A 72,089-nucleotide genomic window follows, 5' to 3' on the forward strand; every position below is an offset into this window, starting at 1 on the left:
GTCAAATTTAGTGTTATTCACAAGATATGTTCAAACAAATTTGATCCAGAGTATAATTTTGAAGCAATTGGATTGATTAAATATATTTACTCCAAATAATTGTTATGCATTCTCCCATTTTTTTCTGGATTTCTTTCTTCAGAAATACTTCCTGTCGTATTTTTGATCTCTAAGCACAAGCTGTATTATCTGAAAAATGGATTAATCCATTCAATAAAATACAATACCTACTTTAAGGGAGTGCCAATTAAACTATTACCATGAGTTTGGGGTTTCTTGTGTTACCTTTGTTTCATGGATCTATGTTTTTTTGATCTTGAAAATTTAGTGTATATATATATATATTATAAAATAGAAACTGTAGTGTGCACTTATTAATAATGAAAACTAATCCAATTTATGTTAGTAAAATTCCACTCATGAAATTGCAGCTAAATATACCAAACCAAATACTTGGTTCTGACTAACTTCTTTCAAATCACATAGACTTAATAACATGGAACATTATCATGGGAATTAAAGTTAGTTGGAGCTCTGTCATAAAATACAAATTGAGAAGAAAAACACAAAAATGAAAATTCAGACTATCTAAAGTAAGTTTTAGATTTATTATTTAATATACTTTGATTCTATATTGTTTCTTAGAGTGCTGGAATTTTAGCTCTTGATTTATTCATTTCAAATACTGACGGGATATATTACAGTCCAAAATTTTGCTGATTGGACTAGATAATAAGCTAGCAGATTTATTAAAAATTTTCAAAGGAGAAGTTGTAACTTCTGGCAGTTTAGTTGGGTCTTTAGGTAGTGCATAAAAGCTTTGAGATAATATGAGTTTTTTTTTTTTTTTTTTAAGTACAATGATTATATCAAGAAAAAAATGGCTTATAAAATGTCAAGGGAAATTCAGCCAAATATAACTCGTAGGGATCACAAGTAATAGTGTGTGCCACTGATACCACGAAAATATGTTGAAATTACTTCTGTTGCCATGCTGTCACTTCCCATTAAGATTAGATGCGCTGAAAAATCATGGTAAATTTTCAAAAGCGGTGAAACTCCAACAGATAGCTTCTGTTTTGACCTTTTTAATAAGTTGTTTGAGGGCAGAAATGAAAATATTAGATTCATTTTTTCAATCTCTGCATTGGAAAAATATATACTCAAATTTTGACAAATTTTGGTTTAAAGTGTTGTCAACATCTGTTTATGAGAAAGCACATTTGTACTTTGAAAAATATTTTAAAATACATACTATTAAATACTCTATAAAATATTAGATATATTTTGAAATGTCATTAACAATATGCTATGAATACAAGCACTTCCTTTTTCATATTTAAACCAATATTTATGTAAAATACTTCGATGTATTTTTGTGAAATGTGACCTCATAGAGAATTAAAATCTGCTTACTTCTCAGAGGTGATACTATAGATTGTAGTGATTTGGTGCTTTCCCCATTTTCAGTAAAAATATCTTATTTTATTCAATAGCTAAATTATCAAGCATTTTGCTTCATTTAAAAAAATTATAAGGTGTTATTATAGCACTGACAAGCTGATTAATGCAACAGCAGTAGGAAATTGAGAAAGTGGAATTCACAATAATTAGGTCTGTCTTCATTGCTGCACCGTATTGCTTCTCAATCATTATTTTGGCTTTGAAATATGTATCATGCTAATTAGTGTATGTGAGACTGATATAGATATCCCAATACAATTGCCAAAATTTTAAAAGGAAGATATTCATTTTCACAACCTAAACAACTACTTTCATCTATTCGAGCACCATAGCCTTCAGAATTCTACAATAAAAAGAAATAGAAAATAGTTATTAAATATTATTGTTTATTCATGCCATAATATATATATCTATGTTTGTACATATAAATATATACATATAACATCCAGTATATTAAAATATATAAAACCATATTGGAAAGAAAGCCTAAATTATCCTTGCATTCCCATTCCAAACACTAATGACTTTTCAAATATTTGGTTTTTAGCTTTCAATTGTAGAACTCTTCTACATAGTGCCTGTTTCAGAGTACTACATGATCTATGGCTATCTGTAGATATGTAAAGATATAGATCATGTAGTGGTCTGAAATTGATACAGACGTAGATCATGTAGTAGTCTGAAATTGGCACTATGTAGAAGGGTGAAGTTCTGTAACCACCATAATCAATTACGGTAGATCATGTGGTAGTTCAGAAAGACAGCCTTTAACTTTTTTCTCTATCTCTATGTACATACCAGTTCTAAGAGGTGAATTTGTTTCCACTGCCTTTGAAAGTGGTTGTTGCTCTAATAAAGACCTAATACATGTGGCACTGGCTCTGGCATCAAGCAGTAAGAAAAGTCTAGGAAGACAGTGAGAAGATTGTTAGTGGAAACTGTAAATTCAATGAAGCTATTGCTATTGGAGACTGAAGAAAAGTAGGCACATTATATTCTGATGGAAAAACCAGTAGGACAGCTGACTGCATTACATGGATAATAGAAAATACACCTATTGAATTTGAGAACTACTAAATATATTTCAAGGCATAATGTTCAAAGTGCCAATTGGTTTATATATCACATTTATGATAAGATATTGCAAGAGAGATTAATAAAAGACAGAGCTGTTCAGCTTTAAGCAAAATTTGGAGGAAATATTTCATACCCAAGAATCAACAGCTTAGAATAAAAGCGAAAGAGTTAACTGAAAAACAAAGAGGAATCTGGGCCTTCTGTCTTTTAAGGGCAGAAACTAGCTGAGAAAGATAGTTGTAAACATAGACTGTGTTTCATTAAAACGTTAAGAGTGAACTCCAAGAGCAGAAACCAACTCCCAGAAAGTAGTGCTAATGGCTGTGGAAGTGCATTTCCAGAGAGAAAATGGGGCATTAATTGAAAACTGTTCCCTGCTCTGGATGTAGAAATTGCTAACGATATATGCATAATTGGATTTCAAAACAGGTGTGAACCATTGACTGCTATGTGCTTCCATTCACCTCTTTTTTGGAATTTCTGTGATTTTTTTTTCTCGTTTCTGCTTCATTATTATATGTTATGTGGTAGGGTAAGGGAGAAAAATAATTTCTTTTTTTACACAGATAGTTAGATTTACAGAAACTTCAAGTAATTTGTGTTTTTAGCTCTGGAACAAGAAGAGCTAAACTGAGAAGCTACAACTGAGTAATTTTCCCTAGGGAGGCGTTTCTGTACCTGGACTTAATTTGCATGATGTAATTCTTGGCTTTTTGCTAATACTGTTTTTGGATGGATTAGTGACATGAGGAATGTGTATGTTTTGCATATTTCTAGACTAGCTCATTTCAGTCACCAGTTGAATACCACTTGAATACAGTTGAATATAGAATAAGCTCTAACTGACGTCAGGTTGAACAGAACTGCCCAACCCACCACTGCTTAAATTTCTGACCTACAGAAACATGAAAAATAATAACTTGTTGTCCTAAACTACAAACTAGTATAACTTTTTCAAATGTAGGAATGAATAACTGAAACAGAGCAAGAATAACATTTATCATTTTTTTAGCATTTGTGATAACCATAAACAGCTCTATAATGATTAGGTATCATAGATATATACTAATCATTGTTACAAATTATGAATCAATTAAAAAATGACAGAATTATGTTTTAAAGATAAAATAATTGCATTGTAAATAAGGTGGTAAAATTTCCATTTAACCTCAGGTTTGGGAACAAATTAGAGCAATATATTGGGCCTAAAAAAGTTCTTTGCATGGCATAATTTTTATCCTTTTATTTACATAAAAATACATATATTTCTCAGTTTACCTAGTGTTCTTGGTACAAACAAGTGTTCTGGACATGAAACAACAATATGGAATGATGCATGAGGGAGACAAAAGGAAAAATCCCCTTGTAAATTTTAGAATTGCATTAATTTAGTCGTGTGCTTATTTAGTCTCATGATTAATTATTAGTAGGTATGATAAAGCTGTTCATATAGTTGCAGGCCTCTTTGATTTGTTGAAATATATATGGCATAGAAGAAATACTTGTCATATGAAGATGACTTTATAGTTGCTATGAGTCTATCATAAATATATTTAAAATTTTGATAATGTAATATGGCTTTGAAACTCAAAATTAATTAGAAGAACAAACAAAATGAGTTTAACCTGTTTCCTTTTATATTACGCTCTTTTTTATTTATTTAATATCAGAACATGCAAAATCATTTATTTTGTGAGACTTAGAAGAGAAATATAATTAGGCTCTAAATGAGTTGTAATTCTTGGGATCAATGATGACTTCAATTGTATGGGGTAATTGATGGGACCATAAAAGTATGTATATAGTAACTCTGGATTTTATTTTATAGCATTACTTATTGAAAATTATTATATTCATATTTGTAAATGAATATAAAGTATCTTAAGAAAGCAGTGATAAAATCAAGTACTTAAAATGTTCTTTATTTATATATTTGGCCTATTTGTTGAAAGCGACAGAAAATCCAACTTGAACTCATTTACATCAGGAAAGAATTGATTGTAAAGTAGCAGCAAAGTTTTCGTAGTAATGTTGAATTCAGACATGGATTCAAATCTCGTCGTCAAGACTCCATTTCCCTTTATGTCTTGGTTCTGTCTTTGTCTACATTGTTTTCACACTCAAGTTTTACATCATGGAAAGATGCTGTGAGTTAATCTACACCGTGAATCAGTGAGTGAGTGAAACTAGAATGCTTATTAGACTTACTGAAGTTGCTTTTAAAAATAACATACAGTTGAATATAGAATAAGCTCCTACCTAAACCTAGCTCCTTAGATTCTGTGTCTGGCATGGGGCCCATACATCCCTATTTTTAAAAGCTCCTTAAGTGTCAGTAACGAAAAGAACTCTTCTCTTCACTCAACAGAGGAATAACAGTCCTGGGTGCAGATCTCATAGGCCCCTAATAGATCAGTAGGCCACACTTGAACCAGTCTTTTTACGTCACTCTGCGTGATTTAGGCCAATCAGAGCTCACCAATTAGCTAGGAATTATGGCAACTACATCCAAACCGTGTATAGGGAGAGAGTTGTGTAGCATTGTACTTAAGCAAAGTTACTGTAATATTTTGCCAGAAAGATGAAAGATTTCCTGATAGCAAAAGCGGCAGTTATCCAGATAAAAAAATGGACACTTCTGAGAGTCATTTTTTAAATTCTTGCATACTCATAACAAGGAATTAGAATGCAAAAATACTGTAAACATTACATTTCACTTTAAATTATAAGAAGATATTTCTGTTGTGTTATGTAGATTCTAGAGATGTTAAAATATATAAACATAAATATGTATTTTCTATGTACTTTGAGCTATTATTAATATTGTTACAATATTTAAGAACTTCCCCCCATTGTGTAAAAGTTATTTTACAACTAAAAATTGTGTTTTACAGATTTTTTTTTCTGAATAAGATTAAAAATTGTGTCCAAATTATTTCCTCCTGAATTTAAGCGATAAGGGAAAGACTCATTGACATGCATATTAGAATGTTATCCATTATATATTCTTCATTTTCCTACATAGAGATTTATGGTATGGATTTTTTGTTTGTTTGTTTGTTTGTTTTGAGATGACGTCTTGCTCTGTCGCCCAGGCTGGAGTGCAGTGGCGTGATCTCGGCTCACTACAACCTCCGCTTCCCAGGTTCAAGCAATTCTCCTGTCTCAGTCTCCTGAATAGCTGGGGAAACAGGTGCCTACCACCATGCCTGGCTAACTTTTATGTTTTTAGTAGAGGAGAGGTTTCACCATGTTGGCCAGGCTGGCCTTGAACTCCTGACCTTAAGTGATCCGCCTGCCTCGGCCTCCCAAAGTGCTGTATGGATTTTTTATAATTACTACTGTACTTGATTATTTTTTATTTTTTTATTTTTTTATTTTTTTTAAATTTATTTATTATTATTATACTTTAAGTTGTAGGGTACATGTGCATAACGTGCAGGTTTGTTACATATGTATACTTGTGCCATGTTGGTGTGCTGCACCCATCAACTCATCATTTACATCAGGTATAACTCCCAGTGCAATCCCTCCCCCCGCCCCCCTCCCCATGATAGGCCCTGGTGTGTGATGTTCCCCTTTCTGAGTCCAAGTGATCTCATTGTTCAGTTCCCACCTATGAGTGAGAACATGCGGTGTTTGGTTTTCTGTTCTTGTGATAGTTTGCTAAGAATGATGGTTTCCAGCTGCATCCATGTCTCTACAAAGGACACAAACTCATCCTTTTTGATGGCTGCATAGTATTCCATGGTGTATATGTGCCACATTTTCTTAATCCAATCTGTCACTGATGGACATTTGGGTTGATTCCAAGTCTTTGCTATTGTGAATAGTGCTGCAATAAACATATGTGTGCATGTGTCTTTATAGCAACATAATTTATAATCCTTTGGGTATATACCCAGTAATGGGATGGCTGGGTCATATGGTACATCTAGTTCTAGATCCTTGAGGAATCGCCATACTGTTTTCCATAATGGTTGAACTAGTTTACAATCCCACCAACAGTGTAAAAGTGTTCCTATTTCTCCACATCCTCTCCAGCACCTGTTGTTTCCTGACTTTTTAATGATCGCCATTCTAACTGGTGTGAGATGGTATCTCATTGTGGTTTTGATTTGCATTTCTCTGATGGCCAGTGATGATGAGCATTTTTTCATGTGTCTGTTGGCTGTATGAATGTCTTCTTTTGAGAAATGTCTGTTCATATCCTTTGCCCACTTTTTGATGGGGTGGTTTGTTTTTTTCTTGTAAATTTGTTTGAGTTCTTTGTAGGTTCTGGATATTAGCCCTTTGTACTTGATTATTTGATACTCACTTAAGCCTCAAAAATCTCAGATACCATTGTGAGACATCATGTTGTAAATAGGACTACAAGTATTAGAGAAACTGAGGCTGGGTGCAACAAATCACGTAGGAAGGGAAATAAATTGGTTTACCTTAATTTAATGTACACTCAGAAATTACTGTTAACTGTCCACAACAGAACAAGTACTTTCAGGGGAAGCCAGAGTTGTAATTTCTTTCTTTTAAATAAAACTCATTCTGAATACCTATGACATAAATGAACACATACAGTGGCATTAGTATTCTTGGTTTTGACATTTTTTTGTTTTAATCACAATGAGTTGACTCTGGTTAACGTGAAGAAAAATGAATTTGGGTTTATATTTCACATTTTTTAAAACTAGTTTTTTAAATATATTTTTCTTTAGATATACTCTTTTTGTATTCCTAAAAAATAATTATAGGAGCCCATATAATTAAATGAATTACAAATGAATGAACTGTACCTTTAGGTAAAACTTAAGTATAGTAGAAAAAAAGATGAATTTATTGAAAAGATGGTGAGCTGTCTCGAGCAATTAGAAGAGAAAATAACCAAAGGAAGGGGAAAAACCTAGACACTTGAAGAGTATCAGCAAAGAATTTCATCAAATTTCTGGTTAACATATATCCTTGCTGTTAACAATGTGGTTCAGCTAAAAGCAGCCTCAGCACTGCTTAAGAGCTTACAACAAAGGCAGAACTGCTCTCTGTATCCTAGACCTGAATCTGCATTTTAGCAAGTCCTTTAGTTATCCATAGGCACATTAAAGTTTGAGGGCCACTTCAATTAATGTGACTCAAAGATAATAATTAATCTCTGTGTCTCTCTGTTGCACATTTCAAAGCTACAGGAGAGAAACTGATTAACTCAGCTGTGATTTGAGGACAAGTCAAAGAGAACAAACACTGGCTCTTGGAGTTCCTAAGTTGGTCTGTGTGGTCTGACCAAAGCAGGGCATTTCATAAACTCAGTATCACTCCCCTGCTTTTTATCAGGTGTGCATTTGGTATGGACATTAAACATATTTTTTTAAAGCAGAAAATCAGGAGACTTACCCCAAATAAAGATAAAAATAAGAGATGTGAAAGAAGTGTTAGACCCATGACATACGTGTTTGTGTGTGTGTGTGTGTGTGCGTGTGTGTATGTGTATTTAGAAAAAATAGAATATCTCCTTAACAAATCATCAATGAAAACATTTTTGAGTTATGCTCAAGGGTAAGAGAAAGTATTTAATTGTAGATATCTTGGGAATCTTGGGGATATGATCAGCAAATAGGTAAAAGTAAAGTTGGTTTTATGCATCACAATGAGTAAGAAAATATATTATTGAATATTGGTTGTATTTCATTAAAAAGACAAATTCTCTGATTTGTCAGACTTTAATAATTAATATAATTTTTGAATGCCATAGAAAATATATGAAGAACTTTACTGAAGAGGAAGGATTTTCAATATACATTGTTAAGAACACAAACTACGATACATTTTGAATTGGATAAAATGTGTATGCAGTTAAGTATAAACACTGTTAATGGACACACACGATGATATACACAAAACTATATTTTATGTATGTAAACACATATATTGACATGCCCCAAATGCATGATAAATCATCAGACAAACCCAAATTGAGGAAATGTCTTCAATATGACTGATAGGGATGAAGTGGGAAACAGATAAGCAGAATTTAAGGCAACATGGCAACAAATTTAATACAGAATACTTGAAGGAATCATGGACCAGAAAAGTGCACATGAATTGGGAATTTGAGTAAAGTTTATGGATTAGTTATTAGTACTACAGCAATGTTTCCTGGTTTGATTATAGTTTTTCCTTACATAAAATCTATTTATGCAAGATGTTTACATTTGTTTAAACAAGTTAAGGGCTCATTGGGAATCTGTATGCTACTGGTTTTTTGTTTTTGTTTTTGTTTTTTACCTTTTCTGTAAGTCTCAGTGTAATCCAAATAAAAAGGTGACAAATAAAAACTTATGTTCTTCTTCACTTATATTTCTTTTCTATATTTTCTTCAGCTAAAGAGTAATTTTCTAGTTATTTTAACAGAGACAATAAAAATCAAATTCAAGTAAAGAGTTAAGTGTAGATATGAATTATTAAGATGCCTTTAGAAATTGAATTAACTTAATAGCTCTTTTATATATGTTTGTATTTTTGGTTGTCCATCTCTTTAGAAATAATATTGAATAAATGATTTAAAAATGTCATCATTTTTGAAAGTGTTATCTAAGCAATAAATATCAATTTTGCTTATCTCATACAAAGAAAGCATTATTTATAATAAAGAAGGTAATTTTATTCCTGTCTTATACCTAGCACACAGTACTAAATACTATGACATTTAATATCCAAACACTGGTTTTAAATAAGCAGTACATTTTTCTTGTTGGATGCTAAATCATGTTATCAGACCATGTTCAACTTTAGCAATAAATTTCTTTTAGTAAAAGTCTCATTCTGTAGATTTTCCAAATTATATAAATATTTCTTAAGTCACATAGGATTCAGTGCATGAGATTAGGTTCTAAAGCATATCTAGTATATGTAAGCCATCGACCAACTTTTAAAATAGCTTACTTATTTTAAAAAGAGTTTATACTACAATCGGGCTATTGAAGAATGAAAAGACTGCATCACAGACAGCATACAATTGAATTAAATTTGTTTCCTAGGTTGTATGATACCCAGTGTAAACATTATAGTGATCAAGAACACCAGAAATCAATGTTGGATAGTATTATCTTTGGAAGTATACTAGAACCATGGAGACATTGGCCTAAAAGGTCAACATAATTCAGACACTATTTAAAAGATATTTAACAACATGTCTGTCCGGTATTAGTGGTGAGCAGGGACTTTGAGGACAGTAAATAGTCAAGTTTCTATACAATAATTTGTCTTTATTTACTTGTTCATCCTTGAGCAAGTCACCTAGCACTTTACATTCCACTTCCTCTCCTTTAAATGTGAGGAGTAACTTACAGATATTTTAAGTTCTAATATTTTCTGCTTTTTAAAATAGAATTTATTTTTATAGATACTTTAGGTTCACAGCAAGATTGAGTAGAAAGTATAAGGAGTTCTCATATACTCTCTGGCCACCTGCACCCCAGTATGCAGTCTCCCTCACTATAGACCTCCCCCACCAAAATGGTGTATTTCTTACAATTAATGAACCTGTATTGATATATCAGTATCACTAAAAGTCCATAGTTTACATTAGGTTCAGTCTTAGTGTTGTATATTATATGGGTTTCGGCAAAGGTGTAATACAGTTGTCTACCATTTTAGTATCATACAGAATACTTTCACTGCCCTAATATTCTTTTCATTTCTTCCTCCCAAACCCTAGCAACCACTGGTCTTTTTACTGCCTTTATAGTTTTGCCTTTTCCAGAATGTCATTTAGTTGAAATCATGCAAGGGGTAGCCTTTTCAGATTTAGTTAATTCGCTTAGTAATACATATTTACGGTTCCATCATGTCTTTTTATGAATTGATAGCTCATTTCTTTTTAGCTCTGAATAACATTCCTTTGTCTGGATGTAGCAAGGTTTAACTGTCTATTCATCTGCTAAAATATGTCTTGGTTTGCTTTCAAGTTTGGCAATCATGAAAAAGTCTGCTATAAACATCCTTGTCCAGGTTTTTATGTGGATACAAGAATTTTTTTCTTTTGGATAAATGTCAAGGAATGTAATTCTGCATATTAAAAATATATTTAGTTTTGTTAAAAAAAATCCAATTTGTCTTTCAGAGTGACTGTACTATTTTGCATTCTCACCTGGAACGAGAGTTTGTTTCTGTTGCTCCACATCTTTGCCAGAATGTGGTGTTGAGTATTTTTTGTTTTGGACATCCCTTTAGTTCAAATGGTACCTCGTTGTGTGTAGTGGTATCTTACTGTTTTATATTGCAATTCTTTAATAACAGGATATTGAGCATTTTTAATACACTTATTTGCCATCTGTATGTCTTCTTCAGTTAAATGTCTATACATCTTTTGCCCATTTTTAAATGAAGTTGTTTGCTTATTGTTGAGTTTCAAGTTTTCTTTTTGCATTTTGGATAGCAGTCCTTTATCAGATGTGTCTATTGCAAATAGTTTCTTCCAGTCTTTGGTTTGTCTTTGCATTTTCTAGATGGTGTTTTTCACAGAGCAGGTTTTTTTTTTTTTTTTTTTTTTTTTTTTTTTTTTTTTTTAATGTTGATGAAGTTCTAGTTATCAATTATTTATTTCATGGATCATGCCTTTGGTGTTGTATCTAAAAATTCATGGGCAAAACCAAGGTCAGGCCGGGTGTGGTGGCTCCCTCCTGCAATCCCAGCACTTGGAAGGCCTCAGGCAGAAGCATCACTTGAGTTCAGGAGCTCATCCTGGACAACATAAGGAGACCACCCATATCTACAAAAAAAGAAAAATGTTAGTCATGTGTGGTGGTGCATGCCAGTAGTCCCAGGTAATTGTGACGCTGAGGTGGGAGGATCACTTGAGCCCTGGAGGTCCAGGCTGCAGTGAGCTGGGATTGTGTTACTGTACAGAAGTGTGGGTGACAGAGTGAGATGCTTAAAAAAAAAAAAAAAAAACAACCTAAAAAAAGAAAAAAAAAAAACAAGGTTATGTAGATTTTCTTCTATTTAATAATTTTTTTTTTCTTAATCCTTCTGCCTTAACCTCCCATCTCCCATGATCCTTGAAGGGATCATGGACCAGAAAAATGTAGGATTACAGACATGAACCACAATGCTTGGCCTTCTAAGAGTTTTATACTGTACTTTTTGCATTCTACACTTAGGTCTATGATTTATCTTGAGTTAATTTTTGTGAAGGTTCTAAGGTCTGTGTCTAGATTGATTTTTTTTTTTTTTTAATTTGTGACTATCTTTTTTCCATTGCATGGCTTTGCTCCTTTGTCAAAGATCAGCTGAATTTAATTTTATAGGTTGCTTCTTACCTTTTAACTTGGTATCTGTGTATTCTTATGTAACTTTGACAATATCTGTAAAAATATAATGCTGATATTCAAACTCAAAAGTAATTTTCCTCTAGAAATTGGAGATAGGCAATTAATAAATGAAAAACTGTGTTTCTTGAAGCTGAATCAAATGCACATAAATTATCTAACAATTTTATTTTGGTATATCTGGATACCTTCCTGGATTAAGAATGGTTAAGAATATAGAGGAGTTCCAAAACTCATACTTTCCAAGAGAAGAGAAAGTAAACCCATCAGTTTATTTTCCATTTGTAAGATTATTTTAATGGTATCATTATCAATAATAGACAAGCTACTATGTCACCATACTATTAAAGAAGAAAAGCATTTAATCACCTCACTGAGATTCTTAAACTTGCCTAATCACTATACTATTTTATCCCATTGCAAGCATGTATTAGCATATATTAAGAGTAATACAGCAAAATCAAACATTCACAATATGTCAAACATTTGCAAAGAATGTGAAAAGCAAGATGCTCATTTACTTCTTTAGAAATGCTAATTAATCATGAACAGAGCTGTACCGGAGGAGTTATCTAAGAGCAGGCCTACTCACAGTAACAGCTTTGTGGGTTAGGAAAATGGCATTGTTCCAAAAAGAAAAAAAAAAAAAAAAAACCACAGCAAACTTCAATCTTAATTGGAAATATCAAAAATAAACTTTGAAACCCAGAAGAAGAAAACAAAACAAAAGGCTGGAAATGGTAAAAATGAAACACAGGCACTTCAAAAATAAATTCCCCTAGGAAAAAGGCTGAAATCATACTGTGACGTATAGAGAAACCTCAATGGATAGTTTCTAATTGACATCTGGAAGTGATATTTCTTGATCACAGACTTTTACAAATTTTAACAATAACTTTAAAGTTCAAAACCATGGCAATGAAAGCAAAAAGGCAGTGACTAGTGAACAATTATTGAGTGGTACTGATTTATTTTCAGATTTACAAGATAAAATGTGGCAAATAAACCTTTAATTATTTTTGCTTGAAAGAATCAAATGACTAAGTCAATTAAATTATTGAAGAATAAAGGAATGTTTATGTGTTATTTAAGATTAAACTCTCAAATTTGGAACTATTTAGAGTTCTATTGCTATTTATTTATTTTTGTTTTTAGTATTTAGGAGATATGTAACTTTTAAGCAACCATATCTGTATATTTTCAATTGTGACAACACCACACTTACATTAAAAAATATTATTTGCTGCCATTGAAGTACAGATGAACAAACTACTATTTATTGAAAAGTCACTAATTACTGATGTATGAAATCACTGGCATGGTTCATTTTAAATGTCTTACTCTATTTTGCATGCTGTAACAGAATATCTGAGACTAGGTAATTTATAAAGAACAGAAATATATTTTTTCAAAGTCTGGAGGCTGGAAAATTCAAGATCAAGTTGCCATCATCTGTCCAGGACCTTCTTGTTGCTTCTTCGCATAGAAGATAGAAGGGCCAAGAAAGGGACTCTGTGCCTGCACATGGCAGAGAAGCAGAAAAGACTCATTCCCAATATACCTTTTTATAATGTCATTAATCCATTCATGATGGTGAAGTCCTTATGACCTAAACACCTGTCACAGGCTCATTGCCCAAGCCTGTAGGTTAGTGACTAAATTTTTAACACATGAATTTTGGAGGCAAGAAAATATTTAAGATACAGCATCAAAGTGCTCTGTAATTCAACTTATTCCACTGTCTCAGTTTATCTAAGAAGAAATTGAAAATGAGAAAGATGAATTCACTTGCCTATGTTAGTCTTAGAAAGCTACTGAAGAAGTCACAGTTTTGTCTCAGATATATCCTAGGTAGTCCCAATTTATAATCTAATTTTTTTGTTCGAAATATTACTTTGTGAGATCCTTGATGAAAACACTAGCACATGGTTTCTCTTCCCTTCTGGCAGCAGTGTTGGATGTGACCATTTGGTGTGGAATCAGCATACTTAATCCTATTTGAAGTATGATATGGTTGTGCGAAGCTAGTTTCTTCCTCTTTACAGTAGAAGTCTATTCTATGCAGGAAAAAAAAGACTAGATTTTCATTTTTTTCTGTTCTTAGGTTGATGCTATATATTTTGAAGAACTCCTTTATCTAGTATGTATCCCCTTAAGCATAATTGTAGAGCAGTATGCCTTGCTTTCTCATCTTTCTGCCCCACTCCCTCTTATATTTGTAATTTCTTCTCTGTAGCTACCAGGGCTTTCATGCTTGTTCTTTAAGCCCTTGTTCATAATTATTTTTATTTCTCTTAATTATATTGAAAATGATATTTTAAAGAAAATTTACTAAGTTTTCAGAGAAATGAACTTAACTCTCTGCACTTCTGTTATTCCTATTACCTGTTACAGGATATGTAATGAGTTAAAATATGAGCGTAATTCCAATGCATTCCTTCAAAATATTACAATAACAATGTGTTATAAATAGAAAGATTTTGGCTTTTTACAATGCAGACTTGTTTTAAAAGTTCAGGTTTATCATAAATCACCAGTTATAAAATACTATTTCTTTTGTTCCATATTGTTTGGGCCTTAGCCATCCTAACCTGAGGTCCTGGTTAAGATGCACAGTACTCCAGTCAGAATTACAGATTCTTTAATTATGCTGTGGTGGTAGTTTCTTCACAGTGGAGTTGAACTGCCCCAGTAAGACTCTAAATGCAGTAAATGAACTGGTTTGTTTGCTTGCAGCTAAAAACTGTTTTCAGCTGATAAGTTTGATTGCTCTCTTTTAGTCAATGCAAAATCCCTGAAGGGAAATTGCTATAGTCTTCTTTTTAGACCCTAAACCTGCTTTGCAAAGCTTATAAAGTAAAAGACTTTGGAATAATTGTAAAGTGAAAAGAAAATGATTTAGGGTAATGTAAATAATACATTATGTGGCCAGAACAAAAAATGAAGGACTCAATTAAGCTCTATAAAAGAGAAAAGTCATCTCTCAGAAGCAACCAACTTTAGTTAAGTATGTGAAAAAATAGGTGACAGTTGTTATAGCACATTTAAATTATTTTATTACTCTGTAACTCTAAAATTTTGTAATGACATCTTTATTTTTTTATAACTAAAACTAAAAGGATCACACCTTTTTTTCTCAATCGAAACAAAACAGTCCTTTTAAACTTGTAATGCAGAATTTGATCATTCTTTACTAGAAATGATGTTACTGTAAAATGGTTCAAAACATCTGCGGTTATGTGGATTATCCCAAAAGCATTCAAGGTAGGAATAGCTAATTATAAGACTGATGAATAATAAGTAAATAGCTGTTTCCTCACTATTTTGTAAGTGTTTTCAATATTCAGAGCTGTGTTTATCAAAGAATAAAGGAGAAATAAAGGTTAAGCGAACATTTAAAACTCAACATATATATGTATATAGCATATATATATACACACACACACACAAACATTTGTAGTCTGTTCAGGTGAGTTTTAAATTTAAATAATTTTTTTTCAATTTTTTGGTTACCTCTAAGAATAGCTGTAAATACTACAAATTATACCCTCTCAAACACAGTATTTTAGTATGCTTTTGAGTTTTAGAAATCTGAAGCAAGGATAATAGTGATACTAGTCTATTTTCACCATATTATACAGAATGTTCTCAATTTGGAAATTCCTTTTCTTGTCTAGGACATTAGAGAATAAAAAAGAAATAGGTAAACCTCCAAAAAAGTAACTGAATGGTACATGGATACATTCTAGAAAAAGGTGGAATTTGAAGGACTGGGGAGAGCCATTTGAGGTTTCATTAGGAACAAATAAGGGAGATGGTAGGTGGAAGTATTGTTGACTTTTTGGAGTAATTAAAAGGAAAAGGAAACTGATACATTCAGTGAAAGAATAAAACCAGCTTTTCTTTATCTCTGAATGGAGAAGGTTTTGAATGGGAGCAGAGAACACAAAATATAACTGAAAATCGGCAGCCAAAAGCATTTTTGCACTTGGGTTGCAAAAAAAAAAACAACAAAAAACAAAAAGAAAAAAAAACGTGTAGTGAAAAACGTAGTTTATTTAAGTAATTGTTTCTAAAGGAAGCACTTCTTTCGGAAGAATATTGCAGCTTGAAGAAGGAGCTAGAGTATTTCTCAGGTTTCATGTATAATTTACATTGTTTTTTGTCAAACATTAATATAAATTTTTTATTGAGAACATTTTTAAAAATTACTAATATGCTTTTTCTTTTTGCATCTGTAAGCATAAAATGTATACACTAGTTCACTAAAGATATTTAGGTGATGGTAGAAATATTGATTTTTTTGTTATTCTGTTTTCACACTGCTAGTAAGATAATACCTGAGACTGGGTAATTTATAAACAAAAGAGGTTTAATTGACTCACAGTTCTGCATGACTAGGGAGACCTCAGGAAACTTCCAATCATGGCAGAAGGCAAAGGGGAAGCAAGCACCTTTCTCATAAGGCAGCAAGAGAGTGAGAGAGGGCACAGGGGAAACTGCCACTTTTAAGCCATCAAGATCTTGTGAGAACTCCCTCACTATCATGAGAACCGCATGGGGGAAATGGTCCCCATGATCTGATCACCTCCCACCAGGTTCCTCCCCCAATACGTGGAGATTACAATTCAAGTTCAGATTTGGGTGTGGAAACAGAGTCAAACCACATCAGTATTGATTATGGTAGAAACTACAAGGTAAGACTATGATAATAACGACTTAACAATAGGATTATAGATTTAGACAGTAGCATTTAAATTCAGGGATTTGGTAGAGAGATAATTTTTCCAGATTATCATTTCCTCCTTTTAAGCAAATCAAGGTTCAAGACAGAAAGGACCAACTCATAATGTTCTCCTGCAAAGTGCTGAATAAAACTTTTAACATCTGCGACAGTTCTGTGAAGGCTATAACAAAGATGTATACAAAATAAGATATATTTAAAAAAACGTACTTTTAGGCAGAGAGGATTATAAGAAGGAAAGCAAAGCAATGAGATCTGGATTTTTCTTATTCTAGGCTTTGACTCATTGATGAGGAAGTCTTTCAGTAAGTGAGGTTGACATTGCGGGTGGACTGAGGGTCGGACTCTTACGTTAGAGACAATAGGAAAAGTTTGCTTTGCAGGCCATTCCATACTAAATCGAGGTTGGGTCATATCAAAGTACATCTGTCAGGGCTAATGCTCAAGCAGAGGACAGTTTTTGAGGCTTTAATATTGCCTTTGCTTCTTGTGTACCAATGACATGATCCAGATATTGCTGACACTGTGCCTAAGGAGTTTGCCTTAGAAAGCTAGTTTCTATAATGTGCCTGCAGAGCAGACTTTCAGAGCTGTGCCAAAATGGTACCCAGACCCCAAAGGGAACATAGGATTGGCAGGAACAAGAGATGGACACTAAGTCAGGGAGCAAAGAGCACCATATGCTCATGTTTTAGACAAGAGGGATTTGGAGGACAAATAGCTTTCACATGGAAAAAAGATAGCATCCCAGAAGATGGAGGTCATTATGCCCAGAACTTTCCACATTCTTTCTTTCAAACATATAGGCACCTTCTTGAACAAAGAAGCAGGGATCATGCTTCTTCACGGAGAACTGAGAATTTTCTCTAGGACAAACAGAAATTAAAGTTTAAATTATTGCATCGGAATACGTTTTAAATTAGATTATGTGTGTATGTTGGAGTGCGTGCTGTCATTGAGAAAGCTCAACGTAGGTAAAAAGCAATTACAATTTTCTAGATATAGAAATTATTGTGTGGGTTAAAATTTGTGACTGTGCTATACACTTAGATGGTTTTTAAAATAAGAGTGAAGAGAGCATTAATTGGGTGTGAATAATATCACCAGAACTAAAACATAGGAAAGAAATAAGTTCTAGATCTTTAGGCCAGCACCAGAAAGACAGACTACAGTCCAGACCATCTACAAATGCTAAGTGATGTACATCATTTTTATATCATAAATTCTCTTTTGTTGCATTACACAATCTATATATATTTGCCGTTTATTCTGAATTTTTTTACAATATTTTCAAATATATTTTTCTTCTCTTATATTTGCTTTACATTTTTACCCCCATGATTTGATGCTGTGTTTCCTTCTTTTAAACTGTATTAATACCTGTATTGAAATATATGCTGTGAAGAGGCATTTTAAATGGCTTTTCAATTATTACTTATATTTCTCAAAATCTTATTAAAACTATTTCATAAAAAGATAGATTCTTTGGTGAGCCCCAGGTTTAATGAATTAGAATAAAGGAGAAGTTGTCAGATATGTGCTTTATTACTTTTATTAGTTATTTTTATTTTAAATTGGTGCCCCTTATGATTCTTATTATTAAGCTGACTTGGGAAATTCTTTACCAAAAAAAAAAATAAGAGAAATATATAGTTAATTTCTCCCTAAACATTCCTCACGTACTGATCACTGTAAGCACTTTTAAAATAAAAGTTTTAAAATAATTCTTAGTTTTTCTGGATGAAGAGAGCGCTATATTTTTTAAGCTCCTTCCATGGGATGCAATACTTTTCCTGGTTACAAGTTTTGGACAAATCTTGTCTTGGGAACCTAACAGTCATTGGTTTACAGGTGGCAAAGTGTTAGGCATCAAGTGGTAAGAAAAATTCCAAAGTGACTTATGAAGAGTCAGGATGTCCTCTTGGTAAACCAGTCCATGTTTATCTTCCTGTCTTTATCCTTTCGTGAGACATGAGGGCACAAGTCTGTAAGTGCTGATCCAACCTGCTTTATTTAAGCTCACGCCTTAATCTTATAAATGCCGTAAATAAGCACACAGAGCTGGAGGTTTATTTCAGAGAATTGCTATCTAATAAATACTACCCCAGAAATGGTTATGTAATGCTATTAGAAAACAGGCACTGAAACTTGAGGTTAGGTCATCTTACAAAAGGACCTCGTGGCATCTGTGATAAACTACTCTAAATAAGATCCAGTGATTTATATTTTATTCTGAAATTCACTTCAAGAAAAATTATTCTTACCAGGCTTCTAGTAAATCTCTCAACACTTTTTAAATTTACTAAACAGTTCTTTTTATTTTCAGTCAGTGTTCTAAGCATTTACTATGCCATTTATGTCAATAAGAGCTGAATGAAAAATTAACAATTTGACCTTAGTTTGTGGAGACTATATTTTCTTCTCTGACTATGCTCATTGCTGGAACGATGGAGAAGGAACAACAGTAGTTCAGGAGTGTGACGCTCCATGCAGTTTATAGGCTGATACTCTTATGGGAGACTATAAATTCCTTACTTATATGCAAACCTTTATAGAGATGTAGAAATATGTTCCTGCTACTTAAGAAATGTCAATTTGTGGAAAAAGTTTACAAGTCAGGATATCCTGTTATAAAGCTCCTATTTAAATTAGAAGTTTAGGGAGAGCTGTTGTAAATCACATTATAGTTTTATGATTATGTTGTTTACCATTTAGTTTATTAATAATATAAACAAAATACTATTCATTTATGAAATGATATAATATTTGACATAGTCCTTGTTATGTCCAAAAAACATTTTATCTTTATTCTTTAATATCATATTCTCACAGAAAGTTAAGTGTTATCATCATTGTTTCAAATCCTCTCTGATGTCTAGGCCATCACAAAAAACATTCAGAATAATAACTGGGATATTTATCTGATTGCCACTACCATTCTCACTCACTCACTCCACCATCTAAAGATGCCTTGAGTCCAACATCTAAAAAAACCTGACTGCTTTCTGAATTTGGAAACTGGATTTATAGCCTGTTTCAAACATTAATCTTTAAAAAACTTTTATTTATAGAGGAATTCCTCTCAATAATCCTGAATGCTTGTACCATTAGGCAAATATCCTCTGCTACTATGTTTCATGAGATGGTTGAACTAGATCTTTGACAACAGAAACCTGCTGGGAAAAAGCCTACGTAAATAAGCTTTCCTAAGTTGTTTAATGATCAACTTTTTTCTATTGAACAAAAGTTTAAAGTCTGAGGCGGATGATAACTGTACTTAACAGGTATAAAATTAAATTTAAAAGCCCTTCCTTTAAGGCTGAGTAACTCCACTGGTTCATTCATAAATCACACAGAGATCTTAATAATAGTAATGCTTTGAGGACAACATACATGCATTTATTCAGAAAACATGCATTTTACATATACTTAGTATTCATCAGTTTCAAGAGTATATAAAAATTAGAGTTAAATGTAATTTAATTGCTTTTTAAATGGTTTATAAAAATATAAATGTCTTTCCAATATTCATAGTAACTATCCTTATTAAGTTACAAAATAGTTTCTTCATTCATCCATCGATGAACATTTAGTTTGTTTCCACATCTTCACTATTTATGAATAATGCTGCAGTGAACATGGGAGTGTAAATATCTATTTGAGATCCTGGTTCCTATTCTTTTGGATAAATATTCAGAAGTGAGATGAGGGGATCATATTGTAGTACTATTTTTAATTTTTGGAGAAACATATACTGTTTTTCATAGTGGCTGCACCATTTTGCATTTCTCATAGTGTACAAGGGTTCTAATTGTTCTACCTCTTCATCAATACTTTTGTGTTTATGATAATCATACTAACAGGGATGACATGGTTTCTCATTGTAGAATATTATTAAGCCTTGAAAAGGAAAGAAATCCTGTCATATGATACAGCATGTATGAACCTTGAGGACATTAAGCTAAGTGAAATAAGAAAGTCACAAAAGGAAATATACTGCATCATTCCACTTATAAGAGGTATCTAAAATAGTCAAATTTATAGTAGCAGAGTAAAGTAGTGATTTTTCAGGGTGTGAGGGGAGGAGAACATAAGGAATAGCTAATGGGTATACAATTTTACTTACTAAAGATGAGTAAGTTCTACAGCTCTGCTGTGCAACATTGTGCTCATTGTTAACAATACTGTATTATACACTTGAAGCATTTGTTAAGAAGGTAGATCTCATGTGTTCTTACCACAATTGAAAAGAAATCAAAGTACATGTAGTGTTGTATCTAATATTTCTTAGGTAAATAAATTATTGGCCAAGGGCAGTGACTCATGCCTGTATTTTTAGTACTTTGGGAGGCCAAGGTGGGTGGATTGCTGGAGCCTAGGAGTTCGAGACCAGCCTTGGCAACACAGTGAAACCTTGTCTCTACCAAAAATGCAAAAGTGAGCCAGTCTCATAACTTGGTTTCCAAATAAATAAATAGACTAAAATTTAAAAAGAAATTATTTAACATTATTGTCTGATAATTATGTAATAAATAATTTGAACCTGGTATAAATCCAAATTTAGATTATTGTATAATTATGAAACAAATCAGATTTTAAAAGGAAAAACGGCCAAATTTTTTGATGTAAAATATTTCAAAAATTGATTTATCATACAAAAATCATTATTTTATGAGCATATTTGTGAAGAGTGGAGTATACACCTAAGTTTAACCTTTAAAACTGTTGTATATCTTCATATTGTTTACTCATATGTGAAACATAACCTGTTTAACTAATGATGTACCAAACCTGAGCCCCAAGTTGTCCTCTGAATTAATATGTACATACTCATAGCTTTCAGCTGCTATTCTTTTCCCCTAACTTTTTCTGCACATGACTATATTCATCCTGTTTCTTGATCTTCCTGGCAACTAAACCAAATCTTTCTTATTTTTCCCTAAACTGAATATTAGTCACTGCATGTTCTTTAAAAATTGTGTACCTGGAAAATCACATGGAAAAATTAGAATGTTTTTTGGTCTAGAGTAATACTTCCATTTATCCCAGAAGCATTTTCAGTTGACAAAGTAAACACCTATGTTCTATGAATGCAATGAACTCATGTAACAGGAGTGATTATGTCTGAGCACCTGAGTCCTATTTCAAGCTTTTTCCTCATCAAATTGCATAGCCTGTCTGTGCCTCTAATACTTTAGCTACACAGCAACCCTATATAAGACTAAATTTTCCAATCATAAGAAATAATTTTAGGTAATTTCAATCTAGTAACTTAAGGATATATGTGTTGATATTTAACAATCATTTCTATGGGGATAGTTAATAATTATTTAGATTCTGTGATAGTAAATCTTTCCATAAGAAAGTGACAAAGGATGAAGGTAGCAGGTGTGAGCCTCTTTCAATTAGGATTTGATTGCTGTTGAAGGTACTTTAGAATCAAGAAACTGAGTTTTATATCTGTGTACCTTCTGTATATAATGAAGCTAATTATTCTAAAAATAATTGAGCTGACATTTTCTGTGATAATACCATCAAACCTGAGTGTCATAATCTTTGAAAAGAGAAGGTTGAAGTTTAAACGATTATTTCTTATTTACAGTGCAATAATTTAGCAGAGCGTGGAAATTACTTTGTAGGATTAGAATAGATGTTAATCAAATACAAACAAGATTTGAGAGAAATAATTGGAGTTTAGGCTGCAGGTCTAATTAAAGAGTACTTAAGAACTTGCATAACCCATTTATTTGTGTAGAAAATAAGTTTTGATAGCAAATACATGCCATTCAGAAGGCCTTGTTGGGTATTCCAGGTACACTCAACAATTACCTAAGAAAAATACGTGTATTTTATTCATTTCTTTCCAAAGGTGGAGACTAATAGGGGATTGTGTATGCATGATGCCAATCATGCCAGTTAGACATATACAAAAATGTAGGCTAGAAAGTGTTTTTGTCTCAAAGTATGGTCAATAGACAACCCAGTTATAAATAATATTGGGTGCCTATTTAAAAAGAAGATTTATGAATCTTATCAGAATGTAAGTAGAATCTGGGATCGAAATTTTATTTCTCAAGGATTTCAGAGATTCCTAAGAATATTAAAATTTGAGAATTGCAGATTAAAGAGGTAGCAAACTTTTGAAGTTATCTGACTACAAAGATAAGTAATGCCTGTTATATACAAGTTATACAAACTTTGGTCATTTTTTTACTTGTAAATAAAATGAGGTACCTAACAATGTAGACTCATCTCTTTCATAGGGATTTTTGATGAACAAGGAGAAACTGCATTTTAAACCGTTAACTGATGTACAATGTTATTTGTTGTTTGAATTTGTTTTTAAGATTACCAATGGAATACAGCAAAAAAGTAACTTGTTTAACCAACAAAATGAAAATGTTTGTTGTAGTATGTATAGCTTCTTCCAGAATCCAGTGCATATCATTGCTACCATAATAGTGAAAGGTTTTGCTGATAAAATATTTTCTAATATTTCTACCGTATCTTTCATATATTATCATTCCAACAATATTGACTCATTAGTAAATGATGAGACTAGAAATTAGTAATAATTATCTCATATACATGCCCTTTAATAATAAATTATTTATTGATGATTTTATGTGCTTTTTCCTTGATATCTAACTATTAGGTCAGAAGACTTTAACTTAGAGTAAATAACTTATGCCTTCTCTAGAGCAGTGTTTTTCAGATTATATGCATATGATATCTAAAAGCAAATATAGATATTACAGTAACAATGCAAAGTAGCTTTATGCCTATGCTATAGCAATGACTCCTTTACTTTTAAGCCATTGGGTGTGATGGTAGTACATATGCATTTTTTTATTGATTGATTTGAAAAGCACATCTTTTCAGTCACTCTCAGATTGCTTTAAATACATTAACCCATCTAGTCCTCATTAAAGTACTTAAGGAGAATACCCCAACTTCTTTTCTGATCAGTGGTATAAACTATAATTTGTTATTTCAATTAAGGAAAATGCCCACTAGCTATAATCTTGTTTCTCTGATGTTTGTGATGTTACTTTCTTTTCTTTAGGAATAATGTTATCACTCTTGTTTTCCACCATCTTTACTAATGTGAGTGCACTGATTTCATCAAAGATGCAAGGTAATTTTGAATAATAACAATGACTAGTTTTAGAGTGGAAGGCTGATGAGTCTCCCATGTCAATATAATAATACTAGTAATTTAACTTTTGCTTTAACCTACAGTACACATACAAACATACACACATTTATATCTTCAATCAAACTGATCAATTTTGTATTATTTTATATTATAGGTAAGAAACTAAGGCTTAGAGATACATTTCAAAAGTCACACATGTTAATTGGCAAAACTGCATTTCGAAGTCAAGAATTACTGACTTTATATCCTATTTTATCCAATATATTTACAATTTTAATATCTTAAATTATGACAGAATTTTAATCATTAATATATAAAGCAGAATAAAATAACTGAGCTCAAGTATTTAAAAAGTAAGAAACACATCTCTAAATAATGCACGCATTAAAGAATGAAACTTTAAAATAATGTTTTAAAGGGACTTAAAAAATTCAAAATGAATGTTAACCAACATACAATTGTTGGGGAAATGCAATTAAAAATAAAATCTTCCAATCTAGAAAAATTATCCACAAAGGTAGAAAAGAAAAAAAAAAAGTTTATTGAATAAGTACTAATGACGTATATCACAGACAATCCACTAAAAAGATTGCAAAGTCATAAAGAAATTTCACCCTTTTATATAGCCAAGTAGATACAACCCATTACATATGTGTTCTCAAAATAAACAATATGCAGTCCTCAAGTAAGAGCGTGTGTAACATTATTTGTCACACGTATTTATCCTAAGTTTACTCAGTAATTAGAGTAGCCATCTGTTAATTGACTTAAAGAAAAAGTAAAATTAGATCTTTATAACAGAATATGGTTCTAAAACCTGGAACAAGGTGCCCATTGAAGTCATGTGCCTGTTCTCTCACAGAAACTTGAAAACTGTGCTGTCTTCTTTATTGATGGCATTTCAAGGAGATGGTTTGTAGGTACTTAACAAAGACATTTTTGGGTTGTAAAGCTAGCAAGAGGCTTATTTAATTCTTAGAAAATTTCACATACATTTCAAAGAGACAAAAGAAGAACTTCCTAAAGTTGGGGGTGGAGTATCTTCCCTTATTTTAACATTAGTAAATTATTATTTATCTTATGTGATTTTTTAATACAACAAATTATATTAGAAGTGCAAAAACAAGACTTAGAAAATTGTATAGGTTTTAATACTTTTGTATTAGGGAAGAAACAAAAATGTATAAAATAAGTGATCTAAAATCTGCTCTAATAGCTAAGGGAAAAAAACAAATTTAATAAACTGTAAGAGAGATAAAAAGGAAAGGCAGGAAGAGAAATCAATATAGAAAAGAGGCAAACCATTGTGACAACTAACAGAGCCAAATGTTAGGTCTTTGCACTGATCAACAAAGTTGAGAAGCCCTGAGCTGGGTGATTTAAAAAAAAAAAAAAAGGAAAAAACTATACTTACAAATTCTACATATGTTAAGGTAATTACCTATATAAACGTGTGTGTGTGTGTATATATATATAAAGTGTGTGTGTGTGTATATATATATAACTGTGTATATGTATAAACATTATGGCAATAAACTGAAAAACTTTTATTAAATAAACCAATCTCATGAAAAATACAACTTACCTGAACTAACCCAAGATGCAAAGTAAAAAATTAACTAGTCCTGTATCTATTAAAAGATTGAATTCATTTTCAAAAGCTTTACCTTAAACAGAATTCCAGAACACCAATTCTAAAAAATTTTCAAAACTAATGAGGAGGAACACTTTCCAACTCATTTTATAAAGATGAAAAATATATGGTCGTTTTAATAGATGCTGGAAAAGCACAGAAAAAGTCAATGACTAAAACACAAAGCAAAATAGGAATAGAGAGGAACTTTCTCAGGAAAGGGCCTTTACCAAAGTCTATGGGTAAAGTCTATCCCCCAACACTCCACCGTAGACCAGAGATAGACTCTCATTAAGCTCTTTCACAAAACTCCTTCATTGACTATTATTCTCTGTGCTCTGTGGATCCACCACCTTCTAGAAGGATCTTATCTGTTATTCCGTGTCTAAGTCTGAATTGAAGCTGCACAACTTTCACAGTCCACTTCCCAGAAGATTTGTTTTGATACCAAACGAATTTTGTAGTTTGCTCAGTATTTTCTGAGTAGTTATGCCTGAGTACCTTTAAATTTGGAAAATGCCACCAACATTAGCACTGGGCAGAGAGGGAACTGAAGGTGATTCCTGAAGGCTTATTAACAATACGTGTTATAAGCAATGAGAGAATACTGCAGTCTCACAGATGTTAATTTCTCTAGAAATCAAGTTTCTACTTAAAAATCTGCCAAGACTGTGTATCCACTGTCAAAAATGATTTCGTTGTATTTGAAACAAACGATACATATTTCTCCTTATATTTTAAGGACTTTAAAATGAATACAATTTTGTATGACATTTTCAACTATGTGTGGAAGTTCAACAGCTTTCTCTACATTAGTAAGTGTTATCTATATGTGGGGGATTAAATATCTCAAAAAGCGACACATATGTTTGTAGCATTAAAATATCTAATCGAAGAAAACTTGAGTTTTAGTATAGTTGCACTTGTCTCTTAGAGATTGAATGTGCAAATGGACAAGGAGAGTGGCCAGACCACATATAAAAATAAAACTCTGACCCATAGAATTTTGTCCTACAGTCTGCAGACCAGAAAGCCAAGCCTCACACTCTGTAGCACTGCAGCACTTGAAATGGTCAGGGCTAAATTAGACCTGCCAGCTTTGTTATTTTTTCTTCCCTTTTTACTCCCATTTCCAACTTTGGACCAAGCAGAGAAAGCCAAGTTTGTGCCACCAACCAGTCAGATAGGGTGCCCCACTTCTAGGAAGTCCATCTACTGCTTCCCCTTGCCAACAACCTCCTATCAGGTCATACTAAAACTTTTCTCTTTTTTCTCTATAAAGCTTTTACACCTACCTGCCTGCCTTTGAATTGCTGCCACATGCAAGTGATGGTGCTTGGCTCTTTGTCACCCATGGCAAGTTCTGCATAAATTGCCTTTGCTTGTTCTCATTTGAGTGGTCTTCACTTATTTCTACATCTTTCAACTGAAGAAAAATATGCCACCCTATTCTAACCTGGTAGATAGATGTTTCAATGAGCCATTTAATTTATTTTCTATTAAAATTAAACATTTTAGAAATGATGGGAGCATAAATGATAGCATTAAATTAGTCAATTGGACATGTTTATGAGATTAGTGCAAGATGACTGGAATTATTTATAATGACTTGTGGTTTTACTTAAATTGGCAGAAAACTCTTTTCAGTATTAATTCATTATTTATTCAATTACCTCAACATTAATTTGCTCAGATGGGCAGAAACTTCATTTCAGCATTTATTTCATTCATATTGATTAAAATGTATAAATATTCCAAAACTGGTTTTCCAGAAATGAGTTTCAATAGTGTAATGAGATTTGTATTTAAATACAAATGAAAAAACATTTTATTTATTTATATTTGCAAGGCACCCTATACTGGATTCTAAACTATTTTAAGTTCAGATACTTGTTTTCTTTTCTATCTTAATATTCACACCTGGCTTTTCTTTTCTAGCTTAATATTCATACCTGACTTTCTGCCTTTGGAGGAAGTCCTGAGACTTAGGAACTGACTAAAAACCTCTCTTGAGGTACGTGATGGACTAGAAATCAGAAATCCCATGATAGAGAAATTGTCATCTGTTTAAGGAGACTAAGAGAGTAGTAGATTGGGTTCAACAGCTGAGGAGAAGAAATTCAGATTCAGGACAAGAGTGGTTTTCCACTGGGAAGAGGTTATAAATCACAGAGTAAACCTAGGCTGAGTTATTTTCACATCAGTTTGGGCTTATGGAAAAATATAAAGTGGAAGCCAGAAATCATCCCTAAAACATTCTGTTACAGACTCAGATTTCGGGGCTTTCAGTCCTGTATAAAATTGGTCCCACTTTCAGTTTCTAAAATGATTTTGTTAAAATCCTGCAAATACATGATTTTTTAGTGTGAATTTTTGATGATCCCTTTCCAATTGTATGAGTTGATTTAGAATGTCTGATTTTAGAATCATATCATCTCCCAGTTTTCCGAAGTATCTTTTTCAACTCTTAACCATTCTTGTCCTTTGAATTTTAAAAATATTCCTCCTCATGAAATCATATACTTGAAATGGTATTGTTTAGGTTCATTACAGACTAAGGTCGCATATTTAAATTGACGTGAGATAAACTTATCCTAGAAAATAATTCTTGCTTCATTTATAAGAAAGAAAAAAAAAGAAAGAAAAAGCTTTTCCTAAAAGGTTTACAGTGTTAATTTATTTGGTTTTAAATAAACAGCTGCTTTTCCAAAATTAATTAACTAGCTTTTCTGAAGGAAAGTCCAAATAAGGTGATTAAGAAACTGTGGGTGATTCAGTCTTCATGACTTAGTTCATTAAACAACCAAAGGCCTTTGCAGAAAAGCGTCATAGTAAGCAAGAAATATGTCTCATATTGTGAGTCTGGTTTATCCTGAGGGGTGCGGATTTTCCCAAGGGCTCCTTTCAAATTAGAGTCAGCTGGCTAAATGAAAGCAAAGCTTAGGAGCAAAGAAATAGTAAGAATTTTCATAATGAATTAGAACTCATGAATTTTCTCAGAATTATAGTCAATATGACTTGATTGATATCTATTTGCATGTAAAAATATTTTGCTACCATTCCAGTGTGATCATAAAAGAGGGTCACTATAGCAGTCTTATAGGATAGTCACAGGTCGCATCCATGGTGCCACCTCCTCCACCTCTTTGGAAAATTGTGTTCCAATAAAAGTCCTGCCTTGTTGGGCTTGGAGTGTTCTGGACCTTCTCTGGATCGTTCCCAAGTCTACTATAATTCTCTTGTTGCTCCATAAAAAAGTTTTTTTTTCTTTTTTCAATTACTCAAAAAAGAGTAATTGGATAATAACTCTTTTGCTTGGATAAATAACTGTGTTATGTCAATGAAAACTTTAGAACTTTTGCAGACAAATCCCATGACAAGAACATATTTTTCTGCTGATTCCTTCCCTGAGGATAATGTTTCTTTGTAAAGCCAAGCTCTTGGTCTAGTTTGTACAGAGTCTGCTGGTAACAGTCCTGCCAATGTTGGTGATAGGGCCCCTTTCGTTTGCATTTCCTTGAAAACTAACCACTTTGAACATTTCTATATCCTATTTTTCTGAAGAACCTGTGTAATTTTTAAATAAGGTTGTCTGTCATTGTATTATCGATTTGCAGGAATTTGTGCTAAATTCTTGATATAAGCCTCTCTTCAATTACATGTGTTGGAAACAGCTCTTTGCCTTGCTTCTTCATGCATTTGTTTCCATCTTTTAATGAAAATAAGTTATTCATTCTAATGTATGAAACCAAATGTCAATATTTTTCTTTCTCTTAATGTATATAACTTTCTAAGTTTTATTTAGGATTTCTTTTTTTTCTTTTTTTTTTTTTTTTTGTAGAGACGGAGTCTCTTCACTTTGTTAATATAATATTATACCATGATCAGGGTTTTGAACCTTCAAGGAAATGCATGAATTCTAGATGTAAAACTCAATTAAATATTTGCATACTAGCAACTCTCTGTTACCAGTATACAGATTAAGAAGAAGTATACTGCGCCTGTGTCCCACCTGGTCCTTCCTCCCACTGACTAACCAAACTATGCTAATTTATAACTCAACGCATCAATTCTGTTTCAGGATTTTGTGTAAACTGAACCATATAGGATGTGTCCTTTGGTTTCTGCTTTTTTTCTTCTGTCTCAAAACTATTTCATGAGGTTCCTCTCCATTGGCTCATAAAGTTGCAATTTTTACAAGTACAGAAGTATTCTGTGATTAATACACCATAATTTATTATATTTTCTTTTCTTTTTCTTTTTCTTTGCTTAAGACGGAATCTCTCACTGTCACCTGGGCTGGAGTGCAGTGGCGCGATCTCGGGTCACTGCAACCTCCGCCTCCCAGGTTCAAGGATTCTCCTGCCTCAGCCTCCCAAGCAGCTTGGATTACAGGTGCCTGACACCATGACTAGAAATTTTTTTTTGTATTTTTAGTAGAGATGGGGTTTCACTATGTTGGCCAGGCTGGTCTCAAACTCCTGACCTAGTGATCTGCTGGCCTTGGCCTCCCAAAGTGCTAGGATTACAGGCATGAGCCACCGGGTCCGGCCAGTTTATTATTGTCTCTATTGTTGATGGTCATTTGAGCAATTTCCAATTTGGGGACTATTATAAATAATACTATTACTATAAATACTATTGGGTGGCATTGACACTTGGCCTGATGCTTAGAATTCTATTGATGGTATCTTCATTGAATGAAGTCCTTTATCCCAGATTAATCAAAATGGATGATGGATCAGCATATTCATTGAAAAATCTTTCAGAAAATGTGATGATGCAAACAGAGATATGTATTGTTAATGAGCAATTCTCCATAGTATTTCTACATAGCTTGGAGTAGATTTTGTTTCAGACTATATTTTCAAAGAGATTTATTTACATAGTAAATAAACTTGAAAGATAAAGATAGTGTCTCACACTGGGACAAGATTTGTTTTCTGTTCAGAAAAATAAAGATAACATATCCTTCCTGAGAAAAAGTTAGGTAGGTTTGCTTGCAGCTTCCTTATGAGACTGGAGATTTTCTAAGCTTGGTGTTCTTCAGTTTTGCGGAACAAACATGTTGTATGTGCAGCATCTACCTGGGCCCAACGTGAGCCTCATCCCCATGGAATTTGTGGGGTGTATAGAGGGAGGCAGATTAGATATGAACATGACGTTCATTCTGCTGTCATGCTATCGAAGTTATTTGTCTGATTCAGAAATGTTGTGCTTTCTGGTAGCATCGATGACATTCTGGAAGACTAATTTGTTAACTTGTAAGCAGAGTATAATCTCAGATTTTTCACAATTTTTGACATGTATCTCTGTGTTTCATTTTGAATATTTCTTTTTCTGGCTTACCTTCTAGTTTAATAATTCTTTTTCACTGGCATCTAATTTCATCTTGCTGCATTTACTGAGTTCTTGATTTCATTTATTATAATTTTTAGTGTTACATATTACACATTTCCTTATTATAATTTCTGGTCTTCTGACAATACTGCCATTTATTTATTGTCAATAAATTCTTCTTAAACATATATTGCTTAGTCTGTGACTGACAACTCTATTATATGTGTCTTCTATAGGTCAGTGTCTCTTTCCAGTTGCTACTGTTGGCTTTCATTCACATTTTATTCCTCATGCTCCTTTTGATTGAGCATTTGCCATGTTATACTACACTTTATGAAAACAATTTGAGGCTCTGTATTATGTAATCTTCATTTAGAGACTATTTATCTTCTTTTGGTAGTACATTAAACAATGATTGTAACTTTATCTTGCTTCTGGCATAATTATGAAATTGAGATAATCTGAAGCTGTCTTCAGTTTTGGTGAAAATCTTGTTTCCAGTTCACTTTTATTGCTTCATTGTAGCTGTTTGTGGGCCCTTTTCCAAGTCCTGTGGATTTTTCAGGTGTTTTTGAAGTCCAAGTTTGTCCCTCTAGGTCCATGAGTCTGCAAAAAGCTTTGTTCAGCTTCTCAAACTCAGCTGTTGTGTCCAACATCATTAAATTCTTCTACAAGAGAGAATATCCCAAATGTCCATTTTATCCCATTTAGTCTTCTCTCCTTGCCCAAACTCTGATTGCGCAGTTTCTCACTACCTTGTTCTTCTCCGATGCATTTTCACTTGGCTTGAAAGTAGTTTTTCTCAATACAATATTATTCCAAATCGTTTAGTGCATATGAAAGCATATATGCATTGACTTTTTTAAACCAACTTATTTATGTCACTTTAATTTTTCTTAAAGAGGAAATATTCCTAATAGACCCTCAGTCTGTCAATAATATAAATTTATTTTGATTATATTCCATCTGTCCTAAAGTTACATCTAGTCATATATGATTCCTAGTGCATATAGTATGTGTTTCCAAGCAGGAAATACAACTTTATATCAATTATGAAACATTATGTGTGTGTATGCATATGTGTGTGTGTATATATATAAAATATGTAAATAATATATAAATATAAGTGTGGTATATTTATATATTTAATTTATGTGGTATATATATATATTTAAGAGAGGACCCTAAAATAATAGCAGTTCCTTCTCAGTATCAGAATAGTCCATTAAAAGCAATTACATGTCCTTGTTTGGTCTGAAATGAAAGCTTAGAAGTCTTGCAGAATGGTAGTACATTGACCAATTATTGCAGCTTTTCTTTTAGTTTTTGTTTTGTTTCAGAGCAAATCAGTTCATTTCCTGTTCAACACTATTGATATGGCAATGGTTTTGCCTTTATCCTAATAAACATAGAACATCACAATCAGTTTTCTTTTACCTAGTAGATCATACATTCAATATTTTTCCTGGGCTAGATTATTTCTCAAACTTGGTATCACTTCTTATTTTTAGTGATCTTTAATGTCTTCCCATTCCAATGGATCCACTGTATGCATCATGCTGAGTTCACTTCAAATTAATAAACAATCTAAATAATATGGTAATACATTTGGCAGAGACAAAGACACATATCCCACAGAACATGTAAAACTTTCATTTTAGGGAAGCTTATATGATTTCTGCATATCATGAAAAAAAAAGTTCTCTACCTTTTGCTTACCACCACCAAAAATAGAAAAAACAAAAACAAGAACAAGAGATTTGGCTCAGTCTGTTTACTTTGAGATCTGAAAGGCAGCCAAAATTAAATGAGACTCATGTCAAGGCAAGAGAATTTTCTCCAGTTAACCCTTCATGACAAATAAGTTCTTCTGCCACTTGACTCTTTGAAACAGAAAATCTAGTATCACTCAAACATTTGTGACATTTCAGAATGTTCTATGGAGGCTACAATAACCCACAATTTGAAAGCATAGTAGAAACTTTTTAGTTTTGAAGCCAGACTGTCACCTTTCTTATGTAACCATTATCATTTTCCAACATAGATTCTAGATTGGTGATAGGCCATGAAAGAGTACAACAGCTGAAACCTTGAATGGTACTATAGTCTGCTTTCATTGACCCATTTGAAGCTCATGTTGAAATTTGAGCCCCATTATTGGATATAGGGTCTAATGGGAGGTATTTGGATTCTGGGGCAGATCCCTCATAAATGGTTTGGTGCCGTCCTCAAGATAATGAGTGAGATCTCACTCCGTCCTCACAAGAACTAGTAGATAAAAACAGCCTGGCACTTCTCTGTCTCCTCTATTGCCTTGTGATCTCTGTACGTGCTGGCATCCCTTTCCCTTCCACCATGAGTGGCAGCCGTTTGAGGTGGATACCAGATGCAGATGTTTGTGCTGTGATTCTTATACAGCCTGCAGAACCATGAGCCAAATAAACATATTTTCTTTATAAATTACTCAACTTCAGATATTCTTTTATAGCAACACAAATGGACTAATACAAATGGTTACCACATTTTTATATGATGCTAAATGTTCTTTATGAATTGTTTTTGTTGAATTGACATAACTTTGGATGCACATCATAGATTGAGTCATTAATCTCCCACTATAATTATCCAACTTTATAACCTCCCCTTTCTCAATTAACAATTTTTCTATAAGGAGATTTCCTTGATAATTTGAAACAGAATATAACATTTTATAGATGAGTTTACCTTATATAGCAGTAAAATAATGAAAAATGAACTGTGATAGCAGTATAGTCTTCTCAGGAGTGGTTCTGAAGGCCATGAGAGCAAGCAATGTTTTGCCAGAGATATTTTTTAGAGTAGTATATGTTTGGCCCACTTTGCTTGGAAAAAAATGGTGTGAGATAGGGGTATCTTACAATTCATAGCACAAGTAATCAATTTTGTTGGGTGGTCAAGAAAATAAAAGGTATTATTAAACAACGAGGAGGACTTTTTTAGAGAGATATTGTATAATGGTCCCGTCTATAAACATATTTGGGTCATATGTGAATGCTCACCTAAAAGCAATTATGACAGAAGAAATGTTAATAATCAACACGGCAAGATTACTTAAGCTAAGGAAGTAAGTATGTCTCCTTCATCTGCTACTGAAGTACTTTCACAAAGACCTCATAAGGAGATTATTTTGTAGATAGGAGGCTATGCATGAAATCAATGGCATAGTCTTCCCATAACTAAAGGTATTTTTTTTTTTTTTTTTTTTTTTTTTGAGATGGAGTCTTGCTCTGTCACCCAGGCTGGAGTACAGTGGCGCAATCTCTGCTCATTGCAAGCTCTGCCTCCCGGGTTCACACCATTCTCCCGCCTCAGCCTCCCAAGTAGCTGGGACCGCAGGCACCCGCCACCACCCCTGGCTAATTATTTTTTAGAGACGGGGTCTCGATCTCCTGACCTCATGATCCGCCCACCTTGGCCTCCCAAAGTGCTGGGATTACAGGCGTGAGCCACCGCGCCTGGCTGACTAAAACTATTTTAATGATTGCTGCCACCAGGTGCTCAACTTAGCAGAAGTAAGAAGACTGAAGCCCCTAATATTGTATTGCATCCTTAGAATAACCTTGAAAAGGTTCAATTTTATTTATTCATTTTACCTTGGAGAGGGTAGTAATTTGTGATAACTCAGTTACTCATTTGGGTTTTAAAAATTATTTCTCTGCCTCTTTATGCCTCTGCTAGTACTACTATCTATGCAGTTAGTAATTGATGACAAACCACTTTAGTCTTTTGTAAAGCATTGCTTCTGACAGAGAAATTTATTATACAGCAAAATAAGAAAGGAAGTAGTCAATGGGGATCACTAGTTTCCCCAGTCAGGTGTCAGTTATAAGCAACACAATGTAAGGTACAGAATAAATTCTACATGAGTCTGGAAGTAAGGGGTGGTACATCCCATGGCTACCCTTAAGTATCCATTCAAAAAAAAAAAAAAACATTGCTTACTATTTCCATGACTCTCCTCTTGTGCAATTTAGAGATTTTTCTACCTCAGATAGACTTCCCCTATTCCATGATTCCATTGAATTGAAAGCTGAAACAGCAGCTTGTCTTCTGTAGTTTCTGATACCATTTGGGGAAAAATGGAAATGTTGATTTTGGTTAGGGTGATTTCCAAAGTTTAGAAGCAAGGAGAGTTCAAAGGGAGTCCAAATTCTCTCTGGGCAGACTCTATTATTTTTTTGTATCTAATGGTAAATGTTAATGGAAGACTATTGCAACAGTATAAAAGCAGGGCCACCGTAGACACAGGTCTTTCGGAAAGGAAAGTTTATATTACAAGAGAAGACTTAGAACCTGACCACTTGAGCTCTTTATTGAAATCGTAGGGAAGACGGTATAGTTAATGGAGAAGAAAGGTCAGGAATTCCCCCTAAAATTCAGTTGTAAAATGAGAAAATTTATTTTCTAAAATTATTTGTGTTCCTTTATATCTGTGTGTGTGTGTGTGTGTGTGTGTGTATGTATATATAGTCTTTACTACTTATTTTCCCCAAATCATATATTGAGTGTATCGATTGTGGCTAGCTTTGCAATTTAATTATGTACATGAGACAATATTTAGATAACAACAGGTCAGAACTAGAGAAAAAATAGACAACACCAAGATATGTGGGCCTTAGCATTGTTTGTAAAAGTGTTGTGGGTTGCCTCCCTTTAGGTCACTTTGTCAGATGTGTATGAATTTTACATTGAACAGAAGATAGTTGTTTTATGTTTGTTGGGGCAATTTTTTAGTTTGAAAATTTGTGTATTGGAAGAGTTACTCATGTGTATTATTAGAATCAACAGTTAATCAGCATGTGAAGATACTACCTATTTTAATTTCCCATTATGTGATTCTGAATTATTCTACCTGTACTATGAGAGAACAAGAGTTCAAATATTATCTATTTTTATCTCCTCTAGTGTTGAAAATGAGCACATGACCAATAATCACCCATTTAAATGCTCCTATTTGCTACTTGGACATTAAGGAAATAGCTGAAAAGTAAATGGCCAATTGAGAAGTGGTCCAATGGCAGTGGTGTGGAAGTTAGAGTAGAAGTGATATTGGTAGCCAGTAAAGTGTGTCCATTGGGAGAATCCCAGAAAAAGGAAAAAAAAAAAAAGTCTGCTTCTGTGATACACTATTTGTCAAGTGTACATGGCCTAGCTTTCCTTTTTCCTGCTAATTTTCTCAACTTTATCGCTCTGGTCTTTCTGATGATTCTTTAAGCAGCTAGATATCCTTCCAATAAATTTCCTTTCTGCTTAAGTTAGCTACTGTTGGTTTCTCTTATTCCAAAACCAGAAGCCAAACTGCTTTGGAGAATAAAGAATGTGAGTTGCTGCAAAACTGAAGTAAAAGTCAATATATAAAAGTCAGAAACTGATTTAATCTCATATTATGCAGCACACATGAATAGAAAGTAATTTCACAAAATTAACTACATATCATATATAAAGAAAACAAAAATGTGTCTTCCCCAAAATTCCTGTGTTGAAACTCTAATACCCAATGTTATGGTATTCGGAGATAATGACTCTTGGAATGACTCCATAAGAGGTAAGCCCTTGTGAAGGGATTAATACCCTTATATAAAAAAAGAGGACAGAGCTTGCTTCTTCTCTCTCTACTATGTGAAGAGACACAGCAGTAAGAGGACACTCAATAGACAGTGGATCTGCCAGCCCTTTGACCTTGGACTTCCCAGTTTCCAAAACTGAGAAAAATAAAAGTTCGCTGTTTCGGCTGCCCAGTCTATGCTATGATACATCAGCACAAACTAAGTCATGGGGGAAGAGTACAATTTTAGGAAGAAGGATTTATGTGAAGGACATCGGGGAAGATGTTGGCTTTGGAGTAGATTGAGGAACAAAAGACACAGGAGCGTTTGATTACTGACTAGATGTAGAAGGTACAGCATAAGTGGAGTGATATGGTTTAAATTTATGTCAAGACTAAATCAGTGTTTAACAATATTTTCTGAATATAAGAATTGTGTGGAGGCCTTATTCAAATTATGGCTACAAGACCCTCCAGATTCTAATATCTCTGGGAGATATTAGAGTTGGGGCAGGTCCAAAGACAGCCATAATTCTGCCAAAGTCCCTAGATAATCTCACAATCAAAAATGACTGTGACGATTCCGGACTAAAAATAATTTTATGTGAATAAGAGTACTAATTATCAACAGATGTTTGAAACTCAGATAATTATGATTTAAAAGAACTTTTGTTTACAACAGTAACACAATGGTGCTTTTGAAAAAGTTTCATAAAGGAGATTTGAAAACAATCAAGATTCAGATGTTGTCTCTGGCTGAACAAACTAGAGAGATGTAAGTTATTTCATTATGTTGCTTGTAAGTACCTTGTACTTAAAAGTGCAGAAAGGGAGAGTTGATTGTCTGCAGCTCCCAGAAACAGTCATACATTGCTTTCAAATTCTGGCAAGAATTCAGTCAGAAACATCTGCAAGAATTTAGCACTGAGCCATGTATTTACTGATCTCTCTACCTGTTACTCTAATTACTACACTATAAAATTTTTATTTTTGTTCCAACTCCCTCTGATGCTGCTAGAAGATCATAGATCAAACCCAGCATGGGATAGGAGTCTAAGAAAAATAAAACAAAGGAAGGAAATAAAGGCAGGAAAATAGAGAAAATGAACTTGGAGGTTATGTGTCATCATGTAGGAATAAAAAACAGATTCTCCACATCCTATGGTTTCTGCTTCTTCCAACATATTCACAAAAGTTGTGGAAATTGCATTTAAGTTGGTAAAATATTTGATAGGACAGAATAAGTATTTAGTACCAAATTGTTTTAGTGTACATATATGTAAAAAGGAGGATATAAGCTTATTATAACCACACAGTTCCACGTATTTCCTTCATTTTTGCTTATGTTTCTTAAGCAGTATTGCAAACAGAAGATAATCCAAAATCTCCCAATATTATATGCTTTTTCCTTAATCTGAATATGTTTGGAACAGCTTGGGTCATATAACCAGTTCCATTGAGGAAGCTGGAGATTTTACACACATACGATTTTGAGGGTCTGACCTTTGGGAGCAAGAATTGACAAAAGAAAAGAGAGAGAGAGAGAGTTGCGAGAGATGTCAGTGCTCCAAATGGTAGTTATAGCTCATAATTCTACGTATTTATCCCCTAGATTCCACATTGTTTTCAGAATCTCAAGTTTCCAATTAATTCTTTTTTGAGTTTCAAGTCAAGGAAAAGCCAATATAAATTTATTTAAGTAAAATGGAACTTGGAAGTTATGCTGCTGAAAAGCCAGAGTTTAGTGAAGCTGAATCTAGGTGCTACAATGTGACCCTAGGCCCCACTGTTTGGTTTTATTGCAGTCATTTCATTCAGACAGGGCATTACCATGCAGTATCCACAGGCTGTCATACCAACATAGTTCCAACTCATGGCCTCCAGACTCCAAGCTTATGTAAAAAGTGGTGTCTCAAAGGCTCTGATTGGGTTACATGACCTCTTTCATGGTCAGCTAATTTGAGTTATCAACACCGGGCCATATCCCTGTCTCTGGAGTTACAGGTCAAATTGACTTTGCTTGAAAAAAAACTTGGAAACAATTAGGGAGCAATAGTAACTTAAAGTAAATATGGGGTTCCATTATTAGAAAAAGAAGTTCGTTGGATGTGTAGGAAAACCCACAAAACCTATTATTGTGTTTACAAATTTATTCCAGAATTTAGTTAGGTAGTTGTGTAGTGTTTTCAATATGACAATTGATTATTATGTCAACTAAACCATGATGAAGTGTTCTAAAAATGCACAAGGAAGTTGATTACAATTTTGCGAGAGTACCCGTGCCATACTGTCTTCATTACCAGTAGTAATAGCTGAGTCTACTTCTTTCACTCCATCCTCAAAAGAATATATGGTTGAGCAGTTCATTTTATTTAAAAGGGCTTTCAGAATAAATGTTTCCAAACTCTTGCAATTAATGACTAAAATACTTATCTTAAAAATGATTCACTCATGTTTCCACCCATTCCCAGTGGTAATGCTGCTAATCACAGTTTTTTTGGTTTTTTACCAGATATTTGGACATATTATCTTTATCACATCCAAATTGAAAAAACTGTAATATTTTCATATAATTATGCTTTTTTTTTGTTCTTTTTAGTAGTTCTGTAGCCTCATAATGGTCTGGTGTTGCCTGTTCTTTTACTTTGCCAATTTGGTTCCTAAAGATGTATCTTTATTTGTTAAGAATATTAATATTTTCAAATGTAAATATAATGAGGTTTATTTATTATTCTGGTACATGCTTAGTTTTGATAAGACATGCATTTCAAATCTAAAGATAATTTCTTATTAAAACAAAGGGAACCAAGTCTTGTTTAATCTTAAGCTAATTATATTAGTACTCTTGATTTCAATTGATAGAAATCCTTAAGGTAGCTTAAGAAATCATGGACGTAGGCCAGGCGCGGTGGCTCACACCTGTAATCTCAGCACTTTGGGAAGCCGAGACAGGTGGATCATGAGGTCAGGAGTTTGAGACCAGCCTGACCAACGTGGTGAAACCCCGTCTCTACTAAAAATACAAAAATTAGCCAGGCATGGTAGCACGCACCTTTAATCCCAGCTACTCAGGAGGCTGAGGCAGGAGAATCACATGAACCCGGGAGACAGAGGTTGCAGTGAGCCGAGATTGCGCCATTGTACTCCAGCGTGGGTGACAGAGGTGAGACTGTAAAAAAAAAAAAAAAAAGTGTGGACATATACAAATCCTACACTCCAAAGAACATTTTAACAAGAGAAAGGGGGCCAGTGCATCTGAGAAACCATGACCTGTGTGCTCCCAAGGACTCTTTCCCAAATATATATATTTTTTCTGTTGAATCAGTTTCTGCTTTTCCTTTGTTGAGGTATGATTTATGCCCAGGCTAAGAGAGATACCAAAAACTCCGTTTTATTTTTAGTTTCTTTTCCCAGTGAAAAGTATTACTTTTGATATTAATGTGCTTAACAGTTCTGAGTCCAGTTGAGTCAGGTACCACCCTTGGTCCAAGCAATTCTACCAACAAGGCAATTCTCTCATTACGCTTATTAAAGGAATGAGGACAATTCAAAGCACTCAGCACTGAATGTTCTGATTTTTACATTAACAATTTAAGAGGGGATACAATTCATTCTACCACTTATTATTATTATTATATTTGCTTATAAATAATATACAAGAGAAAGGTAAAGGAACTCCTTCAGGTTACCGTGGATCTACTTGACTATTTCCTTAAAGATGCTTCTATAGATTAACTGAAATGCATATCAAAAGATTCCAATCATTCAAATTAAACTTTAATAAAACTCAACAAGATTAAACACTATACCCAATAGAATCTTATTTAACCTGAATTTTCTATGTTATTGCCTCACTTTTTCTATTGTATTTGTCTAACTTGATTATGCCAATTAAACAACTGATTTATTTTCTTGTTTGTTTTGGTGAAGACATTTTCTAGGCAAAAATCTCATGTTGGTAGAGAAAAATATTTAAAGTATTCAACACCTAATTGGCCATACTGGTAGTTTTCCATTGCAAAGTTATAAAGTAAATGGTTTCCATTTAGCACTGAAAATCACATCTCCTATGGTTCACATTTATGTTTCATCTAAGAACAGGTGGAAGAAATCTGCATGCCAAGAAACCACCCAGGGTATTCACAGTTTGAGAGCTTGAACTCAAAGGCGATCATTTGGCTTGGAAACAGCTTTAGTTTTCATATAATTGACATGAAACTGGATCTACATCACACAAGCATGTCATAGCTTATTACACTCACACAACACAATATTGTAAAAAAAGCTAGCAAATCATGCTTTTAATTTGTAATTCAGAATATCTAAATATAAATAATACATCAATTAATAGTCAAGTATAAAATATGCAATTTTAGGAATCAATTAATACATTAGTTCTCACTAAAATTATAGCCCAAAATTAATGGTATGAATTGTTTCTTTTTAAGCTTTTGTGATGGCTTTAGGTACCACATGTATGTACTTTTATTATAGTTAAGTCTTAGGAAGAATTATCACATCCCAAAGTTAGCTCTAAGCACATTAGAAGTATACCCTATGACAGCCGGGCTTGGTGGCTCACGCCTGTAATTTCAGCACTTTGGGAGGCCGAGGTGTGCAGATCACCAGGTCAGGAGATCGAGACCATCTTGGCTAACATGGTGAAACCCCATCTCCACTAAAAATACAAAAACTTGGCCAGGCGTGGTGGCGGGTGCCTGTAGTCCCAGCTACTTGGGAGGCTGAGGCAGGAGAATGGCGTGAACTCAGGAGGCGGAGCTTGCAGTTAGCCAAGATTGTGCCACTGCACTCCAGCCTGGGCCGCAGAGCGAGACTCCCTCTCAAAAAAAACTAAATAAAAAATAAAAAGAAGTATACCGTGACAATGCAGATAGTTTTTTTTTTCTAAACACATGAATAAGAAACAGTTCTATGTTCATTTCTGGAACCTGTTCAATGATCCATAGAAGGTAGGGACGCTATTTCCATGCACAGAGATGTCATAATTTAAACTATAATTGGTAGAGACACATAAAATAATCATCACATGCTTTTTAAAACTTTAATTTCAGATTTCCACAATGAACCTATTGAGCAACTTAGGACCCAAGATTAGCAAAAAAATATGGGACTTCCTTTTATCTATGGGTATAATCCCTATGCTGTTTGTTTTATATGCTCTTGGCAATTTCTCTTTCAAACATGCTCTTCATCACCAGAATGCCCTAAGGGCAATATTTTCTGGATTGGGATATAAGATTAAGGTAATGATAATTGTATATTCTATATTTTGTATTATTTTAATGTTCTCTACCCTCCCCCAACAAAGAAAAGCATATGTTGCCATTGTAAGCAAGAGGGCAAAGTAATTTAAAACAAGCTAAAAATATGTTGATGATAATCTACACAAATATTAATAGTTCTCAATTCTAGCCATAAGCTAATTTCTCATAGGAGGCCAAGGCACTCATATTTACTAAGCTTCTCTGCTGTTTGTAACCAAGACAATTTGAGAAACATTGTACTGCTACAGATTTATATTTGGTTCCCAATATAACTTTTTACCAATACATTGTTTCATTCTCTCCCAGGCACAACATTGGTGGGTGTTGTTAGTAAGACTCTGGGACTGAACTTTCCACAGGTTCCTCTGAGCCCTTTCTTGGACTAGGTCTTGTCATTGGCCCCTGACCTCAAGCCTACCTAGCCCAGTTGTAGCAAGAATCCTGCTTAAGTCAGTTTATCCAGAATTCCCTTAATATTTATTCTTGGTAATTTTCTATCCATTGCCTCCTTCCCGTTGGCTATAAATTCCTATTTGCCCTTGCTATATTGAGATTTAACTCAGTTAAATACTGAAGTCTATTTTCCCCTATTGCAATAGTTTCTAAAAAAAATCTATCAGTATCACTTTAGTGTCCAGCTCTGGTTCTCTTTGACATACCCCAAGGTTACTCACAATTTGTTCATAATATGAGTAGTTCCATACATCTAGCTACAAATAAACATATAGTGGATTTCTCAGGATCAGAGAATCAAAACTTTGCATCTCAAATAATATTTAGTTAGATAACCTCATTTGATACCAAAGAAAAACAAAGCCCTAAAAATGTATTGATTTTCCCAATGTCAGATAACACATTTGAAACTAGACTGTGAACACAAATCATATGATTGCCAATGCTGTGATATTTCCACAGTGTGGTTAACATAAAATGAGAATTGATCTTGAAATTTTGGCAAATACATAAAATCATTAATGGCAATTAACTCAGGATTAATATTTGAGGTCCTTTAAAGGAGAGATTATAAAATACCAAGTGATATGCATCCAAAAACTGATCACAAACTCACTGGCAAAAGAAGTTATTATATAAAAGAAGGCCATCATGAGAAAATGAAACAAAAATAAGGAAAGGAATAGCCTGGGTTTTGGGGTGGGGAGCAACTGGAATCAAATTGTTAGAAATATGCATTTGTTCTTGTATAATTCCTTCACCTAGAGTAGGAAGCAACAGGCTTCTAGATGTAGTGAAGGGACAATCAAAATCAGATTGTAGGCTGGGTGTGGTGGCTCATGCCTGTTATCCCAGCACTTTGGGAGGCCAACGCGGGAGGATAGCTTGAGGCTAGGAGTTTGAGACCAGTCTGAGCAACATAGCAACATCCTGTCTCTACAAAAGAGAAATATAAAAAATTAGTCTGGTTTGGTGGTGTATGGTCCTAGCTACCTGGGAGGCTGAGGTAGGAGGATTGCTTGCTCCCAGAAACTCGAATCTGCAGTGATCTATGATTGCACCACTGCACTCTGGCCTAGGTTACAGAGCAAAACCATGTCTCTAAAAATATAAAATAAAGTAATTTAAAAGGAAATGAGATTGTATCTGATTCATGATCCCAGTTTAGATACTCAGAGTATATTTTTCCAGGAGATGATACATGCAATCATTGAGTAAATGGAACAAAATGAATATGATAATACATTATAACAGGACAGAAATTGAGCCATCCAAGCTTATGGCTTCAGTTTCCAGTACCCCATAGAGGTATATGACATGTGACTGCTAATTTTGCCTGGCAAAACTGATGAAGTAATCATTATCTGTGCGGCAAGGTTACCAGTAGCTCAAAGACCATGGTAAATGGTAAATAGAAAATGTGCTCCCTAACTTTCTCCAAGGATACTTATTGCCTGGAATTTGTGAGTCCATACCACATGGCATGGCAAAGGGAATTCGGGGCTGTGATTAAGTTAAGGTTCCTGAGGCGTGGAAATTTTCCTGCATTATCTAGTTGGGGGCCAATGTAATCACAGGAGTCTTGATTAGAAAAGGGTAAGTCAGAGTCAGAAAAAAAAGTAGGACAACAGAAACAGGGCAGAGAGAGAGACAGAGAGAGACTGTAAGATAATACACTCCTGCTGGCCACAAATCAAAGAATGCAAGGAACTTTTAACTGGAAAAGGCAAGGGAACCAGTTCTCCCTTAGAGCCCCCAGAAGGGACATAGCCCACCCAACACTGTTAAGTTTAAACTTTGCTTTAGAACCCCAGATTTGTAAAATCATAATTTTTTATTGTAGTAAGCCAGTAAGCTTGTGGTACTTCATTACAGCAGCAATACAGAGTCATCTTAGGAAGCATAGTCATCCCACAGGAGAGCGCACACAGCACGGTGTAAAAATAAGATAGTTTGTGGGATCTAGGTAGGCTCTGGCCATACTAGAATAAGAAACAAGGAGGTCATCAGCCACAAATATTGTTGCCAGATACCATCCTTGGGCAACAGACTAGTCATATCTATCCCCACCCCTACCACAGTGGAAAACAATGTGGGGCCAGAGCACACATGCTGCTCTACAGACTCTTCTCATGGCTGGTATGAGATCATTCAAGCTTATTTCCTACACACCCCTGTGCTCACACACCATCTGGGCTAAGAGAAAGAGAAAGTGAAAGAGAATGAAAAAGAGAAAGAAATAGAATCAGCCAATAATAGAATTAACCATTAAAGTAACTGAACATTTAGAGTTAGCTGTCCTAAAACTGAGAATTTCTGTTTTACATTCTACACCATTGATTTCCCTCCTTATCTATTCCTTAAGAGTTTCTGAGGATTAAATCAATTATTTTAAAAAATGAAGTTGCTAGATTTTCTTTGCTCATCAGAAATGTTTTTAAAAAAAATCAATAGAAGGGCTAAATAACATCAAGGAAATTGCTCATAAAATAACAAAAAGATGAAGATATTGATTCAAAATATCAAGTCCTTACTATGTGCCAAAATGAATATAAGATGAAGACTCCACCATTGGTTCAATATCTTGAGAACATATTTTTCAAAGTAAAAATGAAAAACCAAAAAATGGAAACATTTTTCAAAAGAAATTTTTTAAAAGACCATAAAAAAGCAATCTTTATATTAGAATTGCCAAATGGGATAAATATAATAACCTATACCAATACCTATACAAATCATTGTGAACAACCAGAACAACAAATAAACCTGTAGAAGTTTTGAGTTTTATAGAGAAAATAGGTAATCTACAAAGTTGCAGTAATTTAGTAATAAAGCAGGTTGTCAAAGTAGTTTTGTTATAACTTTCATGAGAAAATTATTTCTGGCTGGGGCCACTGCCTCTGTGGAGTTGGCACATTCTCTTATGTCTGTGTGGGTTTTCTCTGGGTGTCTGGTTTCCTCCCACATCTCAAAGTTGTGCCTGTTAGGCGAGTTGGTGTATTTACATTATTTCTGTCCAGGCTGGTTCCCACCTGGTGCTCTGAGCTACCTGGATTGCCTCCAACCACCTGCAGCCCTAAAATGAAATAAGCAGATTAGAAATGTATGAATGAATAAATTCCAATCATTGTAAAACAAAAATTTGTAGGCAATAATCAGACAAATTCATGACAATAAATGATGTGGTCTACATCATGGGTTAAAGAGAACATTGCCAGGAGGCTTTCACTTTTCTAGAAGGGCATCATTTATTAGGTCCTTTTTCCATGGTTTGGAGTAAGATAAGCAATGATTAGAAAGGTATTCCTCGTGATAAGCTATATAGCAGATTCTAATGTAAAGGTTTTAGTTACACAGCAGACTTTAAATTTTCTTGGGAAAGTTATGCTAAATAATAGAATTGGCTAAACAAAGAAGTATCTGTGCAGCTGCTGGCCCTTGTGGCCTGTAGATAAATACATCAAATGAAGATTATAGGGATTCAGTTGTAGGGAATTAACAAAGAAACTGCTTTAAGTGAGTAAACTGTTTATCTAGCTTATTCTTTGATCTACTTGATTTTAGGTCACTTGGTTTATGGGAATTCTGGGTAAGGAGCATATTCCAAACCTTGATATTATCCTTCCAATAGTCATAGAAATAGTTTCCCTGGTGTGCTGTAATCTCTCAAAAGTTTTAAATGTTTGCATGCAGCCACCTCTAGAATGTTATTTGTTTATTAACATGCATGTATTTGCCTAAATAAATACATAAATAAATAAACGTGGTCTGACAAGGCTCAGCAAGCCTTGGATAGTTGTGATTGTTTTTGAACTGTATAATGGGAGGAGCTGCTCCTAGCAATGCTCACTTTCCAAACATATCCCTTGTTTTACCCCCACACTTCTATGACTGCCATCACTCACTGAGTCACCAAAAAATTTGGTACATAATTATCTTACTGGTTTCTATTAATTTCTCTTAGATGAATGTATAGCTCACATTTATTCAAATATTTAATATTAAAAGTACTTTTGACACTTTATTGAGAGTGTTTTGGTGATGCTTTTGTAATCAGAAATATGCCCTATGAGGTTAACTCTTTTTTATGTCAATTAGCCTGTGGTAAAACTGGTGTCCTTATATAATATTACATTTAAAGTTGGAGTTTCCAAGAACCTATCAATCACATTAAGTGAAGACTTACTGTATTAGATTTCTCATTAATATTACTAAATCCTAGAGGACAGTGGAGATTGGTTTTCAAATACTGAAGGAGATATGCTTTTTCACTTCAATTCTTTCTCCTACCAAATTACATACCAAGTAGTGAGAACAGGCTGATTAGACATACATTTTCAGAGCTGAAGGGAATTAGAAATTTAACTTTGAATACCTATTATTAAAAATATATTAAAATATATTAAAGGGAGTATACTTAGACAACTGAGGGATCAAATGAAGCAAGATAAGGTAAAGGGGAAAGGAAACAAGTATCCAATGAAGGAAGCAATGAGGGTTTGTAGGAACCTGATAAGAATTCAGTACAGATTAAAGCAAGAAAATTTAAAATTCCAGGAGAGAGGTGGGTTTTGTTTGTTTTGCTTTGCTTTTATAGGGGAAATAGAGTAGCATATTAGTCGCTTTCACGCTTGTTGATAAAGACACACCCAAGAGTGGACAATTTACAAAAGAAGGAAGTCTAATTGGACTTACAGTTTTACATGGCTGGGGAAGCCTCCCATTCATGGCAGAAGGCAAGGAGGAGCAAGTCACATCTTACGTGGATGGCAACAGGCAAAAAGAGCTTGTGCAGGGGAAGTCCTCTTTTTAAAACCGTCAGATCTTGTGAGACTCATTCACTATGATGAGAACAGCACAGGAAAGACTAGCCCCCATAATTCAATCACTTCCCACTGGGTTCCTCCCATGACACATGGGAATTGTGGGAGTCTCAATTCAAGATAACATATGGGCAGGGGACACAGCCAAACCATATCAAGTAGTAAGGATGCCATAGACTGGGTAGTATGGGAGTCAATTTGGAAAAAATGTATAAGATATAATAGAGCGTATGAGAAAATAAATAAGACATGTGCATATATGTGCGCATACGTCCACACATATATATACACAGCACTTGAAAATTCCAGGGGGCAAATACATGGACCTAACATGAAGTAAATCTTCCATACTGAAAAATAAAACAAATGATTTCAATATAAAAGAATGGTTTCAAGCAATAGCTAGAATAAAGGTAAGTAATATTAGAAATTAGGCAAAGAACCTATTTATTCTCCCAATAATAAAACAACATCAGTAAGAAAATTCAAATAAAATCACGAACTGTATAGGAAAGACCTACTTTCAATATAAGACAAGTCAATATGTATCATGGCTTAGATAAATAAATGTAAAGAAAATTCTTTTTGAATTTATGCCAGGAATACCATCATTCAATAGGCATGATACTTAGGGCTGTTGAGAAGAAAACATAACAAAAAGAGCTTACTTAACTCTGCAGGAAATGATATACATTTAAGAATAATAATTTATACTCTAATTTTCTTTTAAAAGTAACACATAGGCAAAAGAAAGCTATAGTGTTGACATTACAGAATAAATATTATGTTCAAGACTCTTTTCTCAGGCTGGGCCTTCTGAAAATAGAGACTGGCTCAGATGGAATTTGGGTGCAAGATGCTGACTGGGATCAAAACCTGTGAAATTAAGGATAAGAAAAGATCTGCACTTGAAACTTTGGTGTTCTCCATGAATAGCAAAAGTTACAACCTTAAATTTGAGAATTTAATAAAGTGCAGTACTGTATACAGAAGCGGGTCTTCAAAGGGTATGAATGATAGTTCCTACATTTTAAGTCTAGTTCATAGCTTTCTATATTGAATTGAGGTCATGGTTAATAAATATTATCGAGTTTCATTATAATAGGACTATTCTGGAAGAGAATGGATACTTATTCCTAAAGTGATTTTTATATCTATTAATGTTACTTTCTTATATGAAAAATTGAGGTTATGTTTTAATTTTAAATATTATCAGAAATCATCAGTAAGAAGTGTTGATATCTACGTTTCTCTCTGGGTCCTTCCATCTCTATTTCTATGTTCTCCTTATAAAAACAAACAAACAAATAAACAAAAACAGAATAAAACCCCCCAAAATCTGTAAAGTGTTATCTTTGAAACTTTCTCTATGTGTTCATTCTACCATATCTGAATACCAGCCCTATTCCCTATTCCATTAAAACTACTCTTGTCAACTTTGTTTGCCTGATCTATTAGCCACTTCACATACATATATATATAAAAATAAATAAATATATAAATAAATATAAATAAATATATAAATATATATATAAATAAATGCAGCAGCATTTAACTCTCTGTACTATTCTCTACTTTAATCATTCCTTCTCTTTGTTTCTAAAAGTTCACATCTATCTCATTGACTATTAGTTCTAAACCTTCTTTGCTGGATCCTACATTGTAGAATGTGCTGTGCTTAAGCCTTGTTAGCCCCTTATTTTCTATAAGTTATCCTAGATTAACTCATGCAACCTTTTGCTTTCTTATTTTAATTGACATATCATAATTGTATATGTTTATATGGCACAATATAGTTTGAAATATGTATACTTATCCAATCTTACAGCTTAAATGTTACCCGTTTATTAATTACTCCCAAATTTAAATGTTCTGGTTTCGCCTCACCTGTGAATTCAAGTCAAAATTTCCTAATACTAGTCAATACTTTCATTTCAAGTCTATAAGCCACCTTAGAATTAATGTGTTCAAAACAGAACCTTGTCCTCAATTGAATGTGCTCCCACCTAAGCATTTTTCATCTCAGTAAATACGACTGTCATCCAGACAACTATTAAAGGCAAAACTAGAATTCAATGTGGATATCTCCTAACTGATCCTCCTACATATAAACCATCAGATAATTTTGATAGCTTTACTTTCAAAGCAAAAGGCAAAACAAACAAACAAAACAAAACACCCAATTTTCCATTTACTTTTATTCAAATTTATTGCTTCCATCCTAATTCAATTCAATCTAATGCAATCCAGTATCATTTCTTATGGTGACTACTGATATTAACATTTATATGACCTTCTTGCTTCAATCCTTGCTCTGAAGATACATTGATGTTTCTTAATAAAAATTACATTTTCTTATTCTTGGGCATAGAATTATTGAATTCCAGTGCCCTTAAAAGAAAAACCAAATACTTATCCCTTGCCTACAAGGCCCATTATGACTTGCCACCAGCTGTTTCTCTGGTAGTGTGACATTTTACCTTCCCTCGGCTTCCACCATATTTGCGTTCTTTCAGTTTCTTTGAATACACCAGAAGTTCCTTCTTGGTGACTTTTCTGGAATGTCCTCTCTAAACCTTAACCTAATTCTATTTTTCTGATTATACATGTCTCCAAAGCTGTTCTTTCTCTTTCTGTTGGCTTTGAATGCTTCCCTCTAGAATGTAGAATCTATAAGAACTAAGATCTTTGCTAATACACACAGTTTTTAACTTCCATTGTCAAGAATTTTTTTGAGGCTGAAGGACACCATTCAGTAAATAATCCTGAATGTTAAATACCTCTACCTGGTTGTGAAATAGTAAATGCTGTTTTGCCTTCTAAATTGAAATGACGAAAATATTGTATGTTGTGCTAGAACTTGATTTATCAAATGTATTATTTCGAAAATATTAAAGAGAATGGGGTGGTTTCTTTTAGAAAGATTTTTTTTAATACAGTCAGAAGATATATAAGAGAGGGGAGAGAAGCCCAGGCAGATGCTGAACATAATGGTTGAACATAATGACTCCTCTATGAACAGCAGAGAAGTGCAAAGCTCTTATAGCAGAGTGTGATTTGGGAACTAACCAACAGACTCTGTGTGAGACTTTTCTATAAGCAGAGTATCCAAAGATGTTAAAACCTCTCTGGGAGATTGTCTCTCTTTTTCCTGATTCTCAGATGGAAAACACTGTTTTGAAGCTCTTCTTTATTCAGGCTGGCTAGTTTAGTTATTTCCAGTCTAGTAGATTATCTAGGGAACTTGTTTCCCAGAAGTTTGGAAGAGACTAGAGGAAGTAGAAATGTTACAGCTTGAAAGGTGACCCAGACCTCTATGACAGAAATAATTTCACCTGAAAAGTACTCTTCTCTAAAACTGGGTTTACACTTTTCTAAAATAGGTTGTGCCAATTGGCATCGAAGTTTGAAAATTCTATTGGGGAGAAATCTCAAACTGCTGATTTAATTACAAGGCTTTGCCAGAACTTAGTTTTTAGTTTTTTGTTGGTATTTTGCCTAAAATTAGTAGTATTGAAAGAAAAAGTAATAACACTAAAATCTGAGTTAAAAATAAGAATAAGTACAAAAAAGGATTTGTACAGCTAAGAAAATTTGTTGTTTGGAGAAGCCATTTTTTTTCCCTTAAGTCCCAGATGCTAGTCTGGTCATCCAAACCAAATGAAAAGAATTGTTGGTAATTAAAAAGTAATTCACTGAAGTGAGTGCAGCTGTAGCAATGAGCTTTATTGCCAAACTCAGTGTGATCTATAGAAGCAAATCCTAATTTTTCAAGTGAAAAAAATATTATTTACTCATGAGGATAAGTCTGAAATGTTTATTTTATTTATAAAAACTTTGGTGAATATACAGAAATGAAATTTTTCAAGAAGAAAGGAAATTTTGCCTAGTAAATACTAGTCTCGGGTATAAGTGAATATGAATAATTAAATACATACTACTCTAAAATAAGCATGTGAATATTAGACAGGCAAATATTATTACCTACTTTCTCCTTTGAGTGTAAATGGCTAGAAAATACAAAGTCTGGAAAAGAATTAAAAAAGAACGTTTAAATCAAGTATTTATTTTAGCTTTTAAATATTGATACCTATTTTGAAATTTCCATTAAAATACTATTAAAGCTGTGAGAATTTTATTGACATTCTTTTTTTTTTTTTTTTTTTTTGAGACGGAGTCTCACTCTGTCACCCAGGCTGGAGTGCAGTGGCCAGATCTCAGCTCACTGCAAGCTCCGCCTCCCGGGTTTAGCCATTCTCCTGGCTCAGCCTCCCGAGTAGCTGGGACTACAGGCGCCTGCCACTTCGCCCAGCTAGTTTTTTGTATTTTTTAGTAGAGACGGGGTTTCACCGTGTTAGCCAGGATGGTCTCGATCTCCTGACCTCGTGATCCGCCCGTCTCGGTCTCCCAAAGTGCTGGGATTACAGGCTTGAGCCACCGCGCCCGGCCAAGAATTTTATTGACATTCTTTTGACATTTTCTTCACCAGATACAGTTACTATACCCCTCACATCAAATTTTCCTGCACGCTGAGTACCTTCCACACTGAGAGTAGATATTACCCTTAGTTGGCATCTGCCATATTTCTCTGGGCTGTTACTAACTTTGTCTTGTCAGAACTTTGAGCTTCTTTATGTTCTATTTTGGTATTTACTAAAATTTTGAAATTACATGAAACCATTTCTGTCTCCCTCAAGATACTGCTACTTTTTAAAAAAAGGCAGAACAGGAAATATTTTCGCCTACATTGTATATGCACTAACTTCATACATCACATTTGCTGTATAACAGGACCTTAGCACCCAGGAGAGTTTTACAAAAAGTAAATGGAGTGAAGAATGAGTGAAATAATGATACATCTTATATACATTTCTATAGTTTATTTCTATTTGTATTGTCAGAGTTTTGACAACTATATCAGTACTATTTTTAATGCATAAGAAAGATTAGTATATTTACTACTGAAAGTCAATTGCTTAGCAATAGGGGTTATTTGGTGCTGTTCATAAATTTGTTAAATACATGCAGGGACCTTTTTTCCATCAGACTTATGCTCAAAGTATACAATAGAATTCATTGGAAAACTGCATTAACTACAATTTACTTTTAAGCAACGTCTATTAGAATTCAAATATTCCAAGATCTGGTTCTTCTTCATCAAACTCTCTTCCTTTCCTCTCTACGGAGAATACACTCCCAAATCCAGTTGTCACTTTCTCTTAAACTTTAATTACTTCCCTTCATTTTATGTCACTACTATTTACCGGTGTGACCATACTTGCTGATTATGATAATTGCACTTTCCAAGAAATCATTGCTCAGGCAGGCTAGTTGTTAAGTGTTTTGCATAGTTCACATTTTAAATAGACCAGGTAAGAGAAAATAGTATCCTGAACCAAAGGAGTAGTGGTAGAGATAATAGTAAGTGGTAAGATTTTGCATTTGTTTTGAAAGTAGTGTCAACAGAAATTTATTGTTGAATTGGATGTAAAATATGAGAGGAGTGATAAATGCCACCACATATTTTGACCTGAGCATCTAAAAGACGATAGTTGCTATTTGTAGAAATATTAAAATCTTATATTCTATCTGACCTAAGTGCAAGTTCCTAGCCGTTTGTGACCTATTGATTACAGCAGAATCTAAGCAAGAGTTACAGTGATTCAAATTACAATAAAACCCCCATATTTCATAGCAAAGAATGTCTTTATGGTTAAAGAAGAATATATGATACACTTTTTAAAATAAAATTTCATAATAAAAAGATTTAAGAGCTTGAAAGGTATGTGTCTGGGTCAAAAACATATTTACTGAAAATTTGTATCTATATCACTCAATTATTTTTTGTCATAACAATATCTACAAAACACATAAATGGAAATTAGGACTAATCAAGTTTACTCCAGATAAGTAATTGAATAAAATAATTGAATTATTGATTTTTAAGTATTGATAAATTGACAGCACATTCAGTATTCAAAATTTCTTAAAATAAAATGTTGCTTATTATTTTTTCTTTCTCAGTTATCCAGCTGTCATAGACTGTACCTAAGAATTACACCCCTTTATGTAATGCATGGTGATTAGTCACTGACAGTATAGTATATTTTTGGAAAATGCTGAGAGTGAATATTGTGTTCTCGCCAAAAAAATAATAACTATGTGAGGTAAATGCATATCTTAATTAGCTAGATTAACCATTCCACAGTGTATATACACTTCAAAACATCATGTTGTATAACATAAATACATGCAAATTTGTCAATTTAAATAAATGCATACATTTAAAAACAAAAATAAACAATTTAAAAATGTCTACATTGTGTCAACCTTTTTTATAGAGTATAAATTATGCCATCATGGTTACTCAAAATTAGTTTTGAAGTAGTGCAGTTTTTCTTTTAGTAAATCAGTAAATATATTCAGTTTCTGGCATATAATAGTAATGAAATTTAAGACTAACAAAGTATTTGCATGAACACATTATTTTTGTAAAGACTATATAATGTGTGAAACCTCATATATCCACAAAAATAAAGAAACAGTAATAATTTAGCTATTTTCACATTCCTGATACACTTGAATGAGCCAATATATTTAAATGAGCAAAAGATATTTTTTCAGTTTGCTTGTTGCGGAAGTGTTGCTGAATATATAATTGAATCATCCACTGTTTTTCAAAAAATAATAAGTGAGATATAAAACAGTATGTAATAAGTGAGATATAAAAAACTATGTATGATTGTATGCAATCAAATATTAATAATCTCCTTAGAAGAAAAACTATCACATTTTTAATATTAATATAGTAGTCTGGAATTAATATACATTTAAAGATAAAAAAATAGGAAATATGGTTTTACCAAGAAGTAATTTTTTAAAAAAATTCTCTTAGAGGAAGTTCAGAGCATATTTCTTCTAAAAATTGGTAACTACTGTTGATATTTACATTGGAATTTTCATTTAGCTTTTTATTTTGTTTTGTTACTTTTTAGAACACCCTTTTACACTACCTGACTGCAGGAAATGAAATCATACATCTAGAGAATTGTTAAATTCTCCATTTTAAATAACTCTATATTTCAGAGGCTTTTTTTCAAACTGTATGCTAATGGGTATCTTTCTAAGGAAACAGATTCATGGTTTAAAATATCCACTCTCTCCTGAAAAAGGAAATAAACCTTTGACTGAATCACTGCAATTGAAGTAGTTGTCTGAATGAAGTCTTCCCAAACTGCAAAATAAGTTTAATAAAGTACTTATTAACTTGTCAAACCTACAGTTATTCAAGTTTTCAAGTGCTCCTTGAAAGTATTCATGGAAATATCTGAAATGACTGTCCCAGACAGGAGGAACAAGTGTAAATCCTGGTAGGCTGTTAATTGCGGAGGTACCTCTGTGCTTGGAGTCCATTGAGAAAGAGGCAGAATGGTGAGATGAGGTTTGAGAGAAGAGCAGATATCCAAGACAGTGCAGGATCTTATATTCTGTGTAAAGATACTGGAATATCTTCAGATGGAAATGGGAAGCATCCAGTAGTTTGAGCAGAGCTGGAATCTAATCTGAATTACATTTTAATTAAAGTACTGAAAAGAACAGGCTACCTGTATATGCTATCTTTTTTAATATACTGCTTGATGAATCTGAGCAACTTGATGAATGTGAAGACTTTATCACATTTGGCAAATGGGTATTTTAATAGGTGAAATGATTTGTAATTGTGGGCAGGGACATGTTGCCTTTCTAGTTTCTTGGAGATACTGCATCTTCTTGTGTGCTGGTAAGAATGGATTGTGGGATGTTGGGGGCGCTCACAGTTAAAACTTTATTACATGTAATTATGAAAACCATTTGTGGTGGTAAATCCCTAATACAAGTTCCACTTAATTGTCTATCCCTGTCTTGATTCTCGGTAATCTACTAACAGTGATTTTTATCTCTCTTCAGGCTATTTCTTTCTAAAACATGCACTCTGTACTTACAAGTGGTATATAAAATTATTCTCCTAAACCAAGACAAGTTATTTCCAAAAGACAAATCCTGATAAAATAAGTTTTATCCTCTTACATACACAAGCACAAAAAATTCAACTAAAACACTTAATGAAAATAAGGATAATTTTAAAATCACATTATATAATACAATCTGAAATAAGTATTGTGTAGTTAGAAAAGGGGGTTAAAAATCTACATTTGTAAAGTAGATATTGCAAATAGCATAGCTCTTCTGTTCTAATTTACCACTGTTAGAGAGAAAATGTGATAATATTGAACAATATGTTTTAAAGAAAATTTTAGAAAGAATCTACTATATGTTTCCCTGAGTGTCTGAAAAACAAGTATATATTCTTAAAAAGAACAGTAAATATACACTGCACATTTTATATATCTCTGTAGCTTTCAAATGACAATTAATTCCTATCAAATATGAAGTCATAAGTCCAGTAACTAATTAAAACAAGAATAAATTCCATGCCTAGGCCATCTCCAACACATCCTCATTATAACCCCCAAGTGTGAAAGAACATGAAAGTATAATTTCCAATACAAAATTACGGAATTTTTATTTTGTTTTTATTATTGATTTAATTAATACTTTTACCTGAACGCGGAATTCTTTTCTTTTTTTTTTTCCACCCTCTACCTTATCAGACCTGGAGGGTGCTGTCAGGTCCTGGAGGAAGAGAATCCTTCTGGGATATGTCCTCTGTCTTCGAGGTTAGCATTTTATTATATTTTATTATGTTCTAGGTAGAATGAGTCCCAGCACGCAGTGCCTGAAAGCCTTTCTTTCTTTTTTTTTTTGGTGAAGATCTTTTATTATTATAATTATTATTATTATTATTATACTTTAAGTTCTAGGGTACATGTGCACAACGTACAGGTTTGTTACATATGTATACATGTGCCATGTTGGTGTGCTGCACCCATTAACTCGTCATTTACATTAGGTATATCTCCTAATGGTATCTCTCCCCCTTCCCCCCACCCCACGACAGGCCCTGGTGTGTGATGTTCCCCACCCTGTGTCCAAGTGTTCTCATTGTTCAATTCCCATGTATGAGTGAGAACATGTGGTGTTTGGTTTTCTGTCCTCGCCATAGTTTGCTCAGAATGATGATTTCCAGCTTCATCCATGTCCCTACAAAGTACATGAACTTATCCCTTTTTATGGCTGCATAGTGTTCCATGGTATATATGTGCCACGTTTTCTTAATCCAGTCTATCATTGATGAACATTTGGGTTGGTTCCAAGTCTTTGCTATTGTGAATAGTACAGCAATAAACATACGTGTGCATGTATCTTTATAGCAGCATGATTTATAATCCTTTGGGTATATACCCAGCAATGGGATGACTGGGGTTAAATCATATTTCTAGTTCTAGATCCTTGAGGAATCGCCACACTGTCTTCCACAATGGTTGAACTAGTTTACAATCCCACCAACAGTGTAAAAGTGTTCCTATTTCTCCACATCCTCTCCAGCACCTGTTGTTTCCTGACTTTTTAATGATCGCCATTCTAACTGGTATGAAATGGTATCTCATTGTGGTTTTGATTTGCATTTCTCTGATGACTAGGAATGATGAGCATTTTTTCATGTGTCTGTTGCCTGCATGAATGTCTTCTTTTGAGAAATGTCTGTTCACATCCTTTGCCCACTTTTTGATGGGGTTGTTTATTTGTTTGTTTCTTGTAAATTTGTTTGAGTTCTTTGTAGATTATGGATATTAGCCCTTTGTCAGATGAGTAGATTGCAAAAATTTTCTCCCATTCTGTAGGTTGCCTGTTCACTCTGATGGTAGTAAAATATAGTCTTCTTTTTATTTTAGTTTTAAGTATAATCAGTATTAGTATCATAGTACGGTTAATATTGCAAGATGTAAATAAAAATAGAAGATTCTTTTTATGTTTGTTCTTAACTTTGTGAATAGACTTTGGTGGCATCTAAGTTTTGGTGCATCATATAAGTCTGATTTGAACCTGTTTCCGTTTACTAAGTAAACAGATGTAAAATAATATGTTTTTTTTTCCCTCAAAAAAGCACACATATACTGTGAGAGATTGAAATATTTTTTTTTTCTAAAGTCAAAGAAATGTTCTAACAAAGGATGCTATCTCAGCAGTTTACAATGTGAGAAGTCAATAGGTTCTCCTTCAGTCTCTCACTGTTTATCACAGGTTGTTGTGCTATAATCTACTTGTCATTTTATTAACTTTGCTACTCTACTTTTACATTGTGTGACTCAACAATTAAAGTAACGTCAACACACATGGCCAACTACTTCAACTATTTTCCACCTTAAATATTTCCTGCATTCCAAAAGTATACAAAATATAAGTACTTTATATCTTTTGGCTTCTCCAGTTTCATTAGTCTCAAAAAAGCAGAGATATTGTATGGAATTAAAAATGAATCAACATGCTTTTCATTTAATTCATTTATTCATTTAATAAATATTGATTGAGAGTAAGCTATGTATGGTGAGTATCATGCAAGGTATTTGGATACATTGGTGAATTAGGCAGACTTATTCATAATCTCATGCTATTTATGGTCTTGTCAATAGCATTTACTGTGTAATTTACTTTACACTGGACAGTGTACTAAGAGTGTCTATAAGAAAGCACCAATAGTCCTTGAGTACTTCTGAAGATAAAGAAGAAAGACTATCATTAGAGGCAATTTGGAAAATAATCAGCACATTGGAGGTAACTGAATTCATAGGCATAATGAGGACACTTAAATAATTTAGTAAATTTTCAGGGGTTATACACGTTAGGTAGTATTTTTTCTTAGTATGTGTGTATGCGTGTATATGTGTAATTTTGCATATGAGAACCTGGAAAATTGCAAAAAGTGAATTCAGTTTATATCATATTAGTAAGAGCTTTTAAAATTGATTTATATATGTTTTATGTCTTTGACAAAAGTATTAAAATACAATTGATGAGTGGAGAGCCAAACAGGCAAAGTCTATTCAGGAAAGTGTTGATTATTTAGTTATCACACCTGAAATTTTCTCAGCTTGAAAATAAAATAAATCAATTTATTTCCTAATTTACATTTTCTTTCTTAAAAAATTTTATTTTATTTTATTTTAAGTTCCGAGATACATGTGCAGGATGTGCAGGTTTCTTACATAGGTAAAGCTGTGCCAACAAACATGAAAAAAAGCTCAACATCACTGATCATTAGAGAAATGCAAATCAAAACCACAATGAGATACCATCTCATGCCAGTCAGATGGTGATTATTAAAAAGTCGGGAAACAACAGATGCTAGTGAGGCTGTGGAGAAATAGGAACCCTTTTACACTGTTGGTGGGAGTGAAAATTAGTTCAACAATTGTGGAAGACAGTGTGGCAATGCCTCAAAGACCTAGTCCCAGAAATACCATTTGACCCAGCAATACCATTATTGGGTATATACCCAAAATAATATAAATAATTCTATTATGAACATATTATATGTTATTACATCATATAATATATTAAATCATATAATATATCTATTATATGAACATATCATTCTATGCATATGTTCATTGCAGCACTATTCACAAGGGCAAAGACATGGAATCAACTCAAATGTCCATTAATGGTAGGGTAAATGAAGAAAATGTGGTACATATACACAATGGAATACTATGCAGCCATAAAAAGGAGTGAGATCATGTCCTTTGCAAGAACATGGATAAGCTGGAAGCCATTATCCTCAGCATACTAACAGAGGAACACAAAACCAAACACTGCATGTTCTCACTTCTAAGTGGGAATTGAATGAGGAGAACAAATAGGTGCAGTAAACCTCCTAATTTATGTTTTCTAAATACTGACTAATCTCAAGACTACTTGGAAGCAGGGAAATTCAGCACTGTTAACATTTTGGACTGGACGACTCTTCGTTGTGGGGGTCTGTCCTGTGTATCGTAGGATGGTTAGTAACATTCCTGGCCACCACCCACTACGTTCAAATAACTCCAGTTCCCCTCTTGAACTGCAGACCTTGCCAAATGAACCCTGTAGGGCATGCAAAATTACCCATGTTGATAATCAATAACTTAGAAAACCTGTCAGCAGAAAATGGTTTTGATAATAGTTATTTTGTCCTATTTTATCTTTGTTTTATAATTCAAATACAATTTGAAATAACCTTTAAAAAATTTAGTTATCATGTGCACTGAACTCACTTACTGGTTGCAAAGTAGATTATTACATTTTTATAAGGTATTTTTTAATTAAATATGACATAAAAATTCTATTTTTAGCTTTGTTAAAAAGGTAACATTAAGAAACCTTACATGAAATATATGATGTCTTAAGAAATACAGAAAAAATTGAAGAAGCCAAGTTCAAAGGAAAATTTTAAAATAGGATAAAGTCCAAGATGTAGAGAAGTAAATGAAAGCAGGAAGTTCTGATTTTTATATAAATGTGGTAATGGTGTTTTCCTTCTACAAATAAGCTTTGAAAAATAAAGGAAAGCTCATAAATATGCTTGAGACAGAATGTAATTTAAAAAATCTCAATACAAAAAGTTAATAAAATGTATGCGGAATCTCATCAAAACCAGCGTACAGTTTTCTGAGAGTTATGCTGATTATTGTTCTTGCTCTGCAAACTTATCTTCAATGCATTTGCATAAAATGTTATGGTGATAATATATATTTTCCATCTATAAACAATCATCACTATGTCCTTAACACTCTCTTGTATGTGCAAGAACTTATACAAATGCTTCTACAAATTTTTGTTCTATCGTCAACATGAAAATAGAATTAACTTGCTTTGGGGCATTCCTGGTTCAATTTCAATACTATGAAAATAAGGAGAAAAATATAGGAATTGAAGAGAAAAGAAAACGTTTATTTCTATGTGTTTCAATTGTTTAATCTGCCTAATGAGGATATTGCATTTGATAAAACTACTGAAAATAAAATTTCATGGAAATGCATTATATAATTTTGTTTTTAAAAAACTAACAGTATTTTGCAGGTATCAAAACTTATGTGAAATATGTTCCTTTGTGCCTGCAACTTGAGTATTTTCTCATTCAGGCATTTTTATGTCAACAGAACTTATTATAGACTTGTGTATGGCTCCAGGAAGTGCATTAAATATTTTGTTTCCATGTAGGTACCCGTTTCCATGCTCTCTTATGTTTGTGATGCTTTGTAAATGTCACATGGAAAAATGTTGGTATTATTGGAACTAAGTTTAGAAGAATAACCAGTTGCCTTGTTGCAATTAATTGTAGTTGCTGATCTCACTATATCTAAGAATTGACCATTTAGTTCATATCTCAGAAAGTACCTGTAAAGCAGTTGTTTTCTGTGCAATAATTATGAATATAGTCTCAGAAATGTAAGCATTTTTAAAACGACAAAATGGAAAGTTAAAGACTCTTTTATGATATGTACAGCCTTCTTGCTATGTATCCCGTAATATGTTATTATTTCCATTTCAGTTACTTCATTATCCTTCGGCCAAAACATATTATCTCTTATGCCACAAATATTATCTCTAAATTATTCAGATTTTAATGTCAATTTCTTTGAAACTAAGATATTATTTTAAGTTATGACTTTGAAAAGCAACTAATCAATTTTTATATTTATAATGTATCTTCTTTTAATAAGCTCTTCATTTTTTTTTAAATTATTGGCAGTCTCTTCTAAACTGTCTCTGGTTTCTTTATACTTAACACATAATTAAAAGTTTCAAACTAAACACAATATACCACGTGCAGCCTCAGTCATTTTTTGGAATTTATGCATTTATTTCTTGTTGCTAGAAACCATATATTATGACACTCTGGTAGCTAGCCCTTGTAACATTTTGTTATGTTTTCGGTTCTTCTCTTTTTTTTTTTTTTTTTTTTTTTTTTTTGAGACGGAGTCTCACTGTGTCTCCCAGGCTGGAGTGCAGTGGCGTGATCTCGGCTCACTGCAAGCTCCGCCTCCCGGGTTCACGCCATTCTCCCGCCTCAGCCTCCCAAGTAGCTGAGACTACAGGCGCCCGCCACCACGCCCGGCTAGTTTTTTGTATTTTTAGTAGAGACGGGGTTTCACCATGTTAGCCAGGATAGTCTCGATCTCCTGACCTTTCTTCTCTTAACTTGTAACACTCAACACACGTTTTAGCAGCATCCTGTATAGACCACCAACTTACCAGTGGTAGATAGTATCTCAGACTAACATGAAACTTACAGAATATTTACTTTCTTCTGAGGCATTTCTAAGTCTGCTTAGCTAGAAATACTTCAGTAATACATTGTTTACATGTGTTTAATAAGGATAGCAAAACCAAGGAGGTCAACACTTTTGGAAATGCTTTTTTAGCTTTATTTTCTAAGATATTTAGCAACAAATTTTAGTAATATTTTGCCAATACTGCTCCCCCCACCCCCCACCACTATGAATTGTTGCCATGTTACTCTTCTAAAGTTTATACTGTTTTTCTAATCATTTCGGTATCCCATTCTGAATAGAATACTGAGACAGTATTGAAGCTTTTTTGTTTATTATTATAGCATTGGCGACCAGACTTTTGTAGGGAAATAGCTAAAATGTGTCAAAACAGGTGACAGTCTTAGAAAGTTTTCTTTTCTGAGGATAGTGTGTTGGAACAAATGAGGCATCCCTTAGAATCTTGATGTTGAAAATAAAGAAACGGAAACAAATTTTAGAATTCAAGAGTCATAAAGAAACAACTGTCACTGAAGTAGAAGAAACAGCACCCATCCCCAACATAAACAAAAATATCATCAGCTAAGACATTGCAATCTAAAACAAAGGAACCTAGCAAGCTAAACAAACAAACAAAAACTTTAGGACAAATGCCTGTGAAGAGAGGGCCAGAACACTGAAATTCAATTTCTTACCTATCAGGTAGGAAAAAATATATCTCAAAACACTCAGTTGGTGAATCTGTAAGGATTCCTCGCCTATACTAGATGCTAAGTATACAGGTGTTTGGTTAAATTAATCTTAAGTGTTTATTAAATACTACCTTACCTGCTTGTCAAGAAGAAGTTGAAGTCATATGATATGAGACCCAGCAAGGTGAACTGGCTCAGGTGCACCTTGGGCCAGCTGCACTGGCTCACCCTGCAAATAGCTCTTTGGAAGGCCAAGGTGTGCAGACACTTGCGTCCAGAATATGGACAATGTGGTAGGACCATGTCTCTACAAAAAAATGCAAAAAATTTAGGCAGAGCGTGTTGGTGCATGCCTGTGGTCCCGGTTACTGGGGAGGTTCAGGCAAAAACATCACTTCAGCCCGGAAGGTAGAGGCTGCAGTAAGCCCTGATTGTGCCACTGCACTCCAGCCTGGGTGAGAGAGCATAGAACCTGTCTCAAACAAACAAACAAAAAAATCTGAATGCTGCTTTCATGAAATTCAATCTTACAAAACTTAGAGAGGTTGGGTACAGCATCCTCTGTGTAGTATGTGCATATTTTCTCAAGAAAGACTATGACTAAATGAAGAAACTTAGGGTCATTGAAAAATGGTTTATCATGATTGTGGCCCAACAGCATCATGCAGTTAATTACAGGTAATCATTTAGTACCGTGGACAAAAAAATGAATAGAAATAATTTCCTGTTTCTCCATTCTTTCACTCTGACCCGAAAGGCCTATACAGTATTCCTTAGGAGAGATGTACTTCATTGTATAGAATGCTAGTAAGTCTTTTCAAAAAGAAGATTGTGCAGAAATTCTGACAATACCTACACCTTGGTTCAAGTTAAAACATTTATATGAGGCTCAAGACATCACTGAAATTTGAGGGAATTGGTATACAAGTACACCAGTTGTACCTTATGACCAGGACTTGGTGCCTTTATAGTTTGCCTCTCTCCCCCATCATAGGAGTTATAGCTACCCTATCTACTCATAGGTTGTTGTAGTCAACAAAGCTACTAATTGTTAGTCATTAAACTGCCTTACAGTGCTTCTGTAGTGAAAGTCTATTAACCCTAGAAATTAAATTGGTAAAACAAACATGGCTTTTATAACATGTAATGGGTCATTATTTTTGCACTTATTAAAGTAATTCTTGCATATAAATATCACAATTTTGCCTCTGTTCATAATACACAGTAAAATAATCAACAAAATATTTAGAATATGCTTATAAAATTAAACTCAAACTAACAAAACTACAGTTGTAAGTAATCAGATGCAACATTGCTTTCTATCAAGAGTCTCTTTTTATATAGGACAAATTAGTCAAGTATTAATGAGTTATCACTTAGAATTCCTGTCATGTTAGGTTCCTCTCATCTGCAAAAATCATTTGAAAAGTATAAGTTACAATCATAGAACTAGATGTGGAGGAAATGCCACTTTGGTCTATAGTGTTTGAAAAAATATAAAATAAATTATAGATCCATATTAAGTTGGTTTCCTAGAGAAATTTACTTGATGTACAGGGAAAATTCATTTCAGTAAATAACTTCAGCTTTTAAAAAAGTCATACCACGTTTTCAGATTCCTACAGAGATCCTGGAGTGCTTATAATCTGTCAAAGCTCCAGAGAATGTCCTGTATTTCTGTTTACACATGGGATGCTAATTGCTCCTTTGAAAGTCAGTGCCAAGTTTTCAGTTTCTATGATCTTCTTGAGAGAACGGGAACCTGCCCAGTGTCCAGTCTCCCTAGGCAATAAGTGAATATATTCCTTCCTAGGATATACCACCTGCCAGGTGCAATTGCCAATATGATGTGTGGCCAAAAATCTTGTGAAAATTTGTAATAAAATGTAACTGGCTAAAAGATAATTTGTTAAGTTGCATGATTATTAAATTTAAAGGTTTACCTACTTACACAATACATATTTTAAGTATTTATACAGTTCACAACAAATTATATAGAATGGGGTAATTTTAGTGGCTTCTGAGTCTTCCTCCTGAATTACAGTTGGTCAATTTAGAGTTTCAGTGTAGTTTAATTTTAATTGTAATTTTTAAAATTTGCCTGCAGCAGTTTTATGACACCAGTTTCACTGTGGACAAAATATAGTACACTTCTGAGTTTTTCTAGACATTGGTTTGATGATATTTGGGAATGCATTTGTTGTATGTTTTGATTTTCAAGTGTTTCCAGTAGTTGGATGTCAATGCTTTTATGAATCATGAAATGCTACTAATTTAAACACATTTTCAGTCTCCGTCCAGAAATGTAACTAACTTGATCAGATGTTCATTTTGTGTATTTTGGAAAAAAAATGAGATGTTCAGTGTCTGAAAGGTGAATATACACTGGTGTACAATTCAGCTATCCCTCAAAACCCCAGCTAATTAGCTAAATCAAAGGCCTGGGATTTTAAAAGAATCACATTAAAATTAAAACTGAATTGAATTAAAACTTCGAAAATATTCAAAGGTGGTTGAAACCATCACATGCTGTACAATTTGCTTAAAAACTTTGTAAATATTTAACAAGAACATGTTTTTGATAACCTGGAACTTGGCAAGCATAATGGGTTGTTTTAGGTGAATTAATTCACAGTCAAATGGATTCCAAAGTGTAAGGCACTTCCCTAATGGGACACCAAGCAAAGGCTTATAAATAATCTCAAGCTTTCATACGCATACAAAAATGAGGTTTGTTTTCAATAGTTTCCTCTATCTGTCTTGCTAAAGCATTTTAGGCAAGGACATATGAAAGCCTAATGCTTCCTTTGGTATGGAAGATAAGAGGAAAATACTTATTAAATATGGAAAGCAAATAAGTATTATATTATATTGCTATTTTCATACTTCAGAATTTAATGAAATGATATATAATGTATTTGTAACAAGTTATACATACTGGAGTAATTATTTCCCTATCATACAACTGATGCTTTGTCCTTGTCTGTACTGTAAAATAATTGTCAATGCTTTAGGGATAAAGAAATCAGTGTGTAAAACATTGTATTAGCTTGTTACCTATCCCACACAATTACACCTGTAAAATAGTTAAAGCATATTTATATTCTCTCAGTAATTAATTGTTGCTGATGCATATCTGTTAGCTATTTTTACAGAAATGTTATATATACTTTCCTTGCCAAAGGCCAAAAAAGGAAATGGTTTAGGAAAAATGACATTTGAGAGTATGACAAAAGGCCTAATCACATATATATTTCACATCAAACTTGTGGCTTGCTTCCTCCACAACTGCAACCATTTAAAACAGAGGGTGAACTCCTCTCTTTTGTATTCTTCAGACCTCTTTATTAGGACCTTGAAAGAATGTATGTGAGACTCTCAGATTACATTACATTTTTAACTCCAAACCAATAAATCACTCATATTTTCAACTTTATTTGTGATTTTAAAATAAGCACAGTGTAAACACTATCAATAACTTTACTATACAGCCTTACAGCATGCTTAGTGAGAATGAAAATTTGTTGCTCAATATCATTGCCATTTTTTTCTCTACTGTTCTTCTTTGCTTCATGCACTTGCTATGCATTTTATTATTTTTTAAATTTTTGTAATTTTACGTTTTTTTAATATACTTTAAGTTCTGGGATACATGTGCAGAACCTGCAGGTTTGTTACATAGGTATGCACATGCCATGGTGGTTTGCTGCCCCCATCAACCTGTCATCTATTTTAGGTGTTTCTTCTAATGCTGTCGCTCCACTAACCCCCAACCCCCTGACAGGCCCTGGCCCTGGTGTGTGATGTTCCCCGCCCTATGTTCATGTATTCTCATTGTTCTGCTCCCACATATGAATCAGAACATGTGGTGTTTGGTTTCCTGTTCCTGTGTTACTCTGCTGAGAATGGTAGTTTCCAGCTTCATCCATGTCCCTGGAAAGGACATGAACTCATCCTTTTTTATGGTTGTATAGTATTCCATGGTGTATATGTGTCATGTTTTCTTTATCCAGCCTGTCATTGATGGGCATTTGGGTTGATTCCAAGTCTTTGCTATTGTGAATAGTGCTGCAAAAAACCTATGTGTGCATGTGTCTTTAGAGTAGAATGATTTATAATCCTTTGGGTATATACCCATTAATGGGATTGCTGGGTCAAATGGTATTTCTGGTTCTAGATCCTTGAGGAATCACCACACTGTCTTCGACGATAGTTGAACTAATTTGCACTCCCACCAACAGTGTAAAAGCATTCCTATTTCTCCACATCCTCTCCAGCATGTGTTGTTTACTTAATTTTTTTTTTTTTTTTTTTTTTGAGACAGAGTCTCGCTCAGTCACCCAGGCTGGAGTGCAGTGGTGCGGTCTTGGCTCACTGCAAGCTCCGCCTCCCAGATTCACGCCGTTCTCCTGCCTCAGCCTCCCAAGTAGCTGGGACTACAGGCACCCGCCGCCACGCCTGGCTAATTTTTTGCATTTTTAGTAGAGACAGGTTTTCACCGTGTTAGCCAGGATGGTCTCGATCTCCTGACCTTGGGATCCGCCTGCCTTGGCCTCCCAAAGTGCTGGGATTACAGGCGTAAGCCACCGCGCCCTGCCATTTCCTGACTTTTTAATGATCACCATTCTAACTGGTGTGAGATGGTATCTCATTATGGTTTTGATTTGCATTTCTCTAATGACCAGTGATGATGAGCTTTTTTTCATATGTTTTTTGACCACATAAATGTCTTCTTTTGAGAAGTGTTTGTTCATATCCTTCATCCACTTTTTGATGGGGTTGTTTTGGTCTTGTAACTTTGTTTTAAGTTCCTTGTAGATTCTAGATATTAGCCCTTTGTCAGATAGGTAGATTGCAAAATTTTTCTCTCATTCTGTAGGTTGCCTGTTTATACTGATGATCGTTTCTTTTGCTGTGCAGAAGCTCTTTAGTTGAATTAGATCCCATTTGTCAATTTTGGCCTTTTGCTTTTGGTGTTTTAGTCATGAAGTCTTTGCCCGTGCCTATGTCCTGAATGGTATTGCCTAGGTTTTCTTCTAGAGTTTTTATGATTTTAGGTCTTACATTTAAGTCTTTAATCTATCTTGAGTTAATTTTTGTATAACGTGTAAGGAAGGGGTCCAGTTTCAGTTTTCTGCATATGGCTAGCCAGTTTTTACAACACCATTTAATAAATAGGGAATCTTTTCCCATTTCTTGTTTTTGTCAGGTTTGTCAAAGATCAGGTGGTTGTAGATGTGTAGTTTTATTTTTGAAGACTCTGTTCCATTCCATTGGTCTATATATCTGCTTTGGTCCCAGTACCATGCTGTTTTGGTTATAGTAGCCTTGTAGTGTAGTATGAAGTCAGGTAGCATAATGCCTCCAGCTTTGTTATTTTTGCTTAGGATTGTCTTAACTACATGAGCTCATTTTGTTTCCATATGAAATTTAAAGTAGTTTTTTCTAATTCTGTGAAGAAAGTCATTGGTAGCTTGATGAAAATAGCATTGAATCTATAAATAACTTTGGACAGTATGGCCATTTTCATGTTATTGATTCTTCCTATCCATGAACATGGAATGTTTTTCCATTGTTTGTGTCCTTATTTCCTTGAGCAGTGGTTTGTAGGTCTCCTTGAAGAGGTCCTTCACATTCCTTGTAAGTTGTATTCCTAGGTATTTTAGTCTCTTTGTAGCAATTGTGAATGGAAGTTTACTCATGATTGACTCTTTGTCTGTCTATTATTGGTGTATAGGAATGCTTGTGATTTTTGCACGTTGATTTTGTTTCCTGACACTTTGCTGGAGTTGCTTATCAGCTTAAGGAGATTTTGTGCTGAGACGATGGGGTTTGCTAAATATACAGTCATGTCAAATGCAAACTGAGGCAATTTGACTTCCTCTCTTCCTATTTGAATATCCTTTATTTGTTTCTCTTGCCTGATTGCCCTGGCAAGAACTTCCAATACTATGTTGAATAGCAGTGGTGAAAGAGGACATTCTTGTCTTGTGCTGATTTTCAAAGGAAATACTTCCAGCTTTTGCCCATTCATTATGATATTGGCTGTGGGTTTGTCATAAATAGCTCTTATTATTTTGAGATACGTTCCATCAATACCTAGTTTATTGAAAGTTTTTAGCATGAAGGGTGTTTAATTTTATCAAAGACCTTTTTAGCATCTATTGAAATAATCATGTGGTTTTTGTCATTGCTTCTGTTTGTGTGACGGATTATGTTTATTGATTTGTGTGTGTTGAACCAGCCTTGCGTCCTAGGGATGAAGCTGACTTGATCGTGGTGGATAAGCTCTTTGATGTGCTGCTGGATTCGGTTTGCCAGTATTTTATTGAGGATTTTCACATCGATGTTCATCAGTGATATTGGCCTGAAATTTTTTATTGTTGTTGTGTGTCTGCCAGGTTTTGGTATCAGGATGGTACTGGTTTCATAAAATTAGTTAGGGAGAAGTCCCTCTTTTTCTATTGTTTGGAATACTTTCAGAAGGAATGGTACCAACTCCTCTTTGTACCTCTGCTAGAATTTGACTGTGAATCCATCTGGTCCTGGACTTTTTTTTTGGTTGGTAGGCTATTAATTACTCCCTCAATTTCAGAACTTGTTATTGGGCTATTCAGGGATTTGACTTCTTCCTGGTTTAGTCTTGGGAGGGTGTATGTGTCCAGGAATTTATCCATTTCTTCTAGATTTTCTAGTTTATTTGCATAGAGGTGTTTATAGTATTCTCTGATGGTAGTTTGTATTTCTGTGGTATCAGTGGTGATCTCCCCTTTGTCATTTTTTATTGTGTCTATTTTATTCTTCTCTCTTTTCTTCTTTATGAGTCTGGCTTGCTTTCTATCTATTTTGTTAATCTTTTCAAAAAACCAGCTCCTGGATTCGTTGATTTTTTTGAAGGGTTTTTTGTGTCTCTATCTCCTTCAGTTCTGTTCTGATTGTAGTTATTTCTTGTCTTCAGCTAGCTCTTGAATTTGTTTGCTCTTGCTTCTGTACTTCTTTTAATTGTGATGTTAGGGTGTTGATTTTAGATCTTTCTCGCTTTCTCCTTTGGGTATTTCATGCTATCAATTTCCCTCTAAACACTGTTTTAGCTGTTTCCCAGTGATTCTGGTACATTGTGTCTTTGTTCTCATTGGTTTCAGAGATCTTCTTAATTTCTGCCTTAATTTAATTAGTTACTGACTAGTCATTCAGGAGCAAGTTGTTCAGTTTCCATGCAGTTGTGCAGTTTTGAATGAGTTTCTTAATCCTGAGTTCTAATTCGATTGCACTGTGGTCTGAGAGACTGTTTGTTATCATTTCTGTTCTTTTGCATTTGCTGAGGAGAACAGGCAGCAATCTTTGTTGTTCTGCAGCCTCTGTCGATGATACCCAGGAAAACAGGGTCTGGAGTGGACCTCCAGAAAACTCCAGCAGCCCTCCAGCAGAGAGGCCTGACTAACAAACAGAAAGGAATAGCATTAACACCAACAAAAAGGATGTCCACACAAAAACCCCATCTGAAGGTCACCAGCATCAAAGATCAAAGGTAGATAAATCCATAAAGATCAGGAAAAACCAGCACAAAAAGCCTGAAAATTCCAAAAGCCTCTTTTCTTTTCCTCCAGAAGATCACAACTCCTTGCCAGCAAAGGAACAAAACTGGACTGAGAATGAGTTTGATGAATCAACAGAAGTAGGCTTCAGAAGGTGGGTTATAACCAACTCCTCAAGCTAAAGGAGCATGTTCTGACCCAATGCAAGGAAGCTAAGAACCTTGAAAAAAGGTTAGGGGAATTACTAACCAAAGTAACCAGTTTCGAGAAGAACATAAATGACCTGATGGAGCTGAAAAACACAGCACGAGAACTTTGTGAAGCATACACAAATATGAATAGTTGAATCGGTCCAGCAGAAGAAAGGATATAAGAGATTGAAGATCAACTTAACGAAATAAAGCATGAAGACAAAATTAGAGGGAAAAAAGAATAAAAAGTAATTAACAAAGCCTCCAGGAAATATGGGGCTATGTGAAAAGACCGAACGTACGTTTGATTGGTGTACCTCAAAGTGACGGGGACAATGGAACCAAGCTGGAGAACACTTTTCAGGATATTATCCAGAAGAACTTCCCCAGCCTAGCGAGACAGGTCAACATTCAAATTCAGGAAATACAGAGAACACCATAAAGATACTCCTGGAGAAGTGCAACCCCAGGACACATAATCGTCAGATTCACCAAGTTTGAAAAGAAGGAAAAATTGTTAAGGGCAGCTAGAAATAAAAGTCAGGTTACCCACAAAGGGAAGCCCATCAGACTAAGAGCAAATCTCTCTGCTGAAACCCTACAAGCCAGAAGAGAGTGGGAACCAATAATCAGCATTCTTAAAGAAAAGAATTTTCAACCCAGAATTTCATATCCAGCCAAACTAAACATTATAAGCGAAGAAGAAATAAAATCCTTTACAGACAAGCAAATCCTGAGAGACTTTGTCACCACCAGGCCTGCCTTACAAGAGCTCCTGATGGAAGCACTAAATATGGAAAGGAAAAACCGGTACCAGCCACTGAAAAAACATACCAAATTGTAAAGACCATTGACACTATGAAGAAACTCCATCAACTGACATGCAAAATAACCAGCTAGCATCATGACAGGACCAAATTCACACATAACAATATTAACCTTAAATGTAAACGGGCTAAATGCCCCAATTAAAAGACACAGAGTGGCAAACTGGATAAAGAGTCAAGACCCATCAGTTTGCTGTATTCAGGAAATCCATCAAATGTGCAAAGACACACATAGGCTCAAAATGAAGGGATGGAGGAATGTTTACCAAGCAAATGGAAAGCAAAAAAAAAGCAGGGATTGCAGTCTTAGTCTCTGGTAAAACAGACTTTAAACCAACAAAGAAAAAAAGACAAAGAAGGGCCTTACATAATGGTAAAGGAATCAATGCCACAAGAAGAGCTAACTATCCTAAATATATATGCACTCAATACAGGAGCCCCCAGATTCAGAAAGCAAGTTCTTAGAGACCTACAAAGAGACTTAGACCCCAAGACAATAATAGTGGGAGACTTTAACACCCCCACTGTCAATATTGGACAGATCAACGAGACAGAAAATTAACAAGGATATTCAGGACTTGAACTCAGCTCTGGACCAAGCAGACCTAATAGACATCTACAGAACTCTCCACCCCAAATCAACAGAATATACCATCTTCTCATCACCACATCACACTTGTTCTAAAATTGACCACATAATTGCTATGCATTTTCTAAATCAACTGCTGCTAAAACTGTCACTGAAGTATTCCCTAGATGCACAGAGGTGATCTCGGTTTAACTTGTACCTATTTTGCCTGCTGCCTGACATCTCAGGCTTCATTGTGCATTCTGCTCCAGTGCCTCATCTCTGTTGCACTAGTTGCTGACACCATCGTTGATGTGCAGCAAGCTTTACTGCATTCTCAATGCTTTTGTTATTTGTCTTCACTGTAGATTTCCAGGAAATGCTCTTATAAAAGTTAAGCATAACTCTTCTTCAGCTGATTTAGGGTTTTATCTGAGACTTGTCTGAATTTTATCTTGTTTGGACACCAAACTTTAGAAAGGCAATCCATGCGTTGAATAGAAGGGTGAATAAAATAGACGTAGCTATTTCTTCCAATTGAGAACCTATCTAATTCTTATTCATCGCTACCTCCCAAGCCTTATTTTTTTTCTGCTTTATATCAAAGGAAAATGGGTAGGGAAGGTTTTCTTTTGTTAAAATTACAACATATGTTAATATTTTCTCTTATCTGTTATATGTTTTTCAAAATATTTTAATCAACATACATGTTTCTTTTATCATTTATCTTTATTCTGAAGGCAATTATATTAAGCTTTACAAAATACCCACCATTCAAGATAAAAAATATTTAAATAAATAAAGAAGGGATAATTATCCAGGTGTGATAGAAACACTGCAAGAGTAGGTATATAGTACAATTTTATTAAATTGAATACATAATAACTAATTTGCATCATTAGTTTCAGTTGCCTTGAAAACCAGTAATGAAAAGTCTGATTAGAAAAATTATAATAATAGTGAGAGAGGCAGCAGGACAATACACAGTACAGGTGCATGGATCTATATTTTAGGATCAGGAATTGATGTAGAATAATCTGGGACAAAATCTAGACTTTAAGAATGATTTAGGATCAGCCAGTCACGGTGACTCACGCCCATAATCCCGGCACTTTGGGAGGCCGAGGCAGGTGGGTCACCTGAGGTCGGGGGTTTGAGACCAGCCTGACCAACATGGAGAAACCCCGTCTCTACTAAAAATA

The sequence above is a fragment of the Macaca fascicularis genome, chromosome 17 (genome assembly GCF_037993035.2).
Source record: "Macaca fascicularis isolate 582-1 chromosome 17, T2T-MFA8v1.1".
In the NCBI taxonomy this organism is placed as follows: Eukaryota; Metazoa; Chordata; class Mammalia; order Primates; family Cercopithecidae; genus Macaca; species Macaca fascicularis.